Source organism: Coenobita brevimanus, chromosome 52 (genome assembly GCF_032717465.1).
Source record: "Coenobita brevimanus isolate Jiangsu-jjx chromosome 52, ASM3271746v2, whole genome shotgun sequence".
Lineage (NCBI taxonomy): Eukaryota > Metazoa > Arthropoda > Malacostraca > Decapoda > Coenobitidae > Coenobita > Coenobita brevimanus.
This window is the reverse complement of record NC_137005.1, coordinates 5,770,313-5,842,401: the sequence shown is the minus strand read 5'-3', so window position 1 is coordinate 5,842,401 and position 72,089 is coordinate 5,770,313. Positions and strand designations below refer to the sequence as shown.

Sequence of the window (72,089 nt, the reverse complement as noted above, 5' to 3'; positions counted from 1 at the left end):
TTCTAGAAAAAAAAAAAAGTGAGTTACGAGAGGAAATTGATTGTATGTCTGTCTGTTAATCCAGGTCCAACTCGACATGATTGTATCTGAAGACATGTTTTCTTCAGTGGGTGTTTAGAGAGAGAGAGAGAGAGAGAGAGAGAGAGAGAGAGAGAGAAAGGCAAACAGAGAGACCGACAGACAGACACGTGACTGAACTTACAATACAGTGTCCCTCTTGTGTATGTATAAGTGAGCTCATACGCATACACAATCAATCACAACTATCACTATATGGTGCACCTGTGCCTGACTCCAAGCCGGTGTGAGTAATTAACGTGCCTGATGGTGCGGTTAATTAAATGGTGCCCCACTGAGAGGAGTTTGTTTATGAAGGTGCTCGGGGTCTTGTTAGAGATGACTGCTTATGGACCCTGCTAATTGGTCGCTGATTATGGTGCATCTCTCTTCGGTGGCTGAGGGTTTTCTTGCGATCACCAGACGATTTTATTCAGCTTAGGAGGGACACTTTACAGTACACTGGAAGGGTTAGATACAGCCTGCATTTACCCCTTCACTACAAGATGTCTCCCCGAAGCTGAATAAAATCGTCTGCAGGTAGACGGAATAACCAATGAAAGACTTGAGGTGTTAAAGGGTGGCCCAGTGCGAGGAGGTTGTTTATGGAGGTGTGATGGTGTTAGTGGTCGCTTCTTATGATGCCTGCTAATTGGTTCGTGATTGTGGTGCATCTCTCATGGGTGGTTGTGGGCCTCCTCCGTGATGTGGGTACTTTTCTACGACCTTGGCTGGTATTGGCGTTCGTATTGTGTCATTCGTGCGTCGGTGTCATTCGTGCGTCGGCGTCATGCGTGCTCGGTGTCATTCGTGCGTCGGTGTCATTCGTGCGTCGGTGTCATGCGTGCTTCAGTGTCATTCGTGCGTCGGTCATTCGAGCTACGTCGTTCGTGCTTCGGTGTCATTCGTGCGTCGGTGTCATTCGTGTTTCAGTGTCATTCGTGTTTCAGTGTCATTCGTGCTTCAGTAACTGCAGCGTGTCCAGAGTGAGAACCTAGTGTCTCCCAGGCTGTTACCATTGAATGATTTTCCTTAATGGCAAAAATTATGTGTAGGCTCTTAATTTTCGTGTCTAATTATAGGCCTTCTGGGTCAAGGAATATCAAGAACACATATACACTATAGGAACACGATTGTGGTTATAACACCTAAAAGACACTTGATCACAAAATTACTAGTGCACAATATAATTTTGCAGTGAGTCTAAACATTTCCACATTTATGAAGTCTTTTCAGATTGTAATATTCCTGGGTAGCCTAATTAACTCTGACAGCCAGTGTCCCAGAGCTATGTGTCTTACGGAGTGCATTAGGACTGGAATGCATAGGAGTTATACACTACAGCACCTTAAAGATCCAACATTTGCTGATATCAGTTTACGTCTCTCAAACACTGAGTTAAAGCTAAAACATCCTATTGCTTCCCACACTTTTCAAGGGAAGATGGAACTGGTGCTCTTACATGTTTCCAGAATTAAAGTATTGTGTTTTATTTAAGCTTCAATAACTCTTTGTATTTATCGTGTTATTTGTTTGTTGTCCTTGGCGTGTATAGTTGTGGAGAAACATTTGACAAGCTAAAGAGAGACGGTTGACACAGGAAGGAAACCTACTGAGTGTTACGGCGAGTTTATACAAAGGTAACATAAAGTATTGGTGATTTGGTCAGTCCGTGCTGAAGTGAAACAAAAGTGATTTCTCATTGAATATGGAAATGACTATGAAAGAGGTCAAAGCGAGAGTAATGAAAAGGGGGGAGTGAATCTGGCGACGAGTAGTGTGAAATATGATGCTATACTGATGGGTAACAGTGAGCAGGATCTTTGCGGACTGGGTATTACTCACAAAGCAAACCAGACAACTAAATACCCAAATACGTGGCAGACTGGCAGTGACTTGAGGGAATATGGGCAAACATCTCACTCTCCCTTGTCACATACATCCGCGTTCATGACTGACCCCCAAAACAAGCACAAGACCCAACTCAATACCCAGAAACATAGCAGCCTAGGGGAATGTGGACAAACAACTCGCCCTCTCACAGTCACATGCCCACACCCATGACCGCCTCCCTGTGATCCGCCCCAGCCTTGTCTGTATGGAATGCTTCTTGATCCCGCCTACACAAGCTAAAGACACAACTCAATACCCAGAAACACGGCAACGTAGCAGAGCCTTCGGGGAAATGTGAACAAACAACTCCGTCTCTCACAGTCTCTCAGTCACACACACGCACACATACACCGCCCCCCTGTGATCCGTCCCAGTCCTGTCTCGTGTTTGTATCGCCGCCGCCCTCCCCTCACACTTCTGCGGGAGGCCTTGTTGCTGTAAAGGCCTCTGCTGTCCTTATTAGGGAGCTTGCGTCTTCTTTTTCTTTTTTTATCGTCTGCTTTGCCTTACACATTCTTCGTTTTGTTTTATCTTTTTCATCCTTCTGCTCCCATTTCATCTCCTTCTCCTCCCCCTCTAGTTCTGTTTTTCCTTTTCTTTCGCTAGAGAGAGAGAGAGAGAGAGAGAGAGAGAGAGAGAGAGTACAAAGGGAAATAAGCTCCAGTGGATCATTGTATCAAGCAACGGATATCAACGCCAAGGGTACCATACATCCGGATCTCGTATAAACCTCTTAAATACCGGCATGATGGCTTCTTTAATGTTTCTGCCTGCTAAACCTAGACGATTTCCCTCAGCTTGGGGAATATGGGTCGTAAGGGGTAGGTTAGAATGAATAAAGTAATCCCTCTGTTCAGTGGTCTATTTTTGTTCTTGCTTCCATCAGACGATTTTCTTCAGCCTGGATCAAACCATCGTAATAGAGAGATAAGAAGCAGTCTTTATTAACCCTTCAGTACGATGTCTTCTTTATTTTTTTTTTTGTCCATTTTTCCTTCCGTCAAATGCTTCCCTTCAGCCTGAGGGAGACCCGTCGTTAAAGAGACATAAGTAATCGTCCTTAGAATGATTTTACCCATTTATTTCATTCATTATACATCCGGACGATTTTATTATTATTATTATTATTATTATTTTTGGACTTGGTGGAGACATCTCTTAGGCAAGGGGATAATCAGGATGGACGTGCCCCCCCCCCCTCCTCTCCCTTGGATCTGCCCTTCTCCCCGCCCTTCATCTCGCTCCCTGCTTGACCCATCCCCTCCCCTCTCCTCCTCCTCCTCCATCTCCCTCATGGTTTGCTCCTTCCCCCTCCCTCCCCCCACCACAAAGGTCCCGCCCTTGTGTTTTTCTTCACCAATTAAGATGATTCTGAATGCCCACCCATCCTGTATCTCTCTCTCTCTCTCTCTCTCTCTCTCTCTCTCTCTCTCTCTCTCTCTCTCTCTCTCTCGAGCGCGTGTGCGCTTGTGTAGAAAGAATGGTTGATAAGATGCAGAGATATTGAGAGAAAATACCTTAGTGCGTGTGTGTGTGTGTGAGAGAGAGAGAGAGAGAGAGAGAGAGAGCAAGGAGGAAATGGAAAACGTTAAGAGAAGAGAAAATGAAAGGGGAAGTATAGAAGACGAGGAAAAATGGATTGAAAATGGAAGTAAAAAAGCGTGCAGGGAGAGAGACGGGATATATAAAATAAAGCCTAAAAAAAATACTAGGGATGAATTCGAGAAGGCACGGGGTATGATGGTGTAATAATGGGCGTATAGAGTTACTGCTGAAAATTAGAGGCTGTCAGGGCTGAAAAAGTGCTAATATAATTCCTGGAGTCGTACTTGGTCTTGAAACTTACCCTGGCAGACTGGAGGCAGGATTCTCGCGAGCTTAGGGCATTCTCAAGCACCTTTTCCTTCGCGGTTTATTTTGCATATTTCACCTTGTTGTTCTCTCATTATGTTTGGCTTATATTATTTTTCTTATTATGTGTAGCTTATTTGTTTATTAATAATTGCTATTCACATTTACTTCCAAGCTACGTTGCTCACACAGATTGAGTGCTGAGCCAGTCACTACTAGCAAGGAACACTCCTCATCTATAGACATCAGCTTTTATTCTCCCTGCTCATTATTCATCACTGTTTCTTCATTTCCGTCTCCTCACCCCTTAATTTGAAGAGGGTGATGAATGGTGGGAGATGGAATATTCAAGGTCTGATGTGTACAGATGTGAGAGAGACCAACAAGACCCATCTGCCATTTGTATTCATACAGCGACTGCATACACAATCCATGACGTGTTACGCAGCTTGTACTTGTGTTGATATAATTCATAATAGCGACCCATATTATCTGGATATTCCATATGTGCTTCACAATAATGACATTTATTCCTGCTACTACATGGCGATTGTGTTCAGTGTAAGAGAGTCCCTGGAGGTAAAAGGGTTAATGAAGGATGTGTGTAAATCCTGCAAATCAAAAAGTCTCTCCTCAACTAAATAACAGCGTCTCAAAGTCACAAGGACATAATATACGGTACGTTATCTGACTGAAGGGGTTAAAGCAGTATTCCTTCGTGCTTAAGTGTCTTCAGCTCTAGTCATTTGTTTTCGTATGGTTGCGTATTTTCTGTCCTTGCATTAGTTCCCTCACTGGATGAGTAACAACGTGACCCTGTTTGTCCAGCATAATGTGTGTTGCAACAAGGATGAAACCAGTAGGGATCGAGTTACAGTGTATCCCTGCCCTCCCTTCTCTGTTACTGAGGACTGACCACAACCCTCACATGTCTCCTGTCACCACCTACCCCTGTCCCTTCATGTTCTGTATCATCTCTGTAACATCTCAGCCCCCACACCATTATTGCAAGTCCTCTCCATTTTCCCTTCTTTGCAGCAGTCCTTCCCTTCCTCCATCCCTCTCTTTTGTAACCTCTTCTCCCATCCTGCGTCCGTTGCATACACCCCTTCCCCACCTTCCTCTCTTGAAATCCATCCCCCCGCCGTGTAACACCCCTCGTCACTTCCCTATCCCGCCTTCTGTTCTCTTCCGCACCTTAGTTTTTTGCAGTCCATCCTCCCCATTTCAGTCCCTTCCAGACATCTGTCTCTTGAATCCATCTCCATCATCCCTCTCTTGCATCCCTTTCCCATCATCCCTCTCTTGCATCCCTTTCCCATCATCTCCCCATCATCCCTCTCTTGCATCCGCTCCACAGCATCCTCTCTCATGCATTCCCTCCCTAGCATCCCTCTCTTGCACCCCCTTCCCATCATCCCTCTCTTGCATCCCCTCCCCATCATCCCTCCCTTGCACCCTTTCTCCAGCATCCCTCCCTTGCATCCCTTCTCCAGCATCCCTCCCTTGCACCCCCTCTCCAGCATCTCTCCCATGTATTCCCTGCCCTCACTCCTCATTCATGCATCTCCTCCCCTCCCCTCCCTCTTTATCCCTCCTTTCTTTCCTCTCTCTTCCATGTCCTTCCCCTCTCCTGCAGGCTATCAGGGGTGGCTGGTGACGCCCTCCTCCTCACCACGCCCCGTCCCCGAGGACCTCATCGCTAATCTGCCTCTCCTCTGAAGTGACGCCCGCACTCCCACCCCGATCCTTACCCCCACTAGCTCATGCTCCCATCCATCATCATCATCATTATCATCATCATCATCGTCATCATCATCATCATCATCATTATCATCATCATCATCATCATCATCATTATCATCATCATCATCATCGTAACTTTCCTTCCAACTAAACTCGTGAAGGCAAGCACAAGAGATAATGACAGATTTTCAGTGCTGTGTGACCTTGGGCTTTGACTGATTGTTCTCAGAATTGATTACCTTCGTCCTTGCCTTACCCTGAACCCATTGACCAAGTTTGCCCTAAATTGGATCAAAGCCATGTCATGTGATGTTGACCTTTGACTTGTTCTAAAAATAATGAGTGTACTTCTTGGCTGACTCTCAACTCTTTCTCTAAGGTTGGTTAAAATCCGGTTAGAATTGTTGGAGAAAACTAGTACATAGCAACTCAGTCGCTCACACACAAGCACTCGATCCTTTCGTCATTTACATTGTTAAGTAGTCAGTCAATGACAGAGTAACATGTTAAGATACTTATAAGCATCAAAATATGGTGGGGGTAGGATCTAGAAAGAGGGGAGAGAAGGCACAGAAGCAGAATCATCAGAACAACAGTGAAATGGGCCAGTCAGTCATTCACTCAGCAATTAAGACTTCGATATCCTGATTCTGTCTGTTGTAAATGGTGGATACTTTCCCTGAAAAATACATTGTGGAGATGTCCCTGAGATGACTGCATAGCTAGATGATGTTAGTGTTATAGTTCAGTGAGGATGAAGAAGAATGCTCTCTTTTTTTATACGGATATTTTTGCTTCCAAGACGTATTGGAAACTACGAATGGTGATAGCAACGCCCGTCTGTTTCCTTGTAGAGATCCTTCATGGGGAAAAGATTAATGATGGTTACATATAAACCCTCTAGCTCAGAAAAGTCTCTCCTAAGCTGAATAAAATACTGTGATGGTAGTAAGAATAGAATAAAAGAGGTCCTCGAAGCGAAATGGTAAGGATGAGTAATACTGTGAATCTTGTTTCTTTCCATACTTAGACGGCCTTTGTTAATACGGGCCCTGTTTTTTTTATAAGATTGGGCGTAGACTAGGTAATCCGAACCCTGAGGCCCAGCGGTCCTCCTAATGACCAACAGATGCGCACACACCCTCACATGGATACGACTGGGGCGGTGATGAGTGGGTGAGGCTGAGTGTGGGGACGGAAGGCCAGGTTGAAATTGGTTTAATGTGGTGAGTTCGTGTGTGTGTGTGTGTGTGTGTGTGTGTGTGTGTGTGTGTGTGTGTGTGTGTGTGTGTGTGTGTGTGTGTGTGTGAGAGAGAGAGAGAGAGAGAGAGAGAGAGAGAGAGAGAGAGAGAGAGAGAGAGAGATGAAGAACAAGCAAAGGAAATGACAAAGGTCTGAAATGGCTAGATGAAACATGTCAAAAGATACATATGAGAAGGTATAGCTACTTCTCGTAATTACACCTTGGACTGATTGGCTTTATCTTACAGGTGTTGTGAGGTCGATTTTAGTCAGGTCAAACACATGCAGTTATCGTGGAAGCTTTTGTTTGTCAGGTGTGGTAGAGAATTTCCAAACGAAAAATGGTGGAGGCTTGATTGTGTGGCTTATTTCAGAGTACATGACTGATTGTTTTATTAATTTTGTTTTTTTGCTTATTTTGTTTCTCTAGTATTCGTCCTGTTTGCGCGGGTGTGGTAATGGTGATGACGATGGTGGTGGTGGTGATGGTGGTGATGATGAAGGTGTTGGTGTTGATCGTGGTGGTGATGATTGGTGTTGGTGGTGATGAGGGTGTTTGTGATGATGATGGTGATGATTATGTATTTTTTTGTAAGGATGTTCGTAATAAAGTTTGTTTTTTGCAACTTTGACTCATAGTTACACGTAAGCTTCACGAGACGGGGCACTCCATCTTAAAAAAAGCAGACAATCATAATAACTGAGCAGTAACAGACACATCAATCTTTTTCTTTTATTGGTGATACCGTACTCTCCCTGCCACTTACATCAGTTGGCCTTATAACACATTAAAACCATCGACGATCACAACCCTTAGTTCCCACACTCGGCTAGCTCAAGCAAGATGTAGTATAGTGTAATGCAGTCCCAAGGTGTAGTGTGTAGTCCCAGGGTGTAGTGTAGTATCGAGTAGATTGGTGTCAAGGTGTAAGTCTTAATATGCTGTGTAGTGTAGTGTAATTTAGTGCCAAAGTGTAGTATACTGTAATCCAAAGGTGTAGTGTATTATAGTGTAATCCCAAGGTGTAGTGCAAAGTGTAGTGTAGTCCCAAGGTGTGTAATTTAGTATAGTCCCAAAGTGCAGTGTAGTGTAGTCGCCTGTTACGCCCTCTGCCTTAACAGCGGTCTGCTCTCTGTTACCGGCACCCGCACCTCATGGTAATTAACCCATTCACTTCGAGGACGTCTATTTCATTATTTTTTATTTTGCCATCTCCACACGATAATATTCAGGTTACGAGAGACGTTTCGAACTGGGGAGGATAGATATATATATACTTCCCTAACCCTTTCACACAGCTTCCTAACTAAAATGAAATCATCGGGTGGGAATAATTTACAAGGCCCACTAAGATACAGATTTCTCCTTGATTACACCTGTCAAGAGAAGTGAAAAAAAGCTGATATAGAACGTCCAAATTTATTCTGTAGTTCTGTCTATTTGTTGTATTCCTGACGAGATTCAAACTAATATGTCATGTTTTGATACAAGTTTGCTGATAAGACATCGGATTTCCCCTATGAAGTCACCCCCCATCATTTCTGTTCAAGGTTTGCGTGACTGTTTATTGTATTCTTAGCTTGACACGCACTAGTTTCTGTTTCAACGTAATCGCCACAAGTTTCACCATTAGGCATCTGATTTCCCCCATGAAGTCAGCCGCAGGATAAAGAGTGGCGGGGTGGGCAGGGGGTACACCGGCGGACAACAAAGAGGTGATCTGGACAGCACTACCCGCACGAGCCTCTTTGGTGGTGACACGACCCGCCCTCATTACTGCCCTACCCTCCCCGACACCACAGACCTCCCTCCACCCCCCCCCCGCCCCTTTCCACCCTGCATATCCTTTCTTCCTACCTTCCTATTTATTCTTCCTCCTCGCCCCTCCACCACAGCCCCCCCACCCATCCCCTTTCCATCCTTCATATCCATTCCTTCTGCCTTTCTCTTTATTCCCCCTCCTCACCCCACCAGAGCCCCCCTCCCCCTCCCTCGTCTTTCCACCCAATATATTCTATCCTTCTGTGTTCTCCCCCTTCCCTCCCACTTCCTCCCCTTTCCACCCTACATATCCTTTCCTCCTTCACCTCGCTCTGTTCTTCCTTCTTGCCACCCCTCTCTCCCCTACTCCTTTCCCCTACACATACTGTACCTCCCGCTTTCTTCCTCACGTGTTCCCTTCTGTCGTCCATATATCTCCTGTCTCCTCCATGCTCTCCTCTTCCCTCCATCTTCCCTGCATACCTTTCCCTTCTACCTTACTCCTCCTCTCCTGGCATTTAATTCATGGAATAGTTACATTAATTAAAACCTTTTCTGCAACAAAATTAATAACCTCGAAAGGACCAATAGAATTGTTGCAGTTTACTTTTCTTTATGCTCTTTTGTACTGCTTTTTACTCCTTTGTGTCAGTCCCGCCACCTACATTGCGTCCCACTCTCCTCTTCTCCCCCACCACCTCTTTACTTTCCCTTCCACCCTCCTACAAATTCATTCCTCTTGCTTTCCTTCCCGTAGTTGCCTTTCCCTTCCCTCATCTTTTTCCCCGTCCTTCCATCATCCCTACCTACCCTCTTCTGCCTTCCATATGTTCTCCTTCTCCTCCCTCACCTTTCCCCTCTAGCCCTTCACCTTACCTATACACTCAATTCCTTCTTTCTCCTTCCCCAATGTTCTCTCATCTCCCTTCTTCCTTTCCTCTCCTTTCCGCCTTCCCCATACAGTCTATCCGTCAGTCTTCCTCTCCATATGATTTCTCTTTTTGCTCATCTCTCTCCTTTTTTTTCTATTCACATTCTCAACATGCCCAACTTCCCTTCCCTCTCTCCTTCTTTACACCTTCCCTACGGCCTATCCTTCTCCCTTTCTTCCCCTTATGTTCCATTTCCACTTTTCAGACCTGCCTTAGTCTTATTCTTGTTTTCTCCATTCCTCCATCGTTGTTTCACACTGTCTCCTCCTTCCTCCCTCCTCATCCATTTCTCTCTCACTCATCATCCGAGATCCTTCATTCTCCATCTTTGTTCTGCACCCTCCACTCACCTTACCACTGCCTGTTTCATCCACTTCTTCAGGTTATATTCAGTGCTACAAAGACGTCACGTATGTTTGTTTTTCTTGGCAATTTATTCAGGTAGTGTCATTTAATCTCAGCGAAAGTCAGATAAAGTACGCCATGAACAGCATCAGTAGCAGTAGTAGTAGAAGTAGCAGTTGCTTGTGTTAGCCCAATGCAGGACAAAGGCATCCTCGAAATGTGTCCAGTCTGACCAGGTGCAAGACTTTCCAGTCGAGCCCGTCATAGTTATTGAATTCATCCATCCTTTTCGTCTGTTCACCTTTTTCTCTCACTCCTTCTGTTATATTACTTAACCATCTGCACAATCATATACACTGGAGAAAAAACTTCCTACAGTTATTATTAAAAGAAAAAGAATCTGTTGCGAACCCCTCTGCCTGTTCCAGTGGTTCATTATTTTGTCACTGAAGCTTTACCCCAAAGTCACAACTCTTCAAGTGTAATTTTATTTTCGTTATCGTTACCGAGATTTCAAAGATGTCCACCGTGTTAACATCAAACAGCATAATGCGGATCTTGAATCCGTAAAAGGCTTTTTTTTTTTTTTGGTGGGGGTCATTTAGTGCCTGTTTAACGAGTAAGCGCGTTTCACTGCATGATAGTAGCATTTGTAACGTCAGGCTCGTCTGGACGTGAATCGAGCTGACTGCGGGTCAGAATTGCCCTTCTGTCGCAGTCCACCATCCTCCTTTCGGGGGATAAGGAAGGGACTGATGGATTTATGTATAGCTGAGCAGATCATTCGCCTGGCAGCATCAAAGCCACCACGTGAAAGCATCGCTGTCCAACACCATATAAGTGAAACGCATGGATTATCGTCAGTATGTCTAGAACAGACGAGATTCTGTTCCATACTGCGACCCCCACACAAACAACTCCAGAGCGCCTAGTAAAGATCTCCTCATCCCAGTGTCGTCTCAAACTCCGCGCCGCTTCTCCAGCATCTTAAATCTTCCGCTACGGCAAGAACCGCGTCTAAGAAGTCCCGTTTCCCCCCGCATCAGCCCCTCGCCTTCCACACCTCTGATCACCAACTCCGGCACAAGTTTGGATCGGGATGGCAATCTTTTATTCATGGCGGGAGCGCGTCTGTGGCCCTGCAGGAACGCGTCTCTGGCGGTGATGCAGCCTGTCACTCACACCTGTCATCATAGTGTCTGTATCACCTTTTATACATACCTTACGCAGCCTTAAGTAATACCTCGCATACACCCCGACTTACACCTGTCACCCTAGACTCTGTGCCAGTTTGCTGTGTACGTCATATTCACTCTTAATTTATCACACTAATGCCCCTCCATGCTCGTAGTCATTGCAAACACCCCCCCTCCCCCCCACACACCATCATACATCTCGCACATCCGGTTTCATACAGCACACTTCATCCTCAGTCAGTGAACATTGCTGAAAAATTATTAAATTCACTAAACCCTCACCAGATAGCTTGTTAGTCTGTCATACTTGCCTCTCATCCTGCTTTCCACACCTCCCGTCTTCATCCTATACCAGATGTGCCATATTAGAAAATTATCCAGGTCTCAAACTCTCACCAAGTAACGTATTCTAATGTCTGTCATGCTATGTCTCTCCGTTCTTGCATTGCCCCTCCATGCTCATCATACACCGTCTTGCCTGCATAACAAGTCACCATCCACAACCAATTGGACAATATTAGAAAACTCTTCAGAAACCCGTCTCTGTCCTTAACCAGGTGCACAGTACTAGAGGCTGTTAAGTTCTCTGGACCGCTCACCAGATGAAATACTAGTGTTTATACAGAGACTTTTCCTCTGTTAAGCAAAAGCGTTTGGTAGCCTTAAAAATATATTCATTATATTAATGCATCCACTGCCTGAGTAACTGCCAAAGAGAAAAGATAGCTCTTAAAAACGTTGCAGTTACGGATGAAATGTATCCACGGAACGGTTGATATTATTATGAATATGTCTTTTAGACAGCTAAATGCGAGTGTGTGCAGCAGACAAAAGTAGCAGCTTCCAGTCTTTAATACGAATATGACAAAGTATCAATATTAAAGTATTCATTGTAGTACACTCTCGCCTTGGAACACTTGTGAAGGCAACGAGTGTAGATTTAGTACTAAATTTACTTAAAGTGTCGATCACTTTTTACGACTGAAAGCGTAAGTATAACAAGAAATCCCAGTTTAACAAAAAGGCTTCGTACTACTTACACACACACACACACACACACACACACACACACACACACACACACACACACACACACACACACACACACACACACACACACACACACACACACACACACACACACACACACACACACACACACAATAAGTATACATAAAAAAATCACACAAGGACAATGTCATTTTCACCACCAGCCTCTCCTTTTCGAGCAAGACTTTAAACACTCGTCCTCTAAGAAATGAGAGAGAGAGAGAGAGAGAGAGAGAGAGAGAGAGAGAGAGAGAGAGAGAGAAACGAATGACTGTACTTCGACCCCCACTATTTTCCCCCCCACCTTGCGTACGTACAAGCTGGCGTAGAGTCAAACATGCAATATTTTCATTACCCCCACTCGCTAATTAAGGGGTAGGGCTGTCGAGGGGCACAAGAACCCACCTCTGCACTCATTCTTCATCTCATTGTCCGAGGCTGCAGTAAAAAGTTGGGCTTTGGCTTGAGTGACAGTGACGGATGGCCTGAGAGAGGGAGAGATGGAGTGGAGTTTGGGTGCTGGGGTGTGGGGAGGGCAGGGTGTTAGGGGTGGGTGATGATGTGTGAGGCGAGGTAGGGAGGGGGGATTGATCTGATGGGAGGGTGAGGGATAGATAGGAAGGGGAGGGATAAGGGGGAGATGAAGTTGAGTTTGGGTGCTGGGGTGAGAGGTGGGGAAGGTATGGGGTGAGAGGTAGGAATGGGGGGATTGACCTACTGGAAGGGTGAGGATGAGGGAGGGGAGGATACTGTGAAAGGGGAAGGATAAGGGATTGGATGGGAGGGCGATAGTCTGAGAGAGGGAGAGATGGAGTGGAGTTTGGGTACTGGGGTGTGGGGTGGGGAGGGCATGGGGTGAGAGCTAGGGAGGGGAGATTGATCTGGTGGAAGGGTGAGGGATAGGGAGGGGAGGGTACTTTGAAAGGGTAAGAATGAGGGGTTAGGTAAGGAGGGGGATGACCTGAGCGATGGAGTGGAATTTGGGCGCTGGGGTGAGGGGTGGGGAGGGTGGGATGGTGTGTGGGGTGGAGGGATAGGACGTGGGGAGGGGTGATTGATCTAGAGGAATTCGAATGAGGATAGGGAAAGGGGAGTGTTGTGGGGACATGGAGAATAGGAAAAGAGGATTGTTCTTGAAGAGTGGAGAAGTTAGAAAGAGGGAGGGTAGTGTGAAAGGAAGCATGGAAAGGGCATGATTCTGTGAGAGTTGGCATGAGGACCATAGTGGGATGGGTGTTGTGGAGGGGTAAGGGTGAGAGACAGGGAGGGGGGATGGTGTGAAGAATGAAAGAGGGAGGGCTAGGGAGGGAGAAGGATGGTTTGATATAGTAAGGGCGAAGGACAGGTAAGGAAGGGTTGAGTACTCAGGAGGGAATATAGTGTGAGGCAGGTCTGGAGGGACTGAGTAGGAGACAGAGAGGGATTGCTGTGAAAGCGGAAGGGTGAGGGGAAGTGGTTGCAGTAAGGGAGTGAAGGGAGAGAAAAGGGGAAGTGCTTTGGATAAAAGTGTAAGACAGTACAGAGAGAGGAATAGGGTTTGCAGAAGGGGTGGGGAAGATGAGGAAAAATGCTGTGGATGGAAAAGAGAGAGTGAGTGTAGGGAGTGGAGTAACGCTAGAGGGAATGGGGGATCAGGAAGAAGTGGGTTTGTAAGTATGGGATAGGAAAGGTGGTTTCTTGTGGGAAAAAAGACAGAGAAGAGGAATGGGGAGATGGGAAAGTCTAGGAGGATGAGTGTAAGAGGAAGAGGGACATCTGTAGGGGAAATATTTCTATGGAAGAGGAAATAGGAAAAGCCAAGAAAAGAGACTGTTGAGAGAAGTGGGCCCAGGAGGGGAGAGAAGTGGATCGAATGAAAGGGAAGGAAAAGGGGAAAATGGCAAGAAGAAATTTGGAAGGTCGAGGAAAAGAATGGCTGAGAGAAGAGAGCTTGGGAAGGGAGGATGGAAGAGAGAGGGGAAAAGGGCAAGAGTTAATGGGAAAGGCCAGGGAAAGGGAGAGATGAGAGAGAGAAGGACCAAGAAGGGGAGGGAAAAGATGGAAAGGGAAGCCGACTAAGGAGAGGAAGGAGCTGGAAATGTTAAGGAAAAGGGCTGCTAAGAGAGGTGGACCTAGGAAGGGAAGAGAAAGAATGAAAAGGAAGGGGAAAGGGGGATCACTCACGAGGGGAAGGGATGGATAAGAGTGAAAGAAGGGAGAGGAAGAGGGATCAATCGCTTAGAAGAGGCTAGGGAATGGGGAGGACAACTCAAGAGGGGAGGGGAAAGGGCGAGGGCACAGGAGATTAAGGAGGATGCAGGGGGACGAGGAGGGAAGGGGCAGAGTAAACGAGGGAGGTGGGAAAAAAAGGAACGATAGGAGGGATCAATGCAGGTAGGGAGAAGTGTGCAGTCTTAACATTTTTCTTGTTAGCTTTTCTGTTTTGTTTTCTTTTTGTCCTTATTAAAACACATATAAAAAAGTAGTCTCAGCATTTTTCGTGGTAACTTTTTCTGCTTGGTTTTCTTGTTAATTGTCTGTCTGTAACATTGAAAATACAGTCTTAGCATTTTTTCTTGTACTTTTCTCAGCTGTTTTCTCATTAATTGCCATTTTTCAGTACATTAAAAGTGCAGTATTAACATTCTTTTTTCGTGGAGCCTTTTCTCTGCTTCGTTTTCTGTTTAAATGTCATTCTGAAATAGGTTAAATGGCTTCTAAGGCGAATTTAGGTGTCTGATCTTTCTGGTAGCAAATTTATTAACACAGCACATCGAGAAAGGAAACTCTAATATTATAGCCAGCCATCTTAGTGACGCCGAAAAAAAGAAAAAAATAGTTGCGTGCATTCTGGTTGGGAGGTCATCAACAAACAGAAGTAAAATTTCAGTTATTTATAAATTGTTTAGGCTCCTATATTTTAATTTTTAGTAGATAAGTATGAGAACATGTGAGAACTGTGTGTGTGTGTGTGTGTGTGTGTGTGTGTGTGTGTGTGTGTGTGTGTGTGTGTGTGGTGACGGAGAAGCCCAATTGTTACCAGTTTTTGTAAAGGTGTGAGCGACCATAGGAGGACCCGTGCCTTACCGTGTCCTTCCTTATCTTGCCCTCGCATCCCCTCTCCCTTCCTCTCTCATCCCTTCCCCTCCCTTCCCCTCCCGTCCCCTCCCATCTCCCTCCCTCTCATCCCCGCCCCTTCCCTCCCCTCTCCTCTCATCCCCTCCCCTCTCATCCCCTCCCCTCCCCTCCCCTCTCCTCTCATCCCCTCCCCTGTCTTCATTTCTCATTTCAGTCCCTTTCCCCGTCCTCCCCTTCCTTCTCATTTCCATTCCCCTCCCGTCCGCTCTCTTCTCCTCCCTCCTTTTTCAACCCTTGTCTTCCCCTCTCGTCCCCTCCCCTCTCATCCCAGCCTCTCCCTTCTCCTTTCATCCCTTGCCTTCCTCCTCCTTTTCATCCACTCCCTTCCTCAATCATTCCCTGCCATTTCCTCTCACACCCTCCCCTCTTCTCTCTCCTTCAGTCTTTCCCTTGTTTTCAATCCCCTCTCTAGCTGCTCCCTTCCCTTCTGCCACCTTCCCACTCCGTGTCTTCCCCCTTTATTTTCATCTCCCTTTACCTCGATTCATTTTCCTTATTTTCTCCCCTCCCGTCTTTCTCTCTAGCTACCCATCTCCTCCTAAACCACTGTCTTTCACTTCGTCCTCTCTCATGCTCCCTATCTCCTACTCAGGCCTTCCCCTCCCTCCCGTTCAGTCCCTCCATTCCTCTCGTATCCCATGTCCTACCTTTTGCCTCTCCCATTCACTGTGTCGTCTCCTTCTCCCTATCTAATCCCCAACCTATCTCCTCCCTTCTTTTAATCAATCCCCTCTCCTACATCAGCCTTCTCTTGCCTCATAATTTCCCCATCCTCTCTCCTCCCTATCACCCCCTGTCTTTTGGCTATCCCTTTGTTCAACTTCACCCTTGTTTCCATTCCCCATTTTCTTTCACTCCGCCCCTTGAGCCTATTTCTACTCCCTATGTCCCTATTTATAGTTCTCATTTGGGCTTAGTTATTTCTAGTTCTCCAATATTGATCATTTTTACTCTTAGGGAAACTTTCATAGGCCGTACTTCTGATGGTAGAAATAACTGAATTTAGAGTACAATATCTTTCCTGCATTCATCGTCCCTTTCCCCATACGCAGTCTTTATCTATTTATTTATTTATTTATCTATCTATTTAATTTACTTATTAGTTTCTGCATTCTGGCCTCATACGATCCCACCCCCCTTCCCTCCTCCATGTTACTCGTGTTTAATCTTTTTTTTTGTTTTTCAGCATTCATCCCCTTCCTCATACGCTGTTTTCGTCTTCTTCCTATTCTTTCTTTTTCGCTTTTCTTTATCCTTTTCTCCTCATTTTCTTTTTCTCCTTCTTCTCTTCCCTTCATCATCTTCTTTTTCTCTTTTCATGTAATCCCTTTTTCTTTTCTCTATTTTCGTTTTCTTTTCTATTTTTCTTTTTCAATTCTACCCCCCTACGATTTTCCTCACCACGTGCGTTTATTTCTGTGCTTTGTGGTCGCATTACTCCTGCTGCCTTCCCCTCCTGATCATGTATTTACCCTGTTTTTTGCCTCAGTTTATCCCTGCTTCCATCACCCACGCTCTCCATTCCTCGAAATTCCCTCTGCTCCTCCTAGATCTCCATTTTTTTCCTCCGTCGATGATCTCCTCCATCATCTGTCCCTCCCCTGATCCCCCCCTCCCTCCTATTCGCCTTTTTTCCACTGTTTCTCATCCATATCTTCTGTTATGCCACTCCCACGTCTGGCTCTCCCTTCAGTCTCTCTCCTTACTTTATCTCTCACCCTTTATTCTGTTTCATTTTCCTCTTCCATCCTTCACTGTCTCTACTTTCATCACATGTTACTTTCCTTCGTTTACTCTTTTCTTTAGTCTCCCCTCTGTATCTCCTCACCTTTGTTTTCTCCCTATTGGCCATTGCTTCTTCTCTTGTATCTTTATCACTGTTCGTCTTTTCTTTCTTCTCCGTCCTGTCTCCTCTCCTCTTGCTCCCATTTCTCTTCTTCCCTCCCATTCTCCCTCTCTTTCTCTTGCTTCATCTCATATCTCTCCCGTCCCCTTCCCTCCTGCCATCTCTTTCCTCCATCCCTCCATCCTCTCTCCTTCCCCCCCCCTGTTTTTCCTTTACCTTCCATTCAGTTTCTCTTCGTCTCTGTTGTCTTCTCTCCCTTCCATCTTCTCTCCTCCCCTACATTTTTTTTCTTCCATATCTTCACTGTTTTCCTGTCATTCCTTTTCTCTCTAGCTTCATTCCATTCTCTCCCATCACTACAATCCACCCTTTCTGTTTCTCTCCATCCTCTCCCCTCCCCTCCTTCACCATCAACTCCATCCAACACCTTTCTCCTCCTTCCACATCACCTCCATCCTCCATCCTCCCCCATCTCCTCTCCTTTCCCATGCACAATCTCCATTCCATCATCTCCATCCAACACCCTTCCCCTCCTTCCACATCACCTCCATCCTCCCCTCCATGTATCACCCCCCTCGCCTCCTTCCCCATCTCCATCCATCCCCAACCCCTCCTTCCCCATCAAGTCCTTTCTCCCTCCCCCTCTTTGCATCACCCTCCCTCCTCTCCTTCCCCATCATCTCTATCACCCCCACTCACCCACCCTCCATGCATCTGCGTGAGGTGGGACGGGGCAGCAGGCGGCCACGGAGAAGGTAATGACAGGTTCAGCATTACCCCGAACCCCAGGCGACGCGGGTAGGGGCATACATTACACGCACGTCCCTCACTAATCTCCCGGCCCGATCAAAACTGTAACTCGGGAAATCGATCACTGTGCTCACCCCTCACGCCCACACGCTCGCCGGACCCTCTCATCCACTGCTGCGGTGGGTCTGGGATGGCTAGATCTGTATTTGGAACACTATCTAGTCCACACGGTGATCTCCCCGCTTGATGACGACTGCATCTTGGGAAATCGATCACTGTGTTCACTCCTCACGTCCACACGTTCGGTCTCCCATCTTTGGGCCCGAGATGGCTAGATCTTTATTCGGGACATTGACTCCTCGGCCCTCCTTTACTAATCTCCGGAACTGCATACCTGGGAATCGATCACCTTGTTCACTCCGCACGCCTACACGCTCGTCGGACTCTCTCATTTACTATTGTGGTGGGTCCGGGGTGGCTTGCTCTTTATTTGTAACCCCAAGTTTTTTTTGTTTTTTTTGGAGGGGGGGACTCGATCAAAATCTGGTACTCTGTAGATCGATCACTGTGTTCACTTCTCACGCTCACATGCTCAGCGGATTCTCAGCGAACGTGGTATGCAGAAACTTGTGATTAGCTCCCACTCGTAAATAATCAAATCTTCTTTTGCAGGAACACAAGGTATGAGAGGTTTTTGTATTCACTCTATGTCCTTCCTAAAAATAATAATAATAAAAATAATGATAATAATAATAATAAGAATAAGAATAATTATAATAATAATAATAACAACAATAATAATAATATTACGACAGGAGATTATTTTTAAGTTTGTTCATGACTTTGAGCCTAGATAGTTATTTCCTACTTCTCCTATACGAGTGTCCTGCCGTAATCTCCGCGCTCAATCAAAACAGAAGGTTTGGAAATGGATCACAGTACTCACTCCTCACGCATACATACCTGGCTGCCATTCTTCCGTATTTCCTTAGATGAACCCATTTCGACACCGCGTGTTAGGTTTACTTTTTCCCAGAATGAGGTTCTTTATTTATTTACCGGCAGTCGTAACCTAACCAGCAGACTAACCTGACGTAATCCAGACCATCGTGGAAAAGAAAAAGAACACCAAATCGACTGCGGCTCTGAAATCTGCGTCTGTGTTGGGTAGATACTTATTAGCAAATGCCACCTCCATCACCACCTCCATCTCTATACCCACTACCATCACCACCTTCTCTGTCACCACCCCCACTACCATCACCACCTCCACCACCACCTTCGTCACCATCCCCACTACCATCATTACCTCCATAACTATCACCTCCACCACAGGGTACCACCATTACCACCTCCATTACCCCCTCCACCCCCTCAAGCACCACCACCACCTCCACAACCACCCCACACTAACGACCCCCTGCGCCTCCACCACCACCACCATTACCACCACCATTACGCCCTCCATCACCTCAGGCACTACCACCACCTCCACTACCACCTCACACTACCACGACCCCCTGCGCCTCCACCACCACCACCACTACATCCCCAGCGTGGCAATAATTTCCCACTCATCTCCTCCACGCCCCCTGTCCCTCTCCCGTCCACGCCCACGCATGCCATCGTATTCTCACAACCACCTGCAAGTTGCAAGATCTCGCTGCAAAACACACACACACACACACACACACACACACACACACACACACACACACACACACACACACACACACACACACACACACACACACACACACACACACACACACACACACACACACACACACACACACACACACACACACACACACACACACACACACACACACACACACACACACACACACACACACACACACGACTAACCTTTCACCTTTCACGCTTCTCGTATAGTTTCTTCACCTGTCATTTCCTCCCATTTACTCTCTGCACCTACTCCCACTGTCCAATTATTCCACTCATTTCCTTCCTTCATCTCGTTCATACCCACACCATATAACATTTCCCCACACATTTTTTCCCTTCATCTCCTCCATAAACACACTTCGCCCATATTGCTCCTTAACCCAATTATCTCTGACTTACGGTATTTGTATTTTATCGTGACAGTTCCCAAAAGATGTTATCTGACTTGGCAAAACCCTCAGCAGCAAGTGTGTTAAACTGTCTTAATCAATCTTTGGGTTGATGATTACTACCCTTGTACATTATTTAGGCTGACGACGGACGATTTTATTTAGTTTTGGTCTCTCTCTCTCTCTCTCTTTCTCTCTCTCTCTCTCTCTCTCTCTCTCTCTCTCTCGTAAAAGTAGTAGTAGTAGCAGCAGCCCTAGGTTCATCTTAAATTGAACTGAGGGGACTGCAGGCTGAAGTTACCCCCCTCCTGCAGCCCACCATCCTCTTATCATGGGGAGGGGGAGGGAGTTGAGAGACGTTTGTATAACCGGGCAGTGGACCCGCCCAGTTATAACAATGCCACCACGTGAAGGGACCCCTCTCCAGCACCACCTCTCGTTGTGAAAGGGTTAGGTAGACTTCCAGATCGATGCTTTCACTGGCTATATCTTTCACGTCAACGTATTGCCTCCCACGTAAAATCTAACACACGACGCACCAAGCAACCTCATACATATCGATTTATATAACTTTATCCAGTTTATGCAAAGTACACTTCGTCTCTGGGAAACTGCGAGAAAAAGTAATATGTTCGTATGATAAGTTCAGTCGTACAAACAACTGCAGAAGGAAAGGGTGTTGTACAAGAGTCTTTAATTTTTTCACTCTAATAACGCCTTATTTTTATTCGCGTCGCCTCCAGACGAGTTTGAAGGAGTCAGAGGTGATCACTGTTTACTTTGAGCGCGAGAGAGTCTTCCTAATCTAACACATGTATATTCGACTTGCAGTAGACAGAATATTTTTATCATCATAATCTTATCCATGACTCCCAGCTGCAGAGGAAGTGAGGTTGGGTCCAGAGACAATGAGAGATATATACGAAAGTGGGAGACCTATTGATAGTGCAGTACTGTATGCCCAGTTAATGACCCACAATCATTCACACCCCATTTAAGTCTTCGGAAGCCTGGATCCACCTCACAGTCATGACCATCTGCACTTATTCATCTGTCTCTTTACTGATACACTTGTCAGTTAGTTATTCCATCGGCTGTCGGGTTAAAAAGGGTGCCAAATCCTTACCATAGGCTTCATCTGCATCTGCTCCTTCCAGCTAGGCTAGTTCTCCTTAGCAGTTTCTTAGCATCATCGGCTTTCTTTTTTTTTTTTAATAACTGAATAGAAGAAGGAAAAACAATGAATAAAAAAAAAAATAATCCATACACCAGATTACTGGTGTCCTCTGTTCATAAAATATCTGTAACAGTTAGACTTGAACAGCTGTAGGTTGAAGTTTGGAGGGAAACAACTCTGGGGAAGCGAGTTCCAGAGAGATGCAGTTCGGGGAATGAAACAATTCTGATAGGCAGAAGTTCTGCAATATGGCTGAGTGATATTCCAGTCATGAGCGCTACCAGATGCCCGTGTAGCACGAGGGAAGGCATTGAGAGGTGGCACCATGGACGCAGCTTTATCTGAGCATTTGCCATAAAAATATCTGTAAAATAATGCAAGGGAGGCAACATTCCTTCTTGTAGGGAAGGTAGTTTATTTGTAATGGCAGGGTTGTTAATAATTCTAACAGCTTTGTTCTGAATTTTGTCTAGTTGTTTTAATGCAGTCTCTCCACATCCATTCCACAAAGGTGAGCAATATTCAAGCTGAGAGCGCACATGACTCTTATAAATTATAGCTAACTGCTCGTCAGTGAAGAAGTTACGGACTCTGTACAGTAATCCAAGTTTCTTTTAGGCGGTTTTAGCAAGTGATCTAACATGAGAGGTCCAGCTGAGGGCATTGTTAAGTGAGACGCCGAGAATTTCTTACTCACTCATCAACTATATCCATTCACCTTCTTACCAACCTTCCTCCAAGCTTCAGACTCACTCAGGTATACTTTTTTCACCAATCTGTCAATATCCATTCTCTCCCTATGACCATCCTGTATCTAAGCAGGCACTCTTCTATGCATCCTATTCACTTCTTTCACTAATCGCTATATTTCTTATCCTGTCTATTCTGCTTGCACCACACACAGTCCAATTTCCACTGTTACTTTTGACTTTTCACACTTATGCCGTACCAAAGTCTCCTGCTAATGCGGGCAACAACACATCTTTATTCAGTCCTCTTGCAGCATTCCTACTCAGATCTCTGTATCAAGGCCTTCTTAGTACTGACCACCCTTTTTTTTTTTCCTAAGCACCTTTAGTTTCCACTTGCTTTGAATAAATACTCCTCTTTTTATCAACACTGCACCGAGCTACTTTCGTTCATTCACCAATTCATGTCTTCATTCATCAGCACTTCACACTGAGAGTCACCTTCTCTCAACAACCATCATTTTTTACCTTTAAGGAAAAAATCATAATGTGGATGACGACAACAAGGTCAAGGGGGGGGGGAGCTCTAATCCCTTCACTCCACTGACGTATTTTATCTTACTCTTACTATAACAACTGAAACTCATTTGAGGGGAAACTTTCTTGAGCTGGAGAGGTTAGGTATTGTCTTCATTAACCTTTTCACTCATATTTTTCACCTAAACTTTAATAAAATGGTCAGGCAGCAGTATAAATAGGATTGAAGAGCAGGTCGTTGGGATGAAGTGGTTAAGTACGTTCAAGCTGCCCCAGTCATACCTCGGGCTTTCAATACATCATTATCCAGCCAGTGTCGCCTTTCCCTTCCCCTCGCCCCCCTGCCATTTCAGCCCCCCTCTTTCTTCCCCCCCTCTCTTTCTCCCCCTCCTTTTCTCCCCTTACTCTTTCTCCCCCTCTCTTTCTCCCCCATTACTCCCTGTCTCCTCTGTTTATCTCCCTTTCCTGTCTTTCTCCCCCATTTTTCCCCCACCCACCCCTTTCCACAGTTTCTCCGCCTCCCATTCTCTTTCTCCCTCCTTTCATCCCTTCCCCCGAATCCCCCCTCTCTCTCCCCTCCCCCAATTTCTCTCTCACTCCCCCTTCCCCAAATTCTCCCCCTCTTCCCCCCCCAAACCTCCTGGAGACCCGCCAAGACCCTGGGTGAGCTTCTTAAAAAAATATATATGAACCGTCAGCCGCAGGTCGCTATAAATCAGAGAGCGACGTTAACTCACATAGGGTCGGGCCTGGAGCTCTGTACGCTGACATGTCTTCCGTTCCGACCACAACAAGAGCAACACCGTATTCCCGTCGGCGTGGGTGGCTCCGTAACACTTCTCCCGATGCGATTGATTGCGCGTTTTACTGCGTGGTGTTGGGAGGTCTCGTAAGACTTCTTCCTAGATGATCAAGTCTGCGTATTACTTCTTGGTGTGGGAGGCTTCGTAGCGCTTCTTCCTTGGCGGGTGATTCTGCGTACTACACTCTTTTGTCCTCTTGTACAGATGTAAGTTTTATAACTCCTTCACTTCCACGAGTAAGGCGCTCTCCGAAGTCAAGAAAATTATCTGGTAACATTAACAGTAAGGTATTGATAGCGTGCTCGGGTTGGATATGTAAACACACACACACACACACACACACACACACACACACACACACACACACACACACACACACACACACACACACACACACACACACACACACACACACACACACACACACACACACACACACACACACACACACACACACACACACACACACACACTATACGGCACCACAGAGCATCGAGGCATCAAAATTATACGTAGCCACAGAGGAGAGCAACAGAAATCGATCCACGGCCCTGGAGATAAGAACGACTGCATGTCTGTGTTCTCGTTTGTTTCGGAAACTCGTACCACTGGTTCCTTAGCGATTGGTTGTGCATCATACATCTTAGTACCCTCTTGTGCTGTGCGTTACTAAAGCATGCTATGCTGAGATTTTAAAGAAATATTCATGACTTGCATGAAAGAGAATGTGAAGGTGTAATATGCATAATAAATTACCAAGTAAAAGGTGCAACAACTCCTTCACTCTAACGGGTCCACGGCCCACAGAGCCACTGGTCCATATTGTGATTTTCTTATGAAATGTAAAGTGGCTCAGCTAAAATTTTGAGTTAATTTAACATGTCAGTCGCTGCTTCAGCTGACTGATAGACGATTTTCAATTTCGGCAATAAGGAGGCATTTTGCCGGCTTTCTTACGAAATGCAAAGTCGTTCAGCTTGAGATTTTGAGTTGATTTGACGTGTAAGCTCTTGCATCAGCTGATGCACCAGCTGTTTATTTAGCAGTTTTTAAAAATTTGCCATAAGGAGCCATTTTCAGTAAAACAGTTTCACATTCTCTGAGTTTAAAAGAGAAACTTAAAAGTCCATAATAGTTTCGCAGCAGGCCTGTGAAGATAGTCTCATCTTGTTTCCATTATTATTATTTTGTGTGTGTGTGTGTCTGTGTGTGTGTGTGTAAATAGATACAGAGAGAGAGAGAGAGAGAGAGACAGAGAGAGAGAGAGAGAGTAGTGTTGGAGTGAGGGCCTCTCTCTCTCTCTCTCTCTCTGGGCTGGCCTAAAGATTAACAAGTAAGCGGGGTGGAGGGAGGGAGGAAGGAGGGCGGGCTGGGTGATAACTCGGCCCGGTAGACACGCTGGTATTGATATTTCATAAACTTGCCCTCCGCTGAAGCCGAGCCCACCCCCAGCCTTGCCTTCCCTTACCCTGGCCTTGCTGTGCCCTCAGTTTGTCTCTCTTACCCTCAGTTTTTCTCTCTTGCCCTCAGCTTGTTTCTCTTGCCCTCAGCTTGTTTCTCTTGCCCTCAGCTTGTCTCGCTTGCCCTCAGTTTGTCGCTCTTGCCCTCAGTTTCTTTCTCTTGCCCCTGTGCCTTTTTTGATCATTTATTCTCTTGTCTTTTTTTCACCTCTTCTTGTTCTACTAATAACTGTCCTTGCCTTTCCTTGTCTTCCCTTGCTCTGCCCTCAGTTTTCCTCTCTTGTCCTTCTGCTATGTTTGTCTTCTCTTTTTTGCTGTCATTGTCCCTCTTATCAACTGTTCATAGTCCTAGCTCCTCCTCCTTTCAGCTGCTTTTGCCCTTCCTTTCCTCTGCCTCAATTTCTCTCTCTTGCGCTTCTGCTTTTCTTTCCTTCCTTCAGCCCTTCTTACTGCACTTTCATCTGTTTTTGCCTTTTCGTCAGCCCTTCTTTCAGCTGTTCATGTCCCCCTTTCAGCTGGTCACATCACTACTCTCCTGCTGTTCTGAACTTGCCTGCTTCTTTTTTTTTTTTTTTTGTCATCTTTTTTCTCTTGTGATGTTCCTTTCAGCTCTTCTTATTTTACTTTTTTTTTTTGTGTGTGTGTAGCCTTCCCTTCCCTTGCCTTAGCCTTACTTCAGCTTTTCTCTCTCCCTTTTACTGTTTTTTTTCTTTTGTTCCTGTCCTCTTTTCGGTTTTGCACAGTCCCACCTTGTCCTCATTCAGTTGCTCTGCTTTCGTCATTTGTTCATAATCTTGCCTTTCCATACCTAGCCTTTCCCTGCCCTCAGCTTCTCTCGGTCGCCCTTTAGCTGCTCAAAATCCCAGCGTTTAGCTTTTCTTGCCATCTGTTTATCTGTTTTGCCCTCCTTTCAGTTGCTCAAAAGCCTGATTTGCTTCTTCTGCTGTTTTGCCCTCCCATTAGCTAGTCTCGCTCTGTTTTCATCTGCTCTTGCCTTCTCTTCCACTGCATACAACCCTGTCATGCCTTCCTCTCAGGTGCTCACACACTCTTACCTTTCAGGTGCCTTAGTCTTCGATTCTGGTGCATGTTTTTACCATTGCTTCTTCCCTTCATCTTTTCTTGCCTTCATTTTGCCCCCCGTCTTACCTTCCTTCCCTGCCCTTCCGTTCCTTTCCCTTCCCTTCCCTTCCCGTCAGTTTCGTACCTTTTTGCCCCTCACCTGTAATCATCTTCTCGTTTTTCTGCTTTTCGTGTTCTCATTTTGTTTTTGCCTTGTCTGCAGCTGTCCACAACCCTGATTTGCCATCCTTTCAACTCCTTTTCCACAACTATCAGCTGCCTTTCCCTTTCCTTCAGCTACTCACACTTTCCCTTTGTTTACCCATTTTTTGTCTTCGCTGTTTTTACCTTCGTTTCTTCTTAAGTCACTTTTCATTCAGTTTCTGTTGTTTTCCCTTCAGGTGCTTTTGCTTTCCTTCCTACTCTTCGTAACCTAGTCTTGCCCCTCATCAGCAGAAGGCTACCCTTTTTTTCTCCATCCCTTTAGCTGTTTCTGCCTTCACATCAGTTGCACTAAGTTGTTTTTACTCTACCTTTGCCTACCTTTGCCTGAAATTGCCATCTCACCATCTTGAATGCTGAGTTGTAACAGTACACAACCGTAGAATATGATGCTAGTCAAGAAGAAGTGCTGTTGAAAGGATAGAGTCGTAGCATTATTATTTTTTTCTGTCACCGAATTACGTGAAATAAGTTACAAATGGACGGCAATCTGTGCCAAGTTAAGGTGTAAGAACTGCAGTATAGTCGTTCCTTCAGAGTTCCCTTCAACCTTTTCAACTCCTGCTCTCCCCTCCTTCAGCTGCACTTGTACTCTCTTCAGATTCCTTTAGAGTTCCTTTAGCTGCTCACAACTACCTAACCCTACTTTCAGCTGCTCATGCCCTCCCTTCACCTGCACAAATCTTCCTTTAAGACACACGTAACCGTCCTTCAGCAGCTTATAACTCTTTCTTGCTCCATTTTCAGCCATACTTAGCTTCCATTCTAGTAGTATGACTTTAGAACCATTAGATAAAGTGTGCACTGTGAATTTTCATATAGTGTGTAAGCGTTGGCACAGAAACTTTATCAGATGCGTGCAGGAGTGACAGATGACTGCAGAGTTTGGGTGTTAGTTAACCTCATCAGTACGATAACTTTTCTTTCCTTTTTATCCCCGAACGATCTGTTCAACTTGAGGAGAGATTTAGAACTGAGGGAAAAAATATAGATTTTAGTAGCGGTTCATAATGAAGGGTCTGTCGTATGTTGAATAAAATCGTCTTCATCACGGCTGAAGGGTGCTCCGGTGTTGTCATTAAAGTGTACAGGTTTAACTCCATGCTTGCAGGGTGCTTGAAGGTGCTCAGGTGTTGTCACTAAAGTGTACAGGTGCCACTACATGCTTGTAGGAGTGACAGATAATTACAACTGGCTTTCAAATGTTACTTAATTACTGCAGAACTATAACCTCTTGTTTTCATTTCTGTTAATACTCCTTTCTTAGGATTTTGTTCACCAAAGGGGAGACAACTCGTAGTGGGGGGACTGATGAAATGAATCACAAACAGAAATTCGCTTTATTTCCATATTTAATAAGAGCATAGTTGTGTCTTACAAACCTCGATTAGGATTTTATATCACTCACAGTCAAGAATGGAAAAAAAAAAAGGGGGGGGGGGACCAGGATTTTGCCAACCGAGCGATATATCTAGTGACTGTGTAGTGATTTCACAGGGCCGTGAATTGTCAGAATGGAATCCATTTACACACGCACTGAATTTGTGTTGTATCTTCAAAACATACACAGTTTCATTAAATGGGAATAATTATTCTTCCGTCAACTGACTACTGTGCATTGTAGTCAGAAGGAATTGGTTACATAAAGGTCTGTCATTTACAGTCTAGTAGTTTCCTGTCTGTCTGTTCCAAAAACCAGTAAGTGATCTGGCTATATCACAGCGATTATAGGGATTTGCTGAAGTATCTTTATTCTGTCCATATGGGAACCGGATACAGGGCCTGGAGATACCAAGCACTACAAAGTATCTGATGTATCAGAAATGTGTTTGGACACAGAAGGATTATTGATGCTATGAAACAGCTCACATTGTGTATCAGTAGTCTAAGAGAGTGTTTGGAGTACACGTAGGGAGCAGTACCGCCCACTTTAACATGGCCAAAAATTGTCCTCTCTCTATCTTGAATGCTGGGCTGTCGCAAGAGATTAACACAAGAATATGATGTATATCCTGAAGAAGGGCTATGAAATGGATGTAGAGCCAAAGTATTGTCTTATTCTACAAACGAGCTACGGGAAAAAAGCTACGAAAGGACGAAAATCTCCGCCAAATTAAGGTGGACGAACAGTAACACTGACTACGGGAGTGTGAAGGAATATATGATCTCCCCTGCATTGTCTCCAGACGAGGAAGGTTTCACTTGGCCAGTCGTGGACACCTGCTCCTCCACCAGCTCTAGTGTGGTACTTGACGGGAGGACGGTGGTTGATAGAGCTTCCTGCCTCGCCTCACCCTGCCTCACCCCACCCTCCTCCATGGTGGCCTCGAGTATCTGTGGGGCGGCAGGAATTGGTGGAGGTTCTGTCAGGATAGTCTGAGGTGGGGCAGGGACAGGGGCAGGTGAGGGCTCTGTTAGGATAGTCTGGGATGGGGTGGGAAGTGGTGAAGACTCTGTCAGGATAGTCTGGGGTGGGGCAGCGATGGAGGCAGGTGAGGGCTGTGTTAGGATAGTCTGGGGTGTAGCGGGAAGAGGTGAGGGCTCTAAGATGGTCTGAGTGTTCAGGGAATGAGTCAGGACCACTTCACTACCGACCTCAGTGTGGCTCAGAACCTCATGTAACACAGGATTCTGAGTCAGAACCTGGTGAGTTTCGGATGGAAACGTCTCACTCTGTGTCAACACTTCTGCCGCTTTGGCCACCACCTGTAGAGGATTAAGAATCTGTGGTCCATGAAGAATCTTTTGTTTCTGCTGCAACAATGGTGATCCGTGAATGACCTGGGGTTTCTGATGTTGCAATTCCTGTGCCTGGGGATACAGCACAACTTGACTCTGATGTTGACCTGGCTCCTCTGACTGCCCAGGTATCATTGCAGTGTTCCTTTGCGTCTCCATGTTGATGACTCGATCTGTCTGCATCACGACTCTACCATCGCCAGCTTCCTCAACCCCTGGAGCTTGGCTGGGATCCATACACTGTCCTTGGGGAGCTACCTGCAGCTGAAAAATACATGAAGGTTAATTCATTATCATAGCAAAATTAACCATCCCTTTTGTTTACGACAAGAGCTACTCGATCATCACAGATTTTTAAAAATCCACAAATCCACATCACAAGAGATTTACTCGTGTACTTACATTTTGACCCATACTGTTTTGTTTTCAACAGATAGAAGGAAGGGAGAATCTTCAGCCTCACATTATGTTAACTCTCGTTACTTTAGACGTACTGGAAAAACCTCGGCTGGCTGATACGTTTGGTCATGATCCAGACTCAGACACTTTAATGCATATTACAGATTTATGGAAAAGTAAAATGTATATCATACGTAATGTGTCTTTCTAATTAACTAAAACTGATTCAGGCTGGGAGAGAGAGAGAGAGAGAGAGAGAGAGAGAGAGAGAGAGAGAGAGAGAGAGAGATTACATGGACTGACCTGATGCTGATTGTGTTGGTGAGGTTGCTGAGTAGAGTGGAGAGGGGAGATAGCCACTGTCTCAGAAGGTGCAGCAGTGAGTCCAAGGCAGGGCAGTAAGGCCTCCACCTCGCTGGGGTTCAGCAGGTGGTCGGGCAGCACCAGAACCACCTGTCTGCTACCGTCCTCTTCACCCCCACCTGCTCCATCTGGCACCTGCTGGATCTGAACCACAAAACTGTAAGGCGTCGCTTACAGGGAAAGCATCCACTAAGCATTTCACAAGACTACGACCCGCAACCGTCGATGTACAGACCTTGGCCACACTCCCCAATTAAATCCCTGGCCACACTCTCCAAGTATATCCCTGGCCACATTCCCCGCGTAAATCCCTAGTCACACTCTCCAAGTCCCTGGCCACACTCCCCAAGGAAATCCATGGCCACACTCTCCAAACATTTTCTTAGCCATATTCAAGTCCCTGGCCACACTCCATAAGAGATCCTTGGCCAGACTCTTCAAGTCCCTGGCAACACTCCTAAAGTCCCTGGCCATACTCTACAAGTTCCTGGTCACACCCCCAAGTACATCCCTGGCCATATTCTGCAAGTCCCTGGCCACACTCCCCAAGTAAAATCCTGGCCACACTCACCATAACCTTAAGTGTCTGTGTGCCGGAGGGTCGAGTGGGTGATGGCCTCTGTGTGGTGACTCTGGCTGGTCTCTGGTAGGAACGTGTCACTCCTCCCGCACCCAGCTTCACCACACCCTCTTGGCTGCCTCTACGTCCTGAAGCCATTGGGAACTGCATTAACCCTTTGACTTATATCATCAAGAAAGGTATACGGGTGTTATACTCTGTTCACTTTAACTTGACTTAAAACTGACCATCTTGCATGCTGAGTTGTAAGAAGAGGGTAACACTACAATACGGTGCAAGTCACTGAGATATGCTAAAGAAATGATGTCGAGGCGTAGCACTATTTCCGCCACTGAGGCACGTGATATAAGCTACAAAAGGACGGAAATCAGCGCCAAGTGAAACTGAAAATAAATAGTCTTTTATACGAGACTCAACAATGCAAATTTTAAAGGATATGCTTGGGAAGTTAAGTAAAGGAAGATTAAGGAGGTGAATGGTTAACCTGCATGATCGACCAACAGTTTCATGGTTGCTCATCTGTTATCTTCCTGCTACATTATCTCTACCCATAAACTGACCTGGGTGAAGGAGACTGGTGGAGGTGACAAATCTCTTCGACTCGCCCTCAGTCTCCACAGCTCCTGCCGTTCTTTTCTCCTCCGTCACCACCGCCTCCCCCTTGGCCTGATCACCCCCACCACCACCGCCTGCAGCCTTGCCCTCCGCCACGTAGTCGTCGATGTTCAAGGTCCTCCTCAGCTGCGACAACACGTCCTCTTCCTCCTCCTCCTCTTCCTCCTCATCGCCACCTTCGCTACCAGGGTCGTCGGCTTCGTCATTATCGGTGTGGTGGGTTTCCGAGGGCCGTCTGGGTGTTGTAGGCATATCAGAATAATTGCGTAGGAAGAGACGTGCATAAATAATGATGTTGTGTTAGGAGGTTCCCGCAGACAATGGCCTGCACTGACAGAAACCCTCATCATCTGTGTTTTCGTGTTGTTTGCATTACTATATTAAAACTATCTTCATAGTAGGCCTTCATATATGTGCATATCATTACGATGTCATATACGGATTGCCCTGTGAAGTGCTATATGGGCAATAGGTGTGATGTACGAGTCTTTAAAGGGGAAAAAAATGAAGCAGAAGGGATTTACCAGTGAGACAATATGCCGTATATAAAGAAGCTATATTCTTTCAGCCCGAACTTGACGTATACAGGTACTTGCCATCTCTCCGTTATAACAGATCATCACAAGACTATGGTGCTAGTCACGAAGGACTGCTGTGGAAAGGATGGATAGCCGCAGTATAGCCCTTCTTTCACTGACCTTTGTGAAAGAAGTTACAAATGGGCGAAAATTTGGCCTAAGTAAAAGTAAAAGAACTGTAAGAAAGGCAGTGTGGTTCAGCCAGGAAGGAGGTAGAGAGATAGAGCATATTCGAAGAGGAGTTAGCAGTGATAACGAAAACAACTAAAAATGCGTAAACTCAAATCTATTATGAAAGTGTGAAGGACGAAGAGTGTGAAGGACAAAAGAATGTGAGGAACAAGAGAGTGCGAGGGACGAGAGTGCGAGGGACAAGAGAGTGCGAGGAATAAGAGAGTGCGAGGGACAAGAGAGTGCGAGGGACACAGAGTGTGAAGGGGCTCCCTTACCTGTTCCGCTTCTTGTGGACGAAGGGGAGGGGGGCGGTAGTGAAGGTGGCGTCCTCCTCTGGCCGATAATAGGACCGGATGTGGGACTTCACCTGCGGAGACGAAGATATGGACGTTGAATCACAAACAGACTTACGATCGATTCCATGTCGTAACTAAGATCTCTCTGCGTTGGAAGGACAAAGAGGACAATATGCAGCTCGACCTTTATGGGAATACTGAATGTGGATCATGCATAGAAAAAAAAAATTACGGACCGTACGTAGGTGAAAATATGATGAGCCTTCAATATAATAGCAAAGAACGAACGAGGGAAAATCCGATTAATCGCTGAAAGAACATGGACACTTAATACTAAACTAAACTAAATACTCAGTTTTATCCTGTTTAAAATGAGGGTCAAAACCAATCGGTCAGGAAAAAATATTTGAACTGGATGGGATCGATCTAGCCTTCAATTTAGCCTTCAGTGGCCCCTTAGTGTAAAGGGTCATTCCCGAAAGAAATAATATCGTCTGGAAGGAGTAAGAATAAACTACAGTATAATATATATATATATATATATATATATATATATATATATATATATATATATATATATATATATATATATATATATATAATGGACAGCAAGTGTTAACCTGATCTTTGATATACTGACATTTTTCCGAGTATTATATTTTGCAAGGAATTCTCACTGCTGTTTACAAAGAATCACTGCATTATTTTGATATTTGAAGATGTTTACATTGATAAATGAATATGAAACAATTAAGAAAAAGGAAAATTAGATTGTTTAGGAACACCATCGTCCCACACACATACGCATGCACGAAAGACTGACAGACAGACAGAGACACATCCACCCCCCCATCCCCCCACCCCACACACACACACACGTGTGTGTGTGGGGGGGGAGGGGGGTGTAGGTGTATAATATGCCGGTATGCATGCATGTCTATTTGTGTATGTACAGGGTATGTATTTATCTGTCATCGCTCTCTGAGGGAAGGTCAGAAGAGAGGGCAGGATGGAAAGAGAGGGTGGGGGCAATTGCATATTCTTGCCATGTACTCACACACACTCACTAGGCATTCATACCAAATATAGTTCGCAATCCAACAGTCTGGGAGAAGGTAGACCAGAGACAGACAGATATAGTCACCACGTATATTCTGTAGAGTGAGGTGGCTGTGCCATTTTTAATATTTAGAGAAATAATAAAGATAGGAATCAATAATTACTGATAATAAAGATAATGGTAATGTATCCCTCAAGGGCAGGAAAAGGTAGTGATAACAGGTATAATTAAGTCATGTGTTTGAGGATGTTCTCGTGGCTTCTGGCTCAAGTAGACCTGACTTCCACAGACTGGAAAAATTTGGTTGCTTCACTCGGATACTCCCCAAAATCTCAAGTTTAGCTTTAGGTTATGGTGCCTGTTTTGTGAGAACATTGTGCTTGAACTACATTTTTTTCAGGTCGTGTATAAATAACATACATGAAATTAGCAATTTCTCAACTTACGGTGACGTTATTCTAGTTTGATTTGCCAGCCTATAGACTGTAAACGAAAGTCCTCTCGTTCAGTGAAGGTATATGAAGGCTAAAATATCTCAAAAAATCTCCCTGAAACAAAATGCAAGTCAGATGGTAACAAAAAAAGAAAAAAAAAAGGGGGAGGGAGGACCGAGCGAAGAAGTCAAAATAGACACAATAACTCGCTACGAAGGAGGCGCCAGAAAACATCAAGTCCACGAGGGTGCAACTCAGGATATAATACACAATATATTTCGCTAAGGAAGGGATGCAGTCAAGTCTCCTAATCTCAGAAGAATACGGCCCTTCCCCTCCAATTTACAAGACTTGACACCAAATCATGTCGAGGGGAGAATTAATATTTCAGGTGTCCTCCTGGGCGGCAATCTCCAGCCGGGTCTTAGTACCATTCCAATTCAACTTGGGGCACTATAAATCCGTGGGCCAGACTCATGCACCACTCTGGCGTTTAATACAGGCTGACATGAATAAAACAACGAAACGCGCGCTATCAACAAGGGGCCTGAGCCGTGCATGAGAATCGGCCGCACCTTCCCTTCTTCCCCCCTTCAACCCACCGGCCGTATGCATCGTGGGGCTGCAACCCTACGCGACTGCAGATTATCGATTTCCGTATACAAGCATTTGGCCACTCTCCTTTTTTTTTTTTTTTTTTTTTTTTTCCCCATATTAATTTTTTTTTTTTTCGACTTCTGAACGATGCGTTTGAGTGTAGGGGGTATCTGGAGGGTGCTATACCCCATTAGTCTAAATTGGCCCAAAACTGCTATCTCTCCGGCTTGAATGCTGAGCCGTAACAGCAGACTAGCTCTTCAGTTTGGTGCTAGTCCCGAAAAAGTGTTACAGATATTTCATTATATTCAGGCTACCAACAAACTTTTTTAATAAGCTGAGGAGAGGTTTTTTGTACTGAAGGGATAAGTGAAGGCTATACTTAGCGTTTCTTGGTTGAAACGTCTCTTCCACTGCAAATGAAAATTGTCGCATACCATTGCGTTAGTCCCTCCAGTTTCATTACGCATTATTTTTATTTTACTCTAGCTACATTCAGGTGGTTTCATTCAGTGATGCCTTTTGTACTGAAGAAGTGAATTATAATTAGATCTATCCTCTCCATCTCGAAAAGTCTCTCCCAGTCTGAGTAAATCGTCTGAAGGTAGCAAGGACAAAGAATCCGTCATTAGAGTGGAGTAATGAAGCCCCTGACTATACCGAGATCTCTGAGGTAATCAACATCGCACGCTGTTAATGTGTCTATGCATAAGTGTGTCTGTTAAATTACAAGGGTTAATCGAGACCATTTTTAACTACTGAATTGCTAGGATTTCTCCCAGGTGAACAAAATTGAAAGTATTGGCTTTAATAAAATAACACAAGTAGATCCTTACCCACGAAAGGATCAAATGGGGTGAGGTCAAGACTAATTTATTTAGGCTATAGTTAATGTGGTGTGAGAATATTGCAGTTTTAAAAGATATACATGTGCAGAATATGCTCACACACACACACACACACACACACACACACACACACACACACACACACACACACACACACACACACACACACACACACACACACACACACACACACACACACACACACACACACACACACACACACACACACACACACACACTTACCTCATCTTTATTGAGAAAAGCCTCGCTGTGCTTGTCCAAGAGGTGAGCCTGGAAGTCTTTGGCATAGTTACTCTTGAAGATTTCGTGAACCGGCTCTAGTTTTAACCCACCCAGATTGGCACTTGCTTTATCACCGATATTCTCCTCTTTCTGGTGGGATTGGATACTATTGTGGTCCATGGTCTTCGATGCCTCGCTCTTATGATGTTGTGAGAGCTGGGGGTTTAGATGATGGGAAGATGTAGATTCAGATTCCTTTGGCCGGGACGATGAGACTGGAGGGACGATTTCAGGGGAGATATTAGAGCCACGAGAGGTTGAGGGACCAGTGTCAAGAGCATCCGACACTGCGTTTTCATTGGGTTCACAGGCTTGTGGTTCATTCCCGGTTCCCTCCGCCTTAATGGACTGACTAGACGTTCCTGGGTGGTTCTGTAGGCCGTCCCCCATAGTGAGGCAAAGGCGGCACTCGTACATGAACCGTCCTGGGTGCCTCATCGTCTTCAGCATGTGCTTCCGTAGGTTCTCCTAGGAAAAGATGAAGCCATTAATACCACGAAGGTGACGTATTTTCTTAGTTTATTCCAGCCATTTCCAGCCGATTGAATTTAACTTAAGTCCTTTCTTACTGAAGGGATTAATGAAGTGGATATTAAACTCCTCCAGTGTGAAAAGCGTCCCCAGGGCTGAGTAAAATCGTCTGGAGGTGGCAAGAAATAAAATGCTTTCGGTCTGAAAGGAGATAATTCATCTAAATACAGCTCCCCATTTCACCTGGCCTGCTGTTGATCGAGTTTCTCCCACTTTCGACCTCTTCCTTTCCTTGTTTCTAGACCCTGCCTCATCCCGTCTTCAGGTGAGATTAATCCTTTCATTCCGTGGACGTCTTTTATTCTTGCTACTTGAGGCGATTTTATCCATTTTAAGAAAGGCCTCTTAAATTAAAGCAGGTAATGAAGGCTATATTAAACCCCTCCAAATCGAAAAGTCTCTCCATATTGAACGCCTCCAAATAAAAAAATCTCTCCATATCCAACCCCTCCAAATAAAAAGTCTCTCCATAATGGAAAATGGAAAAGTCTCTTCATATCTAATCCCTCCAAATCGAAAAGTCTCTCCATATCTAACCCCTCTATATCAAAAACTCTCTCCATATCTAACCTCCTCCAAATCAGAAAATCTCCCCATATATCTAACCCTTCCAAATTGGAAAGTCTCTCCGAACCAGAATAAAATCGTACGTGGGCAGCAAGATAAAAATACAGAATACACCACTGGACTAAAACCCTTAATTCACCTTAGCAGATTTACACTATTAACACTGCAGTCAACAAAGGTGGACTGCCAAACATATTTTTATTTTCGGATTAAGGTGATAACTTCCATGATCCATTACTTTCCTGCGCAGACACGACAGCATAATGGAAGAGAGACGTCGCCATGACTACCATATACAAAGCGAGATAAATTTTGGATCCTTGCATCGTCCCATCTCTAAGTGGGAATAAAGAATTTGGGTGATGATGATGATGGCTGTTTCTCTGTTGGCAGTTTTTTCTTGACGACACATTAGAAAACATCGCCATGACTCGCATACTTCCATGATCCGTCCTTCCCTACATCAAAATGCAATCGTAAGACATCATTATAACTACGATACTTATACGATCCAGCATTTCCCAATTTAGATATGACTGCATAATGGAGGAAAGTCAGCACAGAGGAGGCACGACTGTTTATTATAAGGACGAAAGAGTGTAAACGCACCTGGTTGTTGCACACGTATTGGCAGTAAGGGCAGGAGAACGGGGTGGAGCCGGTGTGTAGGCGTAGGTGTCGTCGCAGGTGGGGGTGTCGTCCGGTGGTGTAGCAGCAATGTGGACACTGGTACTTGTCCCCTTCCCTCTGCTTGTGGCCCTTGCGATGCCTGCACACGCAACACAAACACCCCACACTTAGCCAAACAGTCATATGCAGCAGCCTGACCCAACCACCCCCGGCTACAGTGTAAATTAAAGTCTCCAAATTGATGCAATAGATCTTACACGCCTGGGACAATATTCGGCTAGACTATAGATATGCGGTGAGTGAAGAGCATGAATATTACTTGGGACAAATTCACAATAACGTCGCACAGTGGAATGGGGGTGTTGGGGGGGAGTGTGGGGAGGAACGGTAGCAATATTAAAAGGGAAATTTACATGTCAGGTCCCTGTGAAGTTGATTCTGGGATCTTTGGCAAGTTCATTTGTGATTAAGAGTTGCCAGTTACTTAGGAGGATATCTATCTATCTATATACCTAGGCTGCTTCCCCCAAGGAAAGGGAGGTAGCCGAGACAGGACGACTCACTCTCCATTTACTCATCCATTCAAACACATTCATTCGCATCTTAGCCCCAAAGGGGAGAACGGACAGATCCTCACCGCATCACACCGCACAAGGGTCAACTGCGCAATGCAATCAGTGACATCCGCAGCAGGGCCCGACAGCAGAACTGGTTTACCCCTGCCACATCATAACAGACCCATCCCCTTACCCGCACCTGACCTGACTAGCTGATCAGACCAAATGCGGGAGAATATCCCCTCAGGGCTGCGTCATCACTTATTCATTCACAATTTCTCTCCATTTATTTCTGTCACGCACAGCCACTCTTCCTTGCTCAACAGACATCCCTCTCGCATCCAGCGCTCTCTTCACATAACATAAATATTCAGGGACCAAAGGGTTGCATTTTCTTTAACTCATTCAGTACGAGGATGAACTATATAATTTAATCCGGCTAAAATCAGACCAAGGATGAGGTGGAAGGATGGAGTGGAGAGCTATATGAGAGGGGTGTGTGAGTTCGAAGGAAGGGCAGCCAGTTCGTAGGGGACAGGGAGATGTGGAAGTGATTTATTTGTGGTCATCCCTTACGGGATTAAGGCGTCTTGCTATAGATAGATAGATATATAGACAGAGATAAATTGTTAGATTGATAAAACCAGACTATTTTATTCCTAGGTGGGTGAGGAACCTAGTCAGCATGAGGACGTATTTTATGTTCTAATGTGTATCACCAGACGATTTTATTTAGTAACGAAGATACCTCTGGGGGTGAAGGGGTTAATGTGATGTGACGTTTGTATAGTCAGTATATTGGCATGGACATTTATCAGTGACAGCTGGCGGGGTTCTTGACACTTCAACGCCGCAATAAAGTCGACACGTTTTTCGCCTCGCCACTCCTGCCTTTAATTTACATTCCTCAGAAAACGTAACTAACAAGCTGTCAGACCCATTGTGGCGCGCTCCGGCGGTGATGAACACGGGCGCGCAGTCAACACCAAGAAATACCCAGTCGTGCATCAGCGGGCACCATCATTGATTCCCTGCGCGCTGCTCCACCTGTGATGCTTGCCTACCTGTCTCTCCTGATTACCATCACAACAAACAGCGGGGCTCAGTGGCGCCAGTCGGTCGCTATCGTAAACCAGGGCGGCGCTATCTCGGCCCCGCCACGCTGTTTGCACAAGTCACGATAAGCCTTTGAAATTCCGCGTCGTAAAACATCGGAGATCCATATACGACTGCGCGCCTCGGCAAATAATGTGTTCTCTTTGCATTCATCATTGATCACTCGCTCTTTGCCTCCTAGAGATGGTAATTTTTGGCCAATGAAAGTAACGATTTATATCCACTACAAAGCTGCATTTCGCGTCGACGTGCGGGTGGAATGAGGGGAGCTGTGGTGAAAGGGGAGATCAAAGAGAGAGTAATGGGTATGTATATAACTTCAGACTTGATTGTGGCACAGATATACTCAACACTTTTGAGGGAGGAAGTTAGGGTGGTGGTGTGAGGCACGATACAACAAAGCAGGTTATGGCTGAGAGGTGTGTATGAGATGGTTAGCCAGGTATACGATGGGAGGGTTAGAATGAAGAGTAATAAGGAGTGAAGAATTTGGGGGTAAAATCAGTTATAAATAATGGTAGTAAAGAGCAACAACATTTCCGCAGCTACTCCCGCTTCAAGAATAATGCTGAGTATTTTATTTGACAAAGTACTCATTGAAGCTGCTGAACAGAGTAATGAAATATTAAACAGTAATCAAGCCTTGGGGCAATACTTGATCTGAAAGTATAAACCCGGAAGACATGGCAGAGCAAAGACTACTTGACTTCAGAACTTAGGGATCATATGTAAAATCTGAATTAGCAGCTTCAATCTTGTCTATATTTTAACCTGTAAATTCTGTACAAGACGTAACAACTCGGAGTCCAGTCTACACGAGTTCCAAGCTTAAAACCCCTATACATGAACCATGAACTCAGTATGAGGAGACCGACTGACTGACATTGACAGACTCGCACTACACTCTCCCCCCACACGTCACAAAGTATCTCAAAAGCTAAACAAAATCATCTGAGGTACCAAGAATTAAGTAAAATAGGCATCATAATAGTAGAGCTTAAAGCCTATACATGAACCTTGAACTCTACCTCGCACACACGGCATAGAGGATATTAAAAGCTCAAACACGTCACCTAGAGTTAACATGAATGAAGTAAAATAGAGCTTGAACCTCCCTATATTGACTCTGGACTATAAGAGCATAGTAAAATACAGCTTAAATCCCCTACGTGGCATCTGAACTACAAGAATACAGCAAAATTGAGCTCAGCCCCCTACATGGACTTTGGACTCACAGCTTCAGGAGACCGACTGACTCGCACTGCACCCCACACACGTCACACAGCGGCCTGACTCGAGATGTGGCGTCCTTCTTGCTCCCCATGAGTGACGTCCGATGGTTCCTTGGCTGGGTGGTGATGCCTGAGGGCCGGGCGTGAGTCTCCTGCTGGTGCCGGTATAAGTGCCATCTGGGTGGAGAGGAGGAGGTTAGGGAATGTTGAAAACGATAGTTACAAGAAGACGAAAGGGAAATGGTCGATGAAGATATAAGAGAGACAGAAGAGAAGTTGTCGAAGATAGTTATAAGGAGACAGAAGAAAGGATGTTGACGAAGATATGTACGATGAGGCAGACTTGAGAGGTTTAACGAGACTGAAGAAAGGATGATGTCGAAGATGGGTGTAAAGAGACGGAAGAAAAGTTGGTTAAGATATGTATAAGGAGACAGACGAAGTTATGCTGACGAAGATAGGTACAAAGGATGCTGCCAAGTGTATGGTACAACGAGAAGTGGATGGAATGCTGAAGATAAGTACAAGTGTCCCCTGAGGAACAAGTGTCACATGAAGATAGAGACAAAACAGGTACAAGTGCAGCATGAATGCAAGTGGCACCTTAGCACAGGGCACAGAAAATAGGTACAAGAGACCCCTGAGAAGACCGAGGAAAGATGTCCGACACAACTGTCTGTATAGCTTGACGTTTTGTACAGTATGCTTTCTCTGAATAACCAGCATATTACTTTCTACAGAAAGTATCACTAACATATTACTTTCTCCTTAACTGAGGAACATAGATAATCTTTATAAAGTAAAGTATGTGTGATGCCATATAATATGTACCGTATAGAGAAATACTGTATTTTGTAAGACTGGGCTATAACTGATTCATGGGCACATGAGTAATGGGCTTTAGCATAACACATCTGTTCGTGAAAACCTAGCCGCGGGCGTCGCATATTGCGGACCTTTATGAGTAGGGTGTAAATGAATGACAGACACATGAGATACAGGCATTCGTAATTCGTATAACCAACCTCTGTAAGAGCAGGTCCCTTAAGAGTTGGGTGTAGCTGAACAAGGAGTACATGAGCACATGTGTATAACGAACCTACTTGAGTCTTGCCAGAGAGGGTAGAGCCATTATCAGTAGGGTGTTTCTGAATCACAAGCAGAATAACAAACTTTCTTATAACCCACCTGCTTGAGAGCGTCTTGCCTCAGAGAGAACTTTTATCCCAGGAGTGTAGCAGAAAAAAGTGCAATACACGTTCGTATTAACCCACCTTCTGAGAGCGTTTTACAGCCAAGAGGACGGCCTTTATCAGTAGGGCGTAGCTGAATCACAAGAAGAAGAGCATAAACGGTCGTATAACCCACCATTTTGAGAAAGTGTATCCACAGGGATGTGTCTGTATAACCCACTTGTCTGAGAGTATCTTGCCCTGAGTGTCTCTGTGTATCCTACCTGTTTGAGAGCGTCTTGCCGCATGTATCACAGAGTGCGGGACCTTCTGCGGCCACTGCGGCGTGCTCGCGTGTGTGTGCGGCCAGAAGGTGACTGTCCCGCCAATCCTGCTGGGGAAACTTCCTAGAGCAGAGGTGGCAGGCGTGTGGCCACTCGTTAGTGTGAGCCAGCATGTGTCCCTTCACCGAGGAGAACAGCAAGTACGTCTGAAAAGAGAACGGGACGAAGAAGGCATTGTACTAAGTTGGTGAAGCAAAAAATCCCCACGTAAAGAATGTGGAAGGAGAAAAAACATTGTATTGATGGAGTAATAGGAAAAAGTCCATTCACTGAGGAGAGCACTAAGTACTAATGAAAAAAGAGCGGGAAAAAGAAGGTATTATATTAAATAAGCGAAGAGAAGAACGACCATGTAAATAGAATAGGAGAAATTTACCGTATCGAGTAAATCAAAAGAAAATATGTATATTCGCCGAGAAGAAGAGCAAGTATGTTTGGGAGAGTAGGAAGATGAAACCATTGTGTCAGCTTTGGAGAAAAACGTTCGTTCACTAATATAAACAGCAGGAAAAGCCATATGCTAAATAGTTGGGGAGAAAACATTTATGTGCCCCATCACTGGGGAAAACAGCAGCAAGAACAAATCACTGTGGGAAGAAAACATTTACCCCTTGACCACGTTATGTCCTTGTGGTCTTTCACTGAGGAAAGCAGCAAGTACATTTGGCCACACTTCAACCTGGGGCAGTGTGTGTGTGAAGTGGAGGTCTAGGTACAATCTCACGGGTTCGTGCATCTCGTTAACTTGGTTATTTTGACTAATATTTGACACCCTCATTCATTCATGTTCGTGCCACCAACAAACATGAAGTTATGTCAAGGTTGTCAAATGTACCAAATGCTAGACCTCTGCGACACATTGATGCTGTCCTGGGTTCATTTGCAGGCAACTGTACGTCTGGAAAAAGCAGCCAATGTACTAGGTGAAGAGAAGAACGTACATTCACTGAGGAATAAATTAACAGCTATACGTCTGGAAAAGAGTGTAGGAAGAAGAAACTAATGCGCTGAATAAGCAGGAAAGATTTTATGTGGCTCTTCACTGAGGAAATCAACAAGTATGTTTGGAAATGCAGCAGGAGGAAGTGATTGTAATGAAGATGTGAAAAGAAAAACGTTGAACACCACATATCACCATCATCATCATCATCACTGTCACCATTTATTCCCATCTAAGAATGCAATGAGGAACATCTAAGTAAGTTTTAGAGTACCAGCCCCAGACACTTACTTTACATATGTGGCAGCTGTGTCGATCGTCTGGCCCTCGTTGGCCGTGCACTAGTGTCTTGTGCATGAGGACGTGAGCGAGGAGGTCGTTCTTGAAACTGCACAGGTCACACTTATGCTCACCAGTCATCTCACCCGGCACCTTCCTGCACATCTTTTGGTGCTTGGCTAGATCACACCTCAGAGGGAACACGACCCCACAGAAATGACATGGAGTGCAGTCCTTCAGGTGTTCTTTAGTCATGTGCCGCCGCAGTGACGCAAGATCTTCCATCTCCACATAGCACATTCTGCACACCCTTGATACGGAGATCCCCTTTTGTCGCCACAGTGTCGTGCGGTGTTCAGCAGACCGTCGATGGGATACAGCCTGGATGTGTGTTGCGAAGGCAAGGCCGCACACAAAGCAGTGGTATTTGCCGCCTTTGGTACCTGCGTCGTCGTGGCTTTTCTTAATGTGAGCTCGTATTTGCCACTCACGCAAGGCCTTGAAGGAGCACTGCGGGCACTGAAGGAGACGTTGATCGTTGAGCTGAAAACCTGGCTCCTGATGGTGAATGCGACGATGGGTGCGGTACTGACGCATGTACCTGAACACACCATCACCCAGCGGGCACACCACGGCCGTCCTGCTGGTTAGCACCACTTGCCGCGTCTGCATCACACAATCCCTGGCGTTGTAGAAGTGGTGAGGTGTCTGCAAGTGGCGCAGGACAGCTGTCAGCCTCATTTCTTCCTCATCAGTGCACGCTGAGCACGAGAACAACGTTTTCACTTCAGTGTCTTCAGGATCGTCCTCATGTGACTTCATGTGAGTTAAAAAATCATCCTGCAAGTTACAGTAAAATTTGCAACCATCGCACATGAATGGAGACGTTTTTACGATTGCACTGAAGTTATTTAAGAGAATTTCATTGAATTCAGCGTCATTATCCTCATTTCTGTTTTGCCTATACTCAAGTTCATTATGTATATGAGCCAGGGATGCAAAGTGCAGCGCTGCATAAGCTTCACCAAAAGATAGCTTACAAATGGGACACAACAGCTTGGGAGTGACTAGTGTTGTGTTATTGATCTCAATCTCGTCCTCGTCTTCAGGTAACTCCTCTTTCTCTGTCTTTACGTACATGTTCTTACAGTCTTTCAGTGAAGCCATTACTCCTTTGACGGTATCGGCAGCAGCTGTTGTTGAAGCCTTCTTGCTGCTTCTTGTATCGGTTGACGTAATTTTTCTGCTCTTCAGACCAGCTATCGTTGATTTTAGAAACGTCTTGGCTGCTAACTTCTTGGATCGTACAGGTCTGCTGGGTACTATCTCAGATGGAACCACTTTGGACTTTTTAGCCCTCCTTTTCCCCGAGGCCTTGTTTTCATTAACGAAGTGGAGCTCGGAGTTCAGATGACGCTCGTACGCCTCCTTTCCTTTGAGTGTTCTGTTGCAGGCTTGACAGTGGTACTCTACGCTGCTCCCAACTTTGATAATGTTAGTCATCTTTTTACCTGGCAGCCACTTGCCCTTGGTATAGGTGGGTGGCGGTGGCATCAGGGGCTCCTCTTCGTCGGCGTACTCCTCACCCATCTCCTCATCCACTTCCAGCTCATCCCTGGGTGTGGCTGGCCTCCATTTACCACCAGCAGAAGGTGGAGGTCGACTGCCTGGCCTCCACTTTCCTCCTGTGTGATAGCGTGGAGGCCTCGTTTCGTCGTCGTCATCGTCATCGAACTCGTCATCGTCCTCATGCCTCCTCTTCGCTCCCACCTTGACACTACTTCTAAGCTCAAGTGACGAAAGAAAATCGTCCTGACGTAAGTCATGTTTATGAAAATCAATGTTGCTAGACCCACTGTACTTGAGGTCAGCTCCTCTGTATTCCTTGCTCGCCTCTCTCGCTTCATCACTGTCTCTCCTCTCTTGATCTGCTCCTTTTTCCTTTTCATTTTCATCCATAACACTGTCTGATGATTTCAGCCCTCCCTGTCCTATGTGCTTAGCTTTGCTTTGCTCAAGTGTCGGAACGGTTGTCAGCAGAGGCTCTTGTGAACTATGCTGGAGAGAGTAGAAATCAGAGTACCTGGACTCGAAATTTTTAGTCTCAAGTTCGTAAGAAAGTGAGGCGACTTTGAACAATCCCATGGCATCACCGTGGGACTCCGCCTCGCCCTCGTGTGTCATTTTGCCGTGCTCGCTGAAGGTGTCGAACTGCCTGAAGAGTGTCATGTTGGCGGGGTCCTGTCCGTGAGGAAGGAGGGGATCGGTATACCCCGTGAAAGGTGCTTGTCCTCGGCTGTCCTTGTGCGAGATGGTCAGATCCTGGGCTTTGGATTTTAGGTCAGTATGGCTGCTGGTTATAGGGGTATCCGAGTGTGGTTGGGGAATGGGATTGGGGAAGTCCTCCATCACATTATACGGGACGTGTAGTGGGTCTATGTTTGATCTAGTGGCTGGTGGGTCCTGCTTGGACTGGCTGTCGTAGAGAGTAGCGGAGACTGATGGTGAGGCAGCGTACTTTCCATCGTCTGTACTATCCAGGTGATGACTTACGGGTTCTTGTGCTCCTTCTGATGCTTCCTTACTTTCTACGTGGCCATTATCGGAAATGCGCTTCTCAGAGTCCTCCTTTTCCCCGTCCTTGTGCAAGTCCTTCCTGTAGGTGTCTTCGTGTTTGTGTTGTGGGTGTGGTTCCTGACTCTGCAGCTTGGTGGCGTTGTTGTTGACACTGGCCCCACACCCGGACTGTCGGTGCTGCACATAGTTATCCAGGCCGACGATGGTGGCTCGGCAGCGAAGACAAATGTGGGAATCGTCTACGTCCTCCATGCTTAGTGCTTGCCTTAATGTCGAGGCTGTGGGGAAGAAAGTAAAAAAAAATAATAATAATAATAATCAGTTTTCTATATCCTTAACTTATGTGGGTGTCATCTACCTCCTCCATGCTGTGTGGTTGTGTTACCGTCGAGAACCTAGGGAAGAAAAATAGGAAAATTATTAAGTAGTTTTTTATATCACTTTTTCTTTATTATGTTGAACCCTTAGCCTGCGAGACATAATGGGAGCCATCTACCTCCTTCCTGTCGTGTTCTTGTGTTCTTGTAGAGGTTTTGGGGAAGAAAAGGGGAGGGGGAAGATTGCAGCTGTCTATCCTTAACACTTATCATTTTGCCTCATTAACTACGAGCTGTAACTAGAAGAGAAATTTGAGTGATTACTGGGCAGTTTTTTACACTTTTAACACGTGGGAATCGTCTCCCTTCTTCATATTGTGCGCTTAAATCACTGCCAAGGATCTGGAGACGAAAGTGGGAGGAAAGTATTATTCACTCTTCAGTACAGTTTACATTCCCTTTCACATTCATTTGGCTACATAAAAGGGTAAGGACATACCAAGGATGACTATTGCAGTGGTAGGGTTAACTTTGCTTCTCAGGACATTATAGACACAGCAGTATCCATCTGGTATCGAAAATACATTTGAGTGTGTTAGCAGAATAACAGAGGCAAAAGTATACATCAAACATCAGGTATATATGTGCTTGAGTGTGTTAGGGAAATTAACTACGGCACGGTATTCATCATATATCAGGAGTATATCTGATTGAGTGTGTTAACAAAGTTCCAAACATTTACTATATTTTTCCACCTGTATGACACTACGATGGAGGAAAGTACTAAGTAATCTTCCATATATTTTACACCTTTTTTCCATGTGTAGCTCTGATGTACTTTATATTTTAGACCAGCAGTATATCTGACACTAGGAATATATCTACTTGAGTGTGTTAGCAATATAAGAGACAAGACAGTATCCATTTAACACTAGGAGCATTTCTGCATGAGAGACGCAATAGTATCAGTTAAATTTCAGGAAAAAAAATCTGCTTGAGTCTGTTTGCAGAATTAAAGACGCAGCAGTATCAATCAAAAATCAGAAATAAATATGACTGAGTGTGTTAGCAGAAATAAAGACGCACCAGTATCAATCGAAAATCAGAAATAAATATAACTGAGTGTGTTAGCAAAATTAAAGACGCAGCAGTATCAATCAGAAATCAGAAATAAATATGACTGAGTGTGTTAGCAGAATTCCGGCCACTGACCATATTTTTTCCCCCATCTATATGACGTAGTGGTGGTGTGTGTGCCGGCGACCACAATTCCCCGAAAATTACAATGCAGCTTACCGGTGACTGGTGGCTGAAACTAATCAATCACGGGCTCTCTCTCCACCCACACATCACTATTAAAAAACGAGTGTACACATAAACAGATTAATGGAATGGATATACGGTATACACGGCGAAGTGGAATGATGTGAGGGCGAGAAGGGGGTGGGGGAATGGGACGGGGGATGAGGATAGGGGTGTGGGTGGTAGGGGATGTGGCAAGGGATTGAGAGAGGAGGAAGAAAATGGGGGCTGAGTGGGTATGGGAATGAAAGAAGAGAAAGGTATGGGAATAAGGGGGATGAAAAATGGGGAGTGAGTGGGGACGGGCATGAAAGAGGAAGAAGATTATGGAGAACAATGGGGAAGGGGAGAGGATAGGAGTGAGTATGGGATGAAGAAGGGGATGGGTGAAGGTGGAAGAAGAGGGTGGGGATGTGGAAGGGGACAGAGATAGATGGACGTAGGGATGAGGCTCGATAGGGATGGGGTAAGTGGATGAGAACTGGGTGGTGAAGAGGGTGGCACTTGAGGGTAGGGTGTGGAGATGGGTGAGAGTGCTAGAGTGAAGGAAGCGAGTAGAGACGAGGATGCGGGAAAGGTACAGGGAAGGGGAAAGAAATAGGGGTGTAGGTGAGAGTGGAAAGAAGAGGGCATGAAGTAGGGTTTAGAGTAGAAAGAGGGGGGAAATGAAGGTGGGGATGAAAGGAGGGGAAGAGGGGGAGATGTGGGGTTGTGATCAGTGGGAAAGGTGAGTGAGAGTGGAAAAAGGATAGAATGAAGGTGGGGGTGAAAGGAGGGGAAGAGGGGGAGAAGTGAGGGATGTGATCAGCAAGGGACACGAAAGTTGAACATGGTAGGGTTGCGGGGTCACGGGAAAGGCATCAGCATATATCAGGCACAATTTAGAGGCGGCAGTGTATTTTTATCATTGTTTATGTGCGTCATCGCTGATATGTGGCACCGCGGCCGGCAGACGAAGCACCGAATTCATATCTTGACGCACGGGTGTGAGTAATTGCAAATGAGGCTCTTTATGGGCTGGGGGGACCGCTGGGCTGGTGGTGGTGTTGGTGTTGGTGAGGGTGCTTTTGAGAATAACACTCTTCTTCAGTACCATGATCTCTCTCTCTCTCTCTCTCTCTCTCTCTCTCTCTCTCTCAAGATGCAGGAGTATCATTAGGAGCAGCTCTGTCCGTTTGTCACTCAATAACTTTTTTTTCTTCCGGAAACGAGGTGCTTCACGACCGTAGACTTCAGCGAATTTCTAGAGAACCCTGAAACTCCCTCTCTATGCTTGTATATAACAGCGCTGTATGCGAGGCCCCATAAGAGAGCCCTGAAGCCCCCATAATTTTTTTACTTGTTTAATTTCTTCTTAGTTAAGCCAGCTGATTTTACTCAGCTTTAAAAGAGGATAATGAAAAAAACAAACAAACTGAGACTGACGAGAGTAAGATAAAGAGGCGTCATCGCAGTGAATGGGTTAAGGGGGAGTAAGGGTTTGGAGAGGCCATGGACAGAAAGACGTGTTGGTGAGAGAGAGAGAGAGAGAGAGAGAGAGAGAGTAAATGGGAATAACGTGGACGAGAGATGGGAAAAAAATCCATGTTCAGGTCAGCCATACGTAAAATCCCTAAGAATGTGCACTAGTGGGATGCCGTGGAGGTACAACGAGAGAGAGAGAGAGAGAGAGAGAGAGAGAGAGAGAGAGAGAGAGAGAGAGAAATATGAAGGAACTGCTATAGCCGAGTTGAGAAAGAGGAATATGAGATACGTGAAGTAGAGAGGGAGCAAGGAATACAATAGTCGAACTGGAGAGAGAGAGAGAGAGAGAGAGAGAGAGAGAGAGAGAGAGAGAGAGAGAGAGTAAAAAAAAAAAATCATTCGACAAGAAATCAGAAACACAAGCACTACCAAATCCCTCATAAGCTTACAGTAACAGCCTCCTCCCCCTCACTCCCCTTTGCCGTCCTCGACACACCCTCCCTCCAGCCCCCTCCTGCTTTCGCTTCCCGTCCCCCCCCCCTCCCAACACACCAAATCCTCCCAAGAGAATGGTCACAATTACAACAGAAGCAACGGTAAACGGCCACATTCAAATCGCAAGTAAAGCTGGACCGGGCTGGACCACTGTTCATATATATCATTGGCCCGTTTTGTACCAACCATCACGGACGTAGTTATAAACGCTCGCGGCAATATCAGGGGCTTTCATTATTCCGCTGTTTAGTTGTGTATGTGTGTGCGACGTGCCAAATAGTTGTATGAGTGCTGAGTGTTACAGATATTGTCCTACCGCTGGCGAGAAAATGTTTCATATGCAGCGTCATCGCGCGTCGTTGTATCTGCATAAAATACTGGCCCATAGCAGGATGAGGGTGACGGTGCTTGCTGGTCAGGTCAGGGCAGGGCGGGGGAGGCCAGGTTAGGTCAGGTTCCACAGTTGCTGACGTGGGACTTGCAGTGATTCATTAAATCTTTGAGACCGCAAGAAATCTGAACTAGTTTATTCTCGCAACCACCAGACAATTTTATTCTTGCTTCCACCGGCCGATTCGGGTCAGACCAGGTCACGTCCCCATGCTGCTGACCTGGGTGCTTGTGCATTTATCTCCTTAACCCTGTCAGCCCGTGAGATAACTGTTTTATTCATACTGCCGCCAGAAGGTTGATTTATTTAAGGATTGGTCTCTGGTCGTCTAAGAGTTCAAAACAGTTTCCTTTAACCCTGTCTGTCCCGGAATAATCACAATTGTTTATCCTTGTCGCTGCCAGACGTTCGTATTCAACTGAGAAGTTACTGGAAATAATCTGCAGAAGGAAGAAAATCTCTGCCTAGTTACATCTGACATGAAATCTAATCACTGAAGGGGCGATGTCTTGTCCCTGGTTAACTTCATCAGTACATATAATTTTACCACAATGAGATACCTTTTTTCGGCATACTGGAGATCTTGTCATGGTGAAGGAGGTTAAGAGTTAGGAACATTGTGTGACGTGGTGATTGCAAAGTAGAGATCAGGCAAACAGAGTGGAATATAACAGTATGGGTACGTTGATTAACATTTCAGACTTTGTTCCCTCAAGACCAGTGTCACCTGATCTATCATGGAACGTTATGGGATGCCTTATTTGTCAGTTCATTACTCTGAGCAGTGCCGCCTACTACAGTTTTTCGAAGCATCCTCGACCTGGCTTCCTCAGTCTGTCTTCCCCACTGCTTATTTTATTTTATTTTATTTTTTTTTAATGCACTGTGTCTAGGCATTTCAAACTGAACATATCTTGAGTTTGACCTTGTTTTGTTCAGCTTCCTTTGAAAGAGGAAAATTCTCAAGCCCTTCTTTTTTTTTTTTTTTGAGGAGTGTTATAAAAAATCAACTTGACATCCTGTGGTAAAAGCGCTCCACTAAGCAAAACGAAGCAGTCTTGAAGTGTGCAGCAGGAGTTGGTTTCCCCCTCCCCCCTCCCACTCTAACCCTTCCTTACTCCATACAATCACCACACCACCCCCTTTCCTCCCCAGTAAGCTCCAGCCTATACCATCCTTCCCTAGCCTCCGCCACCTCCACCCCAAATTCCAGGGAACTTATTCGTATAGAATCTTAAGATATTTTGCGATAAACAAGCATCAAAAGCAGGTAATTGTTGTCATGGGTAATTTTGCTCTGTCGTATTCAATTTAATATTCCCTAACGTTTGACTGTGAAGTATTCTGAAGTTGCATCAGAGAAGAGAAAAATATAAATATTTTTACACACAGCTCAGCCTTAATAAATTTTATGAATATGGTACTTCTAGGTGGTGCCTGTCCCCTCTCCGCTTGCATACAGTACTCCAGTTCTCTCTCGCCCCACTCATCCCCTCGTCACGCCACTCCACCCTTCCTGCTCCCTCTGCTCCCCAGAACCCCAATCCTCCCCCAGCCCCAACTTTCCCCCCTACCCCGACACACCCCACTCCTTCCTCTGTGCCCCAAACCAACCTACTCCAACTCACCCCCTACTCAAGCTCCCCCAACCCCACTCCTCCCTCTCCATCACCCTACTCCATCCCTCCCTCCCCCTCTCCCACCAACACCAGCCTACTCCAAGCCTCCCACACCCCTCCCCTGCCCCGCCGTCACCCTTTCTCTCTCCATTTTCTTTAAACTCAGTGCGGTAAGGTGGGGAACTGGCCTCTCCCGCACGGCCAGGTCTTAGGAAACAATCAATACGGGTCGGTCCTCCCCACCAGCAAGACCCCCACATAAAGTACTCTTGGACCCCTCAACAACTGCTACGGGGGCGAAGGAGGGGAGGGGGAGGGGTGAATGAGGGAAGAAGGTACGCTGTAGGAGGGGTGGACAAAAAAGTACCAGCCGAGTGGACCTCTCAGCAAGTACTGGCTGAAGAGGGGAGAGGGGATACAGAACGGAGGTGGAGGAAGGGGTGGAGGAGGAGGAGGGATGAAGGAAGGGGAGGAGAAGGGGGAGAGATGAAGGAAGAAGGAGGGAGAATAATCTAGGACGATGCATGAAAGAAGGGGACGAAGGGAATATAGACAAAAAGTACTCTTGGACATCTCAACAACTGTAGGTAGGACTGAGGCGAAGGAAGGGTGAAGGAATGGAAAAGAAGAGGGTTCAAGAAGTGAAGGAAGGTGAAGGAGGGAAAATCACCTTGGCTAGTACACGAAGGAGGGGACGAAGGAGTGAAAAAAAAGCACTCGTGGACCGCTCGGCAACTGGTCCGTGGGTGATAGAGGGATGGGAGAGTGAAGGGGGGATTGAAAGGTGAGGGTGAAGGAAGAGGCAATAGAAGTGGTAATAGAGGGGGGGGGGTGGCGGGGTGGAAGAGTGGGAATGGAAGAGGTGAAAGGGGTTAATGAAGGAAAATCGTCTTGACTGGTGCATGAAAGAGGAGGAGAAGGAGTGGGGGGTGAAGAAGGAAGATTATAGAAGAGGTCAAGGAGGGGTGAAAGAGAGGGGTAGAGAAGGGGTGAAGGATGGGGCAGTGGAGGGGACAACGGAAGGGGTGGAGGGGTGAAAGAGGGAGTGGAGAAGGGGTGAAAGAGGGGGTGATGAAGGAGTAAAAGAGGGGGTGATGAAGGGGTAAAAGAGGGAGTGCTGAAGGGGTGAAAGAGGGGGATATGAAGGGGTGAAGAAAGGATAAAGGACTCGACGACGGAGGGGATGAAGGAGAAAAATCGTCTGCCAGTGCACGATGGAAGGAGGAGAAAGAAAGGGAAGGAATGAAGGAAGGATGAGAAGGAAAGGGAAGGAGCGAAGGAGGGGTGGGCAAAAAGTACTCGTGGACCAATTGCTACGTGCACCGAGGAGGGGAGGAAGTAGGAAGGAGGAGGGGTGAAGGAGAGAGGAAAGGAGGGGTGTAAAAGAGGGCACAGGAGGGGTAGGTGAAGGAAAGAAAATAGTCATGGCTGGTGAACGTCTCTCTCTCTCTCTCTCTCTCTCTCTCTCTCTCGTATCCTTGCTATTTCCAGACGATTTTTATTCAGCTTAGGGGAGTTTTTTTGAGTTGCAGAGGTCAAATACACCTTCATTAACCCCAACAAAGCACGAAGTCTCGCCTAAACTAAATCAAACCGATGGAGACGTTAAGAAAAAAAGAAAAATAATTACGAAAAAGGAAAAAAAAAATAAGCAACGTTAACTCACTCTGAAGTCGACAAAATAAACACAAAATCTCTCTTAAACTAAATCAAATCCGAGTAGATGTTAAGATTATAAAGAAATTGTATATTATTAAAAAAAAAGATGAAAAAAACTAGATAACATTAACGCACTTTGAGGTCGGCAGAACACACACACACACACACACACACACACACACACACACACACACACACACACACACACACACACACACACACACACACACACACACACACACACACACACTTTCAAAACTAAATCAAATCAGTGTAGATGTTAAGAATATAAGAAAATCCTCGTACTATTAAAAAAACACACGAAAAAAACACTAAGCCACGTTAACACACAATGAAGCCAGCAAAATAAAACACCGTATGTGCATTACAATAGCACATGTTAGCAGGACTCGCTGTATTTATCGTTTTAAATGTTTTCCAATTTCGCTCAATTTAGCAACATAACACCGAGTTTATATTTTACGTATAGTGAGTCGTAGAAAATATATTAACCCGTTGAATCTGAATTTTTATTTTATTTTATTTTATTCTTGCTGCTTTCAGACGATTTTATTTAGCTGTGAAAAGGTCTGTATTGTTGAAGGGGTTAATGGAGGCCGTATTTAACCCCTCCAGAGCGAAAAGTCTGTCTTGAGGTGCCTGGAAGAAAATCGTCATGGCTGGTGCACGCTCTCTCTCTCTCTCTCTCATGACACTGAGTACTATAAAGGGTGTCAGAAATATTACTGATGTTGATAATTCTATACTTCTACAGGTCAGTCTATAAGCAGTTGTCACCCTTCAGTATGGCTATTATTTTTTTCTACTCTTGCTGTCTCGATTTATTCAAACTAGGAAAATCCTCTCGTATCTGAGGGGCTTAATGGGATATGGCTGGTTAATATCCTTTTGTACATTATTTATGCAGAGTATGGCGATATTGGAAGGATTTATGTAACAGAATATGTATTAACATAAGTCGCTTAGGAAAAGGTGTTAGGGGGCATCCTCAGCTGACGAGAATACGGGCTCTAATGCCACTCAGTGTCGAGAGTCCGGTCACATTAGCTTTAAATGTCAGGATTGAGTAGCCTAGCCCAGGACCCCTACTGTTTGCTTCTCATGGGGTGAGGAAGGATTGAATGAAAGATTAATATTCCTACTCTGCTGTGAATTTTGTACCTGAATTAAACCGTCCGTCGCAGTCTGGAATAAAATGCATTCTTTATTCTCAGCCCCAAAAGTTGATTGCAATAGTTTTCAACATTACTATCTGCTTTGAATTTCTAACTTGAATTAAACTGTCCGTCGCGGTTTAGAATAATTTACATTCTTTATTCTCATTCCAAACGTTAATTGCGACTATTTTTCAGCGTTTCTGATATCCTGAGTTTCTGTTAAACATTCTAAAATCGTCCGACGTTAACCAAAATAATGTGCAAGGTATCTAAGTCGCCACTAAAGATGTAATATCCCCCTTATTCGTTTATGAAGGGTGTATTTTGTTTTTCTTTTGGAAGGAACAGTTATTGTGGGCTCGTGGCCTTTGGTTCCTTCTTCTTCGCATAAAAAAAAAAAGTGGTGGTGTTAGACCCCACGCTGATCTGAATGTGAACTCAGTGGATTGCAGGTTGGTTATCCATCTGCAGTTTACTATCCTCTTTTGGGGGGATAGTGAGGGAAATGAGGGATGTTTGTAGACCAGGCAGTGGAGCCACTAGGTCATATCGGTGCCACCACGTGAAGGCGTCCCTCTTCAGCAACCACTGTCGAAAAGTACTGTACAAGATAAGGTGTATTATGCAAAACAAAGCACTAAAAACAGAAGTGTTGTGAAGTCTCCTTTGGCAGAGAGAACACATACGGATCGGTGTGTACAGCAGCGAGGCAAAATGAAACCTAACTTTTCGAACCGAGTACATAAGTTGCCCGTGATAGATTATTCAGCATACAGCAAAACCATCACGCGTCCCCACAGCGCTCAAAACCCGGACGACCTTGTTAGAACCATACCCAGCCCCCCAAAAAATATCCATATACACAAATGAATAAATAAAATAAAACTAACGTGACAAAATGTAGTTGTTCAGCCTTGAAAAATACAACTGTTCTCTACGGAATGGCCGCGGGTGTTATTGTGTACTGCCCACAAGTCATCAGTTGATCATTGAATTTATAGGTAATAATTTGGAAAAGTTACAGTGCATGGTTTACGGCTCGCCCAGATATTGAACCGTGAGGCCCAGCGCGATCAATGTATGCAATGAAAGGGGGTTTTAACGGGTTGCCGGCTCGTATCCCTTCGTTTAATTTATCCCCGGAAGGCTGCATTATATAAATTTCTTTTTCGGTGCATTATTGGTGGGGGCGATATACAACGATAAAGTGATCAGACGATAACTCTGGTTGACGCCGGCGATATGAAATCCCACGGCTAAGTGACGAGGAGAGGGTGGGGGTGAGAGGCAGGGGACCAGCTCTGACCCACTCACTGGACAGGTTGGAATGAAAAAAGGTAGTAGTCGTAACCCCAGGCTCATCTTCCTCTGAACCCATTGGACTGCAGGCTGAACTAGTCCCCCTCTTACAGTCCACCATCTTTTTGGGGGATAGGGAGGGAAGTGAGGGCCGGACAGTGGTGCTTCCTAGCTATATCGGTGCACCCACGGGAAGGCGTACCTCTTCAAGCCACAGGAGAGTAGAAGAACGGCACTTTAGGCTGTACTTGGATCCCCTAGTGAAAGTGAAGGTCTACGTTTCCTTGCATAATCGATTCCTGCAGTTGACTTTTTTCTCATTTTACTTTTGATATCTCTAGACGATTTTATTCAGTTTAACGGAGACTTTTCAGGCTGGAGGGGTTCTTACAGTCTTCATCAACTCCTTTCTTAGTAGAGCTGAATAAAATCGTCAATTAAAATCTCGTGGAAGTGTAATGAACAAGACGTCATGCCAGCGATGTGAACTCTCTCCTTGATGGCGAAGTGGGAAAAGTAGGATTGTATTCTCAGTGGCTTTGGAGATATCGTAACACCTTTTAGCGATTTATTTTGCACATCACACCTCAGTATCCTCTTGTGTAGACAGTAGAACGATATGAACAGCATGGAAAATAATGTTAAGGGAATACTATACAAAATGAATGAACTATAGTGAAAGAGAAGCACAAGTTGCCAGCTTAATACTTTACTTGGCTTAATATTTTACTCAGCTTAATACTTTCAGGCCGAGAGCGTCCTTTATTATATTTTACTTTTATTTTACTAGACTATTTTATACAGCTTCATTTTAACCCTATCGTGGTGAAGAAGTTAGGGGAAGGCACAGTCAAAGAAATATGTCTTCCCTGTTTCGTCCGAAGAAAATTAACAGGTGGCAAAAGGCAGTGGAAACCCAATCTCTGTTGCTACGTGTGTCAGATGCTTCGGTTTTTCTGCTATGTATTCGTCAGACTTAGGGAAGATCTCCCTCTCTCTCTGTCTCTCTGTCTGTCTGTCTGTCTGTCTGTCTCTCTCCAGTCGTCATCAGAAGTCCCGTCACCTCTCCTGCTTTTTCTGTCCATGAGCTTTGAAAACCAGTGTGGTAAATCCGCAACAACTGTCACTGATGAACTTATTATCTACAGTGTCATTCGTGTCGTTTGCCGCGGATTTGCTACACTGATTGTCCAAGCCTGTGAAGAAAAAGCGGGAGAGGCGACAGGAGTTTTGATGCCGACTGTACTTCTTACCTGAATCCCAAACGTCTCTCCTAAGCTGAGTAAAATCGTCTGGAGATGTCAGGAAAAAAACATCATAGTGAAAGGGTTAACATTCAAGCCTATACTGCTGATATAAATAATTCCCATATTAAAAAGATATAACCAACATACGGGAGAATATTTAGGTGTAATCTGGAGAGTAAATAGCTAACGAAGAAGTGCTACGAAATTAAGTATGCCAGCGAGAATATGATCCAGTATGAGCAACACCCGTAGATTTTCATTGTCCCTCTCTCAGACGTCTCTAGTTTTTCATGCTGCCATCTCACAATTTTTACCTTTCGTTGGGGAGTACCTTGAATAACGGGGGTTTGGTGGGAGTGTTTCAGATCCCTTTACTGCTAGAGGCTTCCCCTAAATTACGGAAAATCGTCTGGAGGTACGAAGAATTTTAGGAGAGAAAAAAAAAAATCATCATCTGAGTGAAGAGTATCCATCCCTTCATAATTTACAAAAGCTCATGCAGACAGACAGACAGACGACATAAAAATCTGCTGAGCTTTGGAATTGAAATATAATAAATTTTAACCCATCCACTACAGTGATGCCATTTGGAGGAGGTGACTGACGTTGTACCTGACCCCTCCTGTTGGAAAGATCTGGCATGAGGTGATTAAAATTAGAGGGAAATAAATAAGTAAATGACTAAATAAATAAATTCTATCTCTGGAGTCTTACGTAGAAAAAAAAAAAACTTCGATTACCCAGAAAAGTGTGTGTGTGTGTGTGTGTGTGTGTGTGTGTGTGTGTGTGTGTGAGTGTGGTGGGGTGGGTGTGACGGGGAGCAGCGAGGCGAGGAGTGCAGGGGGACGGGCCGAGCTCAGTGTTTATGCCCCTCACCGCCCACCGCGACGCACCGATATTTAGGATGGAGAGGCGACCCGGGGGAAACATTTTGGCCACCTCAGACAATACCACCCGACATCATAATCAAGGCCATACGCTACCCTGCCCCCTGGATTGCACTAGGCTACGCTGGTTCCTCTATAGTCAGGATGTTAATATGAGGGATGGTATTGACTGGGTGGCTTGCAATCACTGTGTTTGATTAATGAGTTTTTTTTTCTCTCTCTTCCGGTTTCCTGTGGCCTAAATTCGACTTTCATCTGAATAGAGGATTATTAAGGCAACTATCACCCAACAGCTTCACTGGGGAGGACATAAGAGAAATCTTCACACACACACACACACACACACACACACACACACACACACACACACACACACACACACACACACACACACACACACACACACACACACACACACACACACACACAGCTTCCTACCACAACTGCATCAAGAAAAATGGTTCTTTTTGAGGAATAAAACTAGCATTACCGGCATGAAAACTCTGGTCAGGTGGTGGTGCAGTTGAATTATATGCTTACCTCAAATGAACCTGCTTGTAAATCATCTTTGTATAGTGTCCATGTGTTCAGAGTCTTAAAGTTAACTGATTATTTCTTATTTCTTCCACAGCACCATATGATGAAGCTACCCGACTCTGACTTCCATTCACATCATCGAGGCCCCTTCGTCTACCCATCACCGCATCCAAATAAGGTAAGATTAGTTCACCTCTCTCACCATTTGTAACCTTCTTTATTTATGGAATTTTCAAGACTGTTATATGGTATTTCCCTCGGAGGCGTTCAATCATCTCCAAACAGGTAAGGATATGTCACGATTCTTTTTCTAATTAATGTACTGTGATGGAAAGTTATGGAGTTATATATCGCAGTTGTTCCCTAATACCTTTATCAAGCGTTTTATATAATTATTAGTGAAGATACGGATGAAGCTGCCACGATGGAAAAGAAGAAATTTTGAAGCTTATAATTCCCCAAACACGACTGACGAGCAGGAAGATAAAAGGAAATGTTCCTCCTCATCATCAGTAATTATCATCGTCGTCGTCGTCAGTCATCACATCATCATCATTATCATGATTATCATCATTTTTATTTACACTGCGTGGGAGGGATTCAGAAATACGAAGAGGAAAGTAGAAAAACAGGAACGCTATCAACACAGTGTCCAGTAAAAATAGGTCACATATTCATCGTTCAGGCTACCGGAATCCATGGCTTCACCTCACACATACACGGTGACAAGTCCTTCAGTAGATTTGCTTTTTCCTTTTTTATATTAGGCTGTGAATTGATCTTTTATGATGAACAAGAGAGAGAGAGAGAGAGAGTCTGCACCACCTCAACGCTAATTAAGCCATGAGTGGCCATTAACTTTTTGATATTATTCTTGCCAGAACCTGATAATTATACTCAGCTAAGAAGAGACAAAGTTTGCAGTAACCCTGTAAGAAAGATTATGGTTTTATTCCTGAGTCCTTTATTCCCATTAGTGCTAAGAGTTTTTTCCTTACTGCGGCCAGATGATGTCAAAGAGTTGAGGATAATAATATTTGTCATTCAGTCTTTCTTTGGCCCATCAGGAGTTCAGGAGTCCGAAGCTAGACAACTTAATCCTGACATTCAGTGACAAGGGGACCAGTATCTCTTTTCCGTGCTTGGGTATTATGTAAACTGTAAACCCCAACCACTCTTCAGATGTAAACTCATTCAGATCCATCCGGCTGGTGCGTCTTAACTCACTAGATCATCAGGCGTCAGTTGGTTATATGGTTACAACTCGGAGAAGCCAATGGGCTTGTCGTTCACCAAACCCCGAATCACCTAAGGCAGCACTACATCGAGTAAATTCATTAATTCTTTCAGTAAAATGATGTCTTTTGTTTATTCTTTCCTTCCGACTGATAGATTTTCTGAACTAAGTAAAAACCCCTCGTTAGCATATGAGCGGATTGATGGAGATTGATTCTAACTTATTCTAACTAACTCTCTCTAATTCGTTCGTGAAGAGAAGTTCCCCCAAAGTTCAGAAGAAGTTGTTAAATGGTAGCAGGAAGAAAATATAAAAGTCACCGTGGATGTTTCTAATCTTTGTCCCGCCAGACGATTTTATTCGGTATACAGACTTTTCGAAATAGAGGGGTTAGATAAAGCCTTCATTAACCCCTTCATTACAAGAAATCGTTCCTAGGTTGAAAAATACAAGTTGGAGGTAACGATAATAAACTATATAAAGATGTCGCCGTATTGAAGTGGTGAAAGAAAACTAAAAAGGAGTGTATGTGCAGGGCCAAATGCTCCTCCCCAACCCCCACGCACACACAACAGAGTACACAAACGCTCCCCTTCACCACAAAATGCAGATACATGCTCCTCTCCACCACCACAGAATAGTCAAATGCTCCCCTTCACCACCACAATATACAGTCAGATGCTCCCCTCCACCACCACAAATACACAGTCAATGCTCCCCACCACCACCACAAAATACACAGTAAAATGCTCCACCACCACATCATACAAGCAAATGCTCCACCACCACCACAGCATACAGTCAAATACTCCACTACCACCACACCACACAGCCAAATACTCCATCACCGTCACAGCTCAGTCAAATACTCCCACCGACTCCACCACAACACACAGTCATATACTTTCATCTCCTCCACCACACCATACACAACCAAATGCTCCACTCCTTCCACCACACAACCAAATGCCCCACCCCCGCCACCGCACAGCCAAATACTTCACCACAACCACACAGCAAACAGTCAAATACTCCCCCTCTGTCTCACTTCCGCCTCGTCACATATGTCTGGTGTGATTATCCTCGCTAAGGACAGTTTATCCTTCATCTATGCAGTGACGTCATTATATACTTAGATTCCTGCCACTTCCTGCCTAGTACAGTCAGGTTAGGAGGGATTTCACACTGAGGGGGAGTTAGATATGGCCTTCATTAACCTATTTACACCTGTGAGGTCATTTATAGGTCAATTATTGGTCATTTATATATCATTCTTGCTACCTACATAAAAGATTGCTATATTCAGGTGAGGAGAGACTGCAGACTGGATGGCTATAAGAGAGAGAATTATTAGTATTAGATTATTATTTCCTTTAATACTGTGATATATTTTTTCTACTGTGATGCTTTTATTTTACTAGTTTTATTACTGTGACGGTTTTAACATACTACCCTGCGTTGATATATTAATTCCTTTACTACAGCGATAGGTTTATTTTTACTGTTTTACGACTGTGATGGACTTTACTATTTTACTACTATGACGGAATTATTACTGTTTGACTACTGTGACGGATTTATTTTACTATTTTTTTTATTACTGACGGATTTATTTTACTACTGATTTACTACTGTGACGGCTTTGTTTTATGATTTTACCACTGTGACGGATTTATTCTACTACAACTTTATTACTGTGACGGACTTATTTTACTGTTATGTTACTACTGTGACGGTTTGATTTTATTTTTTTTTACTACTGTGACGGATTTATTTTATTACTATTTTACCAGCGACGGATGTATTTTACTACTGTGACGGTATTACTCTACCACTACTGTATATTACTAGTGATGGAGTATATGAGAGAGGGGGATGTGAGTTGGGAGCGGGGCACTGAAATGGCGGGGGACAGGGCTACGTGGAGGCGATTTGTTTGTGGCCACCCCGAACGGGATTGAGGCGTCCGGCAGTAGATAGATAGATAGACTACTGTGACTCTTACTACTTTACTACTGTGACATTTTACTACTACCGGGTATTCTGCTACTGTCATGGTTTTATTTTACCACTCTGACGGTTTTTTGTTTCTTTCTCCTTCAAGATGGATTTATTCAACTTAACCAAGACACAGAAAGAAACAGGAGGGGTGAAAAACGAGCCTTCATTAACGTGTATCATTATCACGTCATTAATATCATCACGTCATTATTATTATCATCACGTCAATAATGTTTTCACGTCGTTAATATTATCAGGTCATTAATGCTAACACGTCATTAATATCACGTCATTATTATTATCACGTCAGTAATGCTAACACGTCATTAATATCACGTCATTATTATTATCACGTCATAAATATTATCACGTCATTATTGTTATCACGTCATAAATATTATCACGACATTATTATTATCACGTCATTCTTATTGTCGTCATTATTATTATCACGTCATTATCATCACGTCATTAATATTTCACGCTTGTAACTAGCAGACGATTTTATTCAGGGATGGAGAGGCCTTTCCAACTGGAGGGGTTAGCTTCAATTTCACTCTGCCATCTTTTGTGTGTGTGTGTGTGTGTGTGTGTGTGTGTGTGTGTGTGTGTGTGTGTGTTTGTGTGTGTGTGTGTGTGTTTTCTTGGAGGGAACAGTCTTGCGCGTTTCTGGCCTTTGGTTCCTTCTTCCTTGCATTAAAAAAAAAAGCTTTCATGAACCCCTTGTGCTATATGGGACTCTCAACCTGAATAAAGTCGTCTTAAAGGGGAAAAACTAAATTAATAAAAGTTGTCACGTATATATGACATTATTTTACATCTGTGCCGCTTGTGAATGCTGGCTGCTAAAATACACACACACACACACACACAGACACACACACACGTACGTGCCACACACATACAGTACTACATAAAAGACATACATTCATATACATACATAAATACATACATACATAAATACATACATACCCGGTACATACACACACACACTGGTAATTTATCGAGCTCGGTCTATGAGGTCGTATTTCAAGTGACCTCAGACTCCGTAACGCTTCTTCCGTAGCGACTTACCCTGCACACTACACCTCAGTATCGTCTTATACCCTGTGTCGATATTAAAGCGATATATATAACGCACAAGGGAATAGTTGCGTATAACATGCAAAATAAATCGCAGAGAAAGAAGTGCTACGGAGTCGCCTGTGTCAAGAAATAACTATCTTCCCAATTTCGTCTGAAGAAAATTTATAACTGATGATATGCACTGAAAACCCCTATCTTTACTAGTGAGTGTTTCAGAAGCTTTCGATTTTTCCGCTATGCATTCGTCAGACTTTGGGAACATTCTCTCTCTCTCTGTCTCTCTCTCTCTCTCTGTACAATACGCTTTATGTAATGTATTTTGCGACGAATACACTTGAAGAATGGATGGATGGATGGATGCGTGTATGTATGTACATATGTATGTATGTATGTATGTGCAATTCAGTAGATACAAATATATCACTGAAGTAAGTATAAAAGTACTGATTAATTTACTGACAAAAAGTTACCAAAGTTAAAAGAAAGCGGCGTATGGTTAGTGCAAACAAACTTACTCGTAGCTACCCAAGTCCCTTTTTATTACGATGCGTCTTATACGGGTAGCCTATGTTACTTGCATTACCGCCAGGCCACTACTCAGCCTGGGAAGAATCTGTTAAGTCATGGGGTTTAGAAATAATTGTCAGTGATCCCTTGACTGCTACGACAGTTTTAAATATTCTACCATTTTGATACGAACGAACGATTTATTTTATTTATTTATTTATTTATTTTTTAAGCAAGGACCTCGGACTGAAGTGGTGAGTGGGAAAAAAATCCGCTGCTACAGACGCACATCACTGTTTTTGTTATACTGAAAGAAATTCTAGCAGTCATTGGGTTAACATTGCATTGGACTTGTTGCACATCAGCAGATTATTAGATTTAATAGATTTCAGTTAAAAATAAAATCAGGCTTCTTCAGCGTAATGGAAGAACTGTTACTTTATTCTGACAGACTCAAGTGATTTTGCTTAACAGACAGAACTCGTATAGTGCCAGGGTGCCAAGGGGTATATATATATATATATATATATATATATATATATATATATATATATATATATATATATATATATATATATATATAATAATAAACTCCCGACTACTGTAGAGCTGAGAAATTCAGCACATTCAGTGAGTTACAACATTGTAGAAAATCATTGCAATGTAAGAACTTAGCTGTTTTATTCTCACCAACTCCAGACAATTTTGTTCAGCAGCTAGAGACCATACACGGTCAAAGGGTCAGAGGGAATCTGTATAAACGTTTCACTGTGAAAGGGACGCCCTCACGCGGTAGCATGTCCACAACAGTGCTATTATGGGTGCCAGTCCCTCCCTGTACCCCTGAAAGGAGGATGGTGGGCTGCAAAATAAAGGCAACTTCAGCTGGCAGTCCACCGGGTTCACGTCCAAATGAGCCTAGGACCTGAGCTTAGGTATCTGCCTCTCACTAACGTCAGACGATTTTGTTCAGCAGTTAAATCCTCCGTAGTGAAAATGGTTAGTTATAATGCCTATGTAAAATATGTATCCCGTCCAGTCTGAGCGATTAATGTTTCAGGCAATTACCATCTCTGTATGATTAATTTGTTTTTGAGTATCTTGACGTTTTACCTTCCACTAAAGTGCTAATATGATCTATCAGTTACGTATTTGAATACTTTACATACGATGCTTAAATAATGCTGTTGATACCCGTCACTCGATGTCCATCACAGAGTTCCCCCGTAAGCAAACTATTTCCTCATTACACATAAATACTAACGACAGCATTAATATCAGATTGCAAGTTGATTCCCATGAGGAGGGTCTGTTTTACACACTAAAAAAAAAAAAAAAGCGTTTTACTTTAGGAATTCCCTACATATGAACTGATTTGAAAACATATTTGATCGTAATAGAATAGACTTTAATACTCGTACTAACAGTGTGGTATATGCTGATGGATGTTGCTTCGGAGTAGCGCATGTCAGTTACACGGTGACAGTCAGAAGCCCCTAAAGTGTTGTGGGGACAGTCCAGTCATGCAAGAGGTGAGAAAAGCCGGTCGTGTCATAAAGTTATCATTAAGAATGACAGCGGTACCTAGGAGCACAAACCGATTGGCAGAAAAAGAGCTATGAGAATGAGAAACATAAGCAATAGACTGTTTCCTTGCCGGTAAGGCTGGATACAACACATCAAGACATCGAGGCTGACTGTCACTGGCAAGTGTACCATTTTACTAACCAAAAAACTTCGACACTGACATTTCAAGCCTCTTTTTATTATATTAGTAACTGTGATCCAACATAGCATGATTATTCTTGTCAGTACAGTACCAGTATATATTAGAAATAATACTGCAAGGGAAAGCAGTATGCTAAACTATAAAATAAAGTAATTGCTGACTATAACAGTAGCCACATTTTGCTCTACGTGGATTTTTATTTCAAATGCTTTTCATTACGTTTTCTATTTTTCTGTGCGACACTTTACCGCAGTCAGATCCATATATGAGTAAAAGATAAGTTTAAAATAATGAAATTTCCCCAAATACATGAGCCATCTTGAAAAAAAGTATTAATTGCCGTTTATATCAGCTGGAGAAGGACGCCTTCATGTAGTACCACGATGTAACCGGGTAGTGGAGCTGCCCGCCTAAACAAAGGTCCCTCAACTCTCTGTCCTGCGAAAGAAGGATGGTGGACTGTGGGAAATAGAATCCTCAATCTGCAGTCCACCGAATTCACGTCCAAGCACTGCTACTGTTCAAAGGGTAGGAGGAAGGCAGTGTCGCAGATCTTTCTTCCAGAGAAATGAGAGCTAGTTATGAAAAAATATATATGTTCGGTTCCTTTTTCATATTATTTTTGTCATACCGTTTTTTGTCTTTTCAGTTTTTACATGAAACTGTTGAAATTTCAACCCCGTTTGTTTTATTTTTAATTTCAAAGTAAACGATCATTAGTATTGGCTAAACCTTAACTACTCCGTCATAAGATCCTGGTTATGTTGGGATATTCTGAACTGTACGGAGAGGATGGTGGTGTATGTGATGATCAGTTGGCTGCTGTGGTGTCATTGCCTATTAATTGGGTTCAAGTGTGTAAGTTCCCACCACTTATACACTTCGATTTTCCTGAGAATCACTAGCTGGCTCATTAACACACACACACACACACACAATATATATATATATATATATATATATATATATATATATATATATATATATATATATATATATATATATATATATTATAGTGCGTTTCTCAGTGTACCAAGTATGATGATGATGTTTATAAAATGTACGGATCACATACTGTTCACTTTGTTACGAATGTTTAGTGGCTACAGTTTCATTTATACACCTCTTTAGGCAACAGTAAGTCACTCTTTGATCTGGTAAAGATTATTAGTGTAGCTTAAAGCATCCCATGACTTGAAGCTTTATTTGATTTTAGGTTAAACAATCTGAAAACTAGTAAAACATAGTGAGAACACGAGTAAGGACAGGAATAATAAAGCTCAAGTGTAATGAAGGCTTTAGATTTGCCATATTCTCTCTTTGTTAGCAAATATTACACACCTTTCGTCACTATGTGGATAATGATAAAATCCAGCATTGAGGTAATTATCTGTTCCGTGATACGAGTCTAAAAACATTACTGTAAGCAGCAGCATCTAAATTGTACTTAAGCTTCGTCGTAAGAAAGGGAAATATCGTTGACCCCAAACCAGAAATATAGCGGACCATTTAATTGTGTTAATCAATCTGTATAAAATTTCTGTAAAGAATTCTTCATGTGACGTCTGCTTAAATAATTTTTGTAACTAATATAATGACTTTCCTAGATGTTTTTAGACAATTTTAATTCTGTCAACAGGATCTCTACTAACAAACCACTCATGGTACATACTTAATAATAGTCATATCGTTTGCAATACTTTCACAAAAACATTCTATGCCCTTCTTGTTTGAAAAAGATAAATTTCTGAATGCTAATAACGTCTTGTAAATCTGCACTTATTATTAATACGGAACAAATGAAACCCAGTTAAAGAGAGCTACTTAAATACTTAACACAGTAATCTTCGAAAAAACCGCAAACAGCAATTTCGCACACTGTGAAGCCATTGATGAAGAAACCATAGTCATTTAGGTAGATACTTCTGGAGACATTCTACCGGTAATATTAGCTACAATTTGTGTTAATTTCTGAGTGATACAGAAAGCTTCTTATTAGGTATGTCTGCCAACTATGTATGGTGTAAATAGTTTCCTGTATTTATTGTAGGTTACTGTGGCACTTTTTGTCGACATCAGAAAATTAAATACCAGAGGAGAATATCAGGGCATAACAGGAACACTACTCTTCTAAAGAAAATAATAATGTTAAGACGACCACAGTTTCACATGGAATACGATCCTCGGCATAATGGAAAGACTGACTTTGGGGTGTGTTGTACTGTATGTGTGGAGGATGGGGATGAGGGGCTTGAGAAAAGTAGAGGCGAAATAAGAACGACGTGGAGGCAAGGTGGGTTACTATGAAGGAGGTGGTGGGCCGTGAATGGGGAGGTCTTCTTTGTTTAGGCAGAGAAAAGCCTGGAAGTCATACTGTGGTGGAAGTTGCCGTTCACAGGATGCAAAATCAAGCAATAGATAAGGTTATTATTATTATTATTATTATTATTATTACTGGAATTCTGCACAGTGTTTCTCGTATAACTAACGTGAAACCTAGAAGTCCTAGTCCTTTGTCTTTTACTTTTTTCTCGGTATCGTCAGACGAGTTTATACCAGTTTAGAGAGAGGGCTTTGATGACAGCGTACCCGTTTTATACATGTCGCCTCTGCTTTAAAGACGTTCGTTAGCAGAGGGGTTACTTTATATATACACTGTCATAATACTGTTCGAAGAAAAAGTTGAGCTCTTTCAGTTCATATATATAAGTAATGGAAGAAATGCAGAAGACAGTATATTCTAATAAAAAATAGTTTACTAAATACTCATACTGTATATCATTAATTTTGAAATGTAAATTCGGACTGTGGGAGGGGTAACACGTCTCCATCTTCAGTATCCAGTATACAAATAATGTTCACAGTTCTTCCAAATTTTCCCCACGATTCTGCTTCCCTTGGAGTGTGCAAATTTTTGTGGTTATATAATTCACTGATGGCTATTATTATTATTATTATTATTATAGACGATTTAATGAACTGATTTATGAAAGCTGTATCTAACACTTCCAATTAAAAGAGTATGCAAAGCCAAACAAACTAATCTCTTAGGAGCAAGGATAAAATATTAGCAACGTATTGTACTTATAGTTAGGTGATTAATGAAAGAACTGACATGTTACATAGATTATTATCATTTTTTTGTTTTACACCAGCCGAAGAGAATAAACCATTTAAAAAGTATAAAATTGAAATAAGTTTCCATTGGCAATAAATTCGTCAATAATCATAACAGCGATTTTTCAAGAACTTACAAATTTAATACCTTTGATATTATACTAAATTCTTTTATTCTTAGCATTTCTTTCCATCATGACATATTATTTTTCTTTGTCAGTCAATTGTTATATAAATGTATCTGACTTTGTAAACGACTGAATGGCAAATGATGAAAAATAACGGTAGCTTTTCTTTCTTAAATTATCTACTTGCACAGGACTTCATAACAGGAGTATATCATAAGAATTAAAGTATGTTACACAGTGCGGTAGGAAACACTGTATTATCGCTTTGACATTTTTAAATATAATACTCTTTTGTGTTTTCGGTCCATTTTACCTTCATTAAATTTACCCTTTCTCAGATTCATCCTTTTTATGCGTTATTTCTTCGCATCATCTTAAATTTCTGGAAACTGTTTCTTGAGCTCAATATGCTAATGTCTGTCAGTAGCCGAAACAGAGATCAAAAGAGAAAAAGCAGTGGTGTATATTATTATTATTATTATCCTGAATTTCCTTTTAAATCTCTCTCTCTCTCTCTCTCTCTCTCTCTCTCTCTCCAGAAATTTCCACCTCCCAATGGCCTAGAGCGATAGCAAAATCCTAGTACTGTACAGGTTTTTTAACAGAACCGAGTCTTATCCCACACCCCCTTCAGGAGTCAGAGAGAGAGAGAGAGAGAGAGAGAGAGAGAAGGGGGGGGGATATAAATACTGCAATTGTATAATCTGTATCCATTCATTCTCTGGGTACCGCGGTGAGTGCAAGGGTCAGGGTTAATGTTAGTGGCGGATTTTATAAGGAGTATAGCCAGAGATACAGAAATATTTGGAATGCTTGCCATACCCATTCCCTGCGAGTGGTGCAATGGGGTAATTTATCCATGCTTAAATCTTAGTTCAGTTTAGAGAAGCTCTGTCAAAAATAATAGTCTCAAGTACTTTTAACTATTTATTATTTAAATATTTATTTGTGTTTTATTAGTTGCAAATGCACAGGAATTTAATTTAGGCCATGATCAGGGAACAGAAATCCTAACAGTCAAAGGGTTATGCAGCATAACGTATCTTGAGTTTACTGATACAATCCCAATTGGATATTGCGTTCTGAAATCTGTAAAAATTTACTGTACATTCATTCATCTTAGTTTTTTATAAATTACCCAGTATTGCTTTCATACTAAAATATCATGGTGTGTGTGTGTGTGTATATATATATATATATATATATATATATATATATATATATATATATATATATATATATATTCAGGGACTTGAGATACAGTGAAGCATTAAATGAACTGCGTACATTTAATATGAAGTACAATAAATATATTCTAACAATAATTTCGATAATTAAAAATGAGCCAAAAAGGACGAGCATATTTAGCTCATGGTATCTCACTTGTAGTAATACGTGGCATGATCAGGATTAATTTTAAGTTATGCAGTTCTCATTTTAAGGTACATAGACTAATAAATAAGAAGACAAATGTTTTTAAACCATGTTTCTATACCGCTTTTTGTTTTCCGAAGTAGCATTGATGAGACAGGTGAGATCACCACTCTCCGTGCGATCACCTTCACTCCCCAGTTGGTCATGACGCTACAGCAGGAAGTGGAGCATCACTACAGTAATTAGTACATAAAAAGATAAAAGCGAGCATTGGTACCTTTGACACAATCCTTAGCGTCATCCTTTTTTTTCATATTGCTTAAAAAATAAATGGAAAATTCTTTTTGTTTGTCACTGCTTCACGGAATACTGCAATACTGCTGCATATTGCAAGTACATTATACATGCACTGTGCACAAATATATAAGTAACATACAAATCTGTTTTTATATCCATATATATACATACAGAAAAGTTAAAGGCATGGTGATTATGAAAGATGTGCCTATATTTTCGATTATTGTCGTATCTCTATAGGGTCTGGATGTGGATTGCCTGTATGTGCAACTTATTGGAAGATTTTAGTTTTCCCTTTAGAGAGGATAAATTCCTTACTGAAGTACAATATTTACTTGCAAGGCAGTTCCTCTAAACTCAAAAATAAGTTTGAGTAATTCTAACTCAATGTGTATTTAGTATTAATATAAATAAAGTGGTCGGGAGAGTGCGAGGAGTGGCGGGTGTATGGGTGGAGCGTCGCACTGTGTCCACCTCCTGTGTATTGATCAACTGGAACCTGTGGAGGCTTGCACAGCTCTTTCCACAATCTCCCTGTAGTTGTGTTTGAACTTTACTACCTTTTTATTCCCATCTGATGAGGAATAATTTCTCCTCCTAATAGTTATATCAACTTAGCATAATGTATGGGTGACTGAACGTGCAAAATAGGGTACTGTATCAACTTCAAATACCGCGCGCTGGTAGTGTTGTGATGAGTGCTGCCATCTACCATAAACAACATGCTCGTATGTTTGACAACTTTGCGGAAATACGGTTTAATTCACAACTACACCTATCCTCAAAGATGCCCTGTATGATCACGCATATGCAGAAGAACTGAGGCGTAAAGTTAATTCCTAATAGCGAAGAAATACCGTGATTTATGACTAGGTTCACCGGGTACGGTACGCCATGTTAGATCGGATGCTTTCTGAGACAAAGGAACATGAAAACATGTTGTGGTCATTTCAAGCGAGGCTTGGTCTTTCTCAGCCATGGATCATGCATCAAAAGGTTCTTGAATATACTGGAGAACTGTATATATCCACCTACCTTCATAAACTGTCCAAATGAAGTTGAAAATTAAAGTTGAAGAAGATCGTCACCAGCCATACCGTAGCACTGGATGGAGGTGGAGTTGACTAGGACGCTCCGCCCACCTCGGGGCGACGTCATTTAGGAACGCCTACTTTGCGCTACGTCACAAAGCTCCGCCTATATTTACGATGACGTCACGTTGAGGCTCCTCCCTCGACCAGATGACATCCCAAGACGGACAGGAACGTTTAGATTCTGACAACCTGGTGCAGCGGGAGGATGTGCTGCCATGCGAGCCGCGCACTGGCATGGTTTTAGGCGGTGGTGCAAGGGTTAACTTGCAAATATTCATGTGTTTGGAGTAGGCATGTGCATGGTCAGTGGATACATGTTGGATACACAATGTGTCAGTGAGTGTAGCATAAATATAACGATGAAGCATTGAGCAAGTGCGTATGTACTACGAAGTTGGAGATTGCAGTATTTTGGTATAGTTGGAGTGTCGTGATTGCAAGTTGTGAAGGATCGACTCACCCTTCGGCTGAGCTACTCTGCTAGTATCAACGGCAACCCAAGATGCCACGTCGGAAGCAGGATTGTCCCAAACGCATGAAATGTAAGTAGAGCAAGTTGCGAGGTAGTGGTGTGTGTGAGTTTGTGTGTGCTGCTCACGCTCACGCTGCCTCCCCATGCATGTGCTCTCTACCTGTGCCTACCTGTAATCTGTTTGACGTAGTGTGTAATTAATAGAACTATTTTCAGTATATTCACGGATCTCGTTTTTGTGAAAGTAGGAGAACGTTTAAAAGTTGAGAGTTGTTTACACGTAAAATATCTTACTTGAGTGTAGGCCTATCGCAGTCGTGCTGTAAAGTTTTTAGTAGATTAGTGTACAGAAAATTGAAATAGTTGGCTTCTCCAATTTATTTTGCAATTTGTGACTGGTAGCCTACATTGGCATGGCTGTGTATTTCGTTAGTTACCTGTGGTCGGGAATAGGAACCAATGTGTTTGCAGTTGTTGAATTTGTGGCGTTCCTGATCCTACCTCCATGGTGGTGTCAGTAAGGGTGTAGGTCCTCATACTGTGCCACCCTGGTCGGGGCGTGAGGGGGAGGCAGAGGCACCGCCCGCGTCCCGTGCCAAACCCTGCCACCCAGCACTCAACAAGTAGTCTTCGCTAAACTCGCCCACCAAACTCGCAACCCCGGTGAGCAACTTTACTTTCCACCAAGTTTTCCTGGCGAGAGAGGAAGCTTCGGTGGCGTGAGGGAGGTGTGGGTGATGTCAGGGGGTCGTAACAGGGCAGGTGTGGCAGGGGTGTATCTTCACTAATTAAGGGATCGAGAGTCGTTATCTCATAATATTAAGTAAACTATTTTATATACTACACATCTCCACTTAATTTTTTTGGTTCAGATTGTCAGAGGTAATTGTATATGGCATGTGATTTAGTAGGACACAAACACTAACAGTTATCCTTCGGCAAATAATGGTATACATAGACTTTAAATATTTTCACGGAAAGAAAGAATCGCCTTTGTCAACGTCGAATGTGTTGCCATTAGTTAGAAAACAGGATTCGGAAAATCACGTTTATGGCATGGAATAATAATTACATTGTAAATATATTACAGTAGTCGCGCTAATTGTTTGCATATAATGAACGGCTCTGGTGCCCGTTGTGTATGTTTGTGTTTGGGTTACAAGTGGGGTGGTTGTCGGTACTGTTTGACTTCAGTGAGTTTTGGACCACAGCATGACCCCTCTGCCAACACTGTCACATCGTTTTATTCTCTGTACAGCACTATCGTCTTCGCATGTATGTGTTTGTGTACTTGAAATAGTCAGAGTTCGGTAAAATTACATAATAATTGATTGGCATTCAGTAATTTGTATTGTTACTGATCATTCACCAGTATAAGCAATGTTTTGTTAAGTGACAGGATCATTGATATCGGCAACAAAAGGTGTTTTGTAACTGTTTGCTTTATTATATATCTTGATTTGAGTAGGTTTTATAGTTGACCCACTGCAGTGCGAAAAAACAGAGCCCAACATTAATTAATGTGTTTGACAAGAGTAAATACTGGGAAGGTTGACTACATAACCTTCATATTCAACAATTATAATACATTGTAGAATAAAAACTTGTCATGCTGAATATAATCTACTGATATACCGTGTCTATGTTCAAGGTATATCCCTCCAAACTTTTGCCTGTGGGAGTGAGTGAAATATTCCATTATCTGTCGTGCCTGAGTGTTTGTCCTCACGAAAACTTCTTGCCTGCCACTAGGTGTTCCATTTTCCTTACTTTTCTTGCCTGTGCGAAGTTGTAAATCTTGGCAGTGCAGTATTTGCTAGTAAGTATGGCTATAGATCTTGCTTCTGGTGCGCTGCAGTAAATCTAAGTGTCTGGGGATTATCTAGTGAATATTGCAAGTTTGCAT

The 72,089-nt window shown here is 43.8% G+C and overlaps 1 protein-coding gene across 1 annotated transcript; it reads right to left on the bottom strand.

Annotated features, from left to right (window-relative positions):
- Positions 1-27,954: 27,954 nt before the first annotated feature.
- Positions 27,955-70,819, bottom strand: LOC145400439 (uncharacterized). Its single transcript, XM_080272953.1, has 12 exons — positions 70,621-70,819; positions 42,182-45,024; positions 40,891-41,096; positions 39,438-39,611; positions 36,509-36,668; positions 34,736-35,269; positions 31,539-31,624; positions 30,457-30,746; positions 29,888-30,024; positions 29,257-29,460; positions 28,597-28,818; positions 27,955-28,557 (listed from the first exon to the last, which is right to left on the bottom strand). The coding sequence occupies exons 1-12, from the start codon at positions 70,718-70,720 to the stop codon at positions 27,955-27,957; spliced, it is 5,559 nt and encodes a 1,852-aa protein (XP_080129079.1). The 5' UTR covers positions 70,721-70,819.
- Between the last annotated feature and the right edge of the window lie 1,270 nt (positions 70,820-72,089).

What these genes read in the sequence shown, in the direction of transcription:
- LOC145400439 (XM_080272953.1), bottom strand. Translation starts at nt 70,720, where the DNA reads ATGAGGACCTACACCCTTACTGACACCACCATGGAGGTAGGATCAGGA. An exon ending in GTCCACAAGAAGCGGAACAG is followed by an intron (nt 30,747 to 31,538) that starts GTAAGGGAGCCC and finishes TACAACACCCAG; the next exon opens with ACGGCCCTCGGAAACCCACC. An exon ending in CACAGACACTTAAGGTTATG is followed by an intron (nt 29,461 to 29,887) that starts GTGAGTGTGGCC and finishes TTTGTGGTTCAG; the next exon opens with ATCCAGCAGGTGCCAGATGG.